Source organism: Lolium rigidum, chromosome 3, assembly GCF_022539505.1.
Source record: "Lolium rigidum isolate FL_2022 chromosome 3, APGP_CSIRO_Lrig_0.1, whole genome shotgun sequence".
Lineage (NCBI taxonomy): Eukaryota > Viridiplantae > Streptophyta > Magnoliopsida > Poales > Poaceae > Lolium > Lolium rigidum.
In genome coordinates, this window is record NC_061510.1 from 188385083 (window position 1) to 188457171 (window position 72089).

General features: G+C 45.7%; 1 protein-coding gene across 1 annotated transcript; it reads right to left on the bottom strand.

Moving 5' to 3' along the window:
• Positions 1-14767: 14767 nt before the first annotated feature.
• Positions 14768-50719, bottom strand: LOC124698776 (probable WRKY transcription factor 75). The gene is made up of 2 exons (XM_047231202.1): positions 50348-50719; positions 14768-15102 (listed from the first exon to the last, which is right to left on the bottom strand). The coding sequence occupies exons 1-2, from the start codon at positions 50698-50700 to the stop codon at positions 14886-14888; spliced, it is 570 nt and encodes a 189-aa protein (XP_047087158.1). The 5' UTR covers positions 50701-50719; the 3' UTR covers positions 14768-14885.
• Positions 50720-72089: the final 21370 nt, after the last annotated feature.

The following is a 72089-nucleotide window of genomic DNA, read 5'->3' on the forward strand; positions in this document are numbered from 1 at the left end:
GTGATTTCCCAACTCACGGAGGAATACAAATGTGAGAGCGAGTCGCTCTTCCCATTATGGATGCAATGCCGTGAGCTGATGGCACAATTTAGGTACATAAACTTCAAGCTGGATCCCGAGGTCGCAAAATACCGAGGCGAACGATCTCGCACGGATGGCGTCGGGCTACAAGGACGTAGCGAGGTGGAGCCGATGTTCGAGTACGATTCCTGGAATCGGATGACTGGAGAGCCGATATCTTCAATTACTTGAAAGATTCGGCTCGGGGGGCACCTAAACGGATAAGGTACAAGGCCATGAAGTATGTCCTTATTGGGGATGACATGTTCTACGGGACTTTGGAAGGGTTACTTCTCGGATGTACGGGACCAGCCGAGTCAAATCGGCTCTTACACGAGGTACACGAAGGCGCTGTGGAACTCACCAATCGGCTCATAAGATGAAATGGTTGATCGGGCGATCGGGGTTTTATTGGCCCACCATGCTTGAGGATTGTTTTAAGTACTATAAAGGGTGTCAAGCGTGTCGGAAGTTTGGGAAAATTCGGACGGTACCCGCATCGGCAATGAACCCCATCATCAAGCCTTGGCCATTTCGAGGTTGGGGCATGGATATGATCGGCAAAATCAATCCTCCATCGAGCAAAGGCCATATGTGGATTTTGGCCATTACAGATTATTTCACTAAATGGGTGGAGGCCGTCCCTATGAAGTCAGTGGCATCGAAAGATGTTATCAATTTCGTGAAAGAACATGTCATTCATAGATTCGGGATTCCCCAGACTATCACGACCGATGGAGGTTCGGTCTTCGTTTCTCACGAGTTTAGAAAGTTATGCGAGGACATGGGAATTAAGTTGATCCGATCGTCTCCATACTATGCTCAAGCAAATGGGCAAGCTGAAGCGTCCAACCGAGCCTTATCAAGCTGATTAAGAGGAAAGTCGACGAGCACCCTAGACGTTGGCACGAGGTATTGTCAGAGGCTTTGTGGGCTTATCGCATGTCATGTCATGGAGCGATAAAAACCTCGCCATACCATCTGGTCTATGGACAAGAAGCCGTATTGCCCTGGGAAATCACGGCTGGGTCGAGACGTATTACGTTTCAGAATGATTTAACAAGCTGAAGAATATGCAGCCCTGATGAGTGATAGCATTGAGGATCTAACGGAACTTAGACTGTGGTCGCTTGAGAAAATTAAAGAGAACAAAGCCAAGGTAGCTCGCGCATATAATAAGAAGGTGAGACCAAAGGAGTTCCACGTTGGTGATCCGGTATGGGAAGCTGTATTGCCATTGGGGACTAAGGATGCAACGTATGGTAAATGGTCTCCAAAAGGGCATGGGCCGTACAGGGTCGACCAAGTTTTAAAGGGTAACGCATACATGCTCGAGGAGCTGAGCGGTGTGAAGTTCCCGGTGGCTGTCAATGGTCAGCATCTCAAGAAATATTTCCCAAGTATGTGGGATGATGGACAGTGAAATATGGGGGCCGATGCATGAAATCGGCCAGTAAAAAAATATAAAAATATACAAAGCAACAGGACGCAAAGCACAGCCGATGCACAGACATCGACTTTAGACTAAAAAGACGATGCGCAGCCATCGACTCTAGAGGTACAAACTGTTACGAGCAGGTATCAGGTTACATGGATAGGCTCTGCGAAGGAATGCCTCGAAGGCACGGAGGGCGTCGGCACGGACACGATCCACCTCGGCGATCTCGGCCTCGTCATCTTCGTCCTCGCCGTCACTAGCCGTTTGTTCGGGGCACGTATTTCGCCGGATCGGTTTTCGGTTGAGCTTTGAGGCCTTCTGCTTCCTCTTGGGAGCGGGCAATAAGAGCTTCCTTATCGTAAATAAGGCTGTTTGGTTGCCCGGACCCTCTCTTCAAGGTCCTCCAATTCCTTTCGCAAGGTCTCAAGTTCGGCGGTGCTGACGGAGGTGTCGGTTTTGGCATCTAAGGCCGCCTTTTTCTCATTGAGCCGGCTGACATTTGTACGCAATGTCGGCTTTCAACGGAAGTTGGGCGTGGCGTAGATCGATTCTCCGACGAGCTAACTTCACCCTTGACCCGTAGACGAGACGAGTCACAGCGGCCAAAGTTTCACTGCAGCGTTACCGGGAGATGGTGCTTGATTTCTTCAAGAACGCTCTTCACTTCCTCGGGGTCTTCGACCAACGTCTCGATCGGGGAGGAAAGCAAGGCTTTGAGACGCTGGAATTGACGTAGGACAGCGCTGGGTCGTGGTTCATCGCATGCCGTAGAAGGAGGCTGGTTCGATGGATTCGGGGTCGAACGTTAGCAAGCCCGAGAGGTCACAACACGACAAACGGAAACAGCGTCGGTATGCGGCAAAAGGGAAGGGTAAGCCAAACGAAAGGAGTATACCTCTCCCGAGACCGGGGGGACAGCCGATGATGAGGTAATCGGCTCTTGTGTTTCTGCTGGGGGCTTGGCCGAATTGGCGACCTTGTCAACGGCACCTTTAGGGATTCTTAGATCCAGGTTTGCGGAGGGCATCTGTACTTCCTCGACTCCCCCACTAGAAGTGTCATCGAGTACGCAAAGGAGGTGGTTAGCCGATGTGAGCGAGCAATGGATTAGCATGAAAGATGAGCCGGGGAGAGTATGGAGGGTAATTACATTTGAAGCCTCTTGGTTTGATGAAGGGGCTTGCGGTTCCTTTCGAGTCCTCTTGGTGCTCACGCCTGCCCCGCTTTGATTGGAGCTTGGGGGCAACGAGGTTCGAGAGCTGGCCTTTTCTGGAAGCCGATGGTGGCAAATACGGCTGGCTCGCGTGGTGATTTTCCCAGAGTTGTCCGAGCTCGAATCCCCTCGATTGGATTGTGTTTCCTCGCCGGAGTTGTCTTCGGTGGAGGCCTATAAAAAAGAGTTAGTAAGCACAAGCATGTTTGCAGAAGCCCATAAGGATAGATGAAATCGGTCAAGGCATGGGTCAACGTACGTGCAAGCTCTCTTGATCTGGAGAAGGGCTCCGGCGCTTCAAAGTTTTCCTGGCGGCTACTTTCCTCACCGTCGTTCTCGCCCTGGTTTGGGATACTTTGCTCTTGGAAGCCGATTTTGGTGAAATCGGCTGGCTCTGCATCACGACCTTTTTCAAGGATGGCGAGCCTTTGCAGAAGAGGACCACAGGAGCCGGTGGGAAGAATTCAAAGGGGGAGCCGTCATCATGTGTAGGTTCTGGACCATCTTGTTGCTGCAAGGAGACAGAGCAAGGTTATAAAAATCATTGTAAGCCACTTCAAGAAAATTTGCGAGTGGTAGTACCTGTTATGCGGGGATATTATATTCAGCATCGAGTTGTTTCGAGCAACGGTCCCCGAGCTCTCCTGAAGGCATGAGTTTTCCACATTGACCACCGGGTCTCAAAACCATCGGTTGACGAGGTGAAAGAGAGGTTGTTAGGGGCCGGGATGGCTAGAGCATCAAAGAAAGAGTAACACCTCGACCGGTGAGGAGATCGGGCAAGTCGGCTCTGCTCTCGTTAAGTGGTGGAGGAAGAAATGGGGAGACACCTGCCCAAGACCAAGCTGCCGGGCTGCTACGACCGGGTCGATAGGACTCATAACCAGGTTTGATTATTACGTTTGATGTGCTCATGCCAAGCTGGAAGGAAGCGGGGACGGATCATGGTGGAATACAATTGCCGGGTGCTTGGTGTCATCGGCAAAGCTGTCTAGCACTGAAGGAGACTGGGTTTTCAAAATTTTCAGATTCCGTGTAAGGAACGAAGAGAGGATTGTCCGAGGCCTTGGAAGAAAATGCTTGAACCACTTTGATGCTTCCTTGGGGATCAGTTTACTACCGGAAGGCTATACAAGGCTTGGCCGTAGCTAGTGCATCGGATCTGCTTCCGTTAGCATCTGGAAAGGTGCAAGTGGCCAAAAGTGGGAAGTTTGGGATATGGTTCTGGAAATATAGCTGAGCCCATAGCTGAATAAACCACCAGGGACCTCCTGTTTTGACTGTTTTTTGGGAAGATAATTTGACGGACATTAGTTGGAGATATCGATAGACCTCTCCAAGGAACAGTTTGCCGATGCCAAGCTGGGTGCCTCCGGCAAGTTCATAGGCCAAGGGAAGATAATTCTTGGTCGGAGCAAGTGAAGGGCCACGAGAATATGAAGTGTTCCAACCAGAAATTTAGGAAGGCCGTGTGTTCTTTCTCTGTTACGGGGCCTTTATTTTTCATGTGGCGTCGAAGGTAAGCACCCGGTTTGTGCACTCTGTTTTGGAAGAGAGCTTGAAAGGGACCCTTGGCAGCATAAAAGCGAGAGGGGCTGGGGGATGTAACGTCTAGGCCGGTGATCATTACCACATCTAGCGAGTTGGTGTCATGGGGCCGTGGCCAAACATGAAGCGAGTTCGAGCATCGGACCGAAGTAGCCGATGGTTTTAGAAGGTTTTCATGCTTCTCAAGGGGAGACAATGATAAGGACAGAGCATCGGCTATTCCTGTGGTTTCCCATTTGGATTGGTAAGTTTTGGATACTCTCTTGTACCGGGAAACCCAATCTTCGGGAGGGTTAGGCCGGGCTCGTAAGCGGTCGGCCCAAGAAGTTAGATCTAAATTCCGGTTCACGAAGGGGATCCTATGGGCCTCGCAAGAAATCAGATGGGCGGGACTCTCGACGGTACGGGGGCCAAGACAAAGAGAGTTTGGAAGAGAAGGATGCGGCAACGAGAATGTACGATACCTAAAATTAATGGTGGAATAAGGCATTAATTCAGATGTTTGCTATTAGTTCTAACACTATGCTCGGATGGCGAGGGCGGTTAAAGATTACCTTCGGGCCGAGAGACCGTTGCGTTGGCGTTGGACGATTCCGCCATCGATTCGGCTGGCGGAGATGAATCGCGCGGTTGGGGATGCGGGATTCGCGTTGCCGCGAGTTGAATCTGTTCGATGGGCAATTGGAGATACGAGTTTGGTCCTTTAGACGAGGGTCACGAGGTTACCGTTTGAATTTGGGGAATGTCCGCTTGGACCTGTCTAAATAGGTAAGCGAGTACGGCCTTGCGGCGTTTTATGGTAAAAGACCGATGCGTTGCTATCGGCTCTTTGTGCGTTGACCTACTTTGACAATCGGAAAAATCAGACATAGAAGCATTCTTCATTGATTAAAAGGGGTTTTTACAATAAGAGCCGATTGCTCACAAAAGGGAGATCTGCTACCTAATGTACTACTACTAGCCCTATTCTAGTAGTCCCTAATCTAGGGGCCGGCGCCGTCGCTGCCGTCGCTGCCCTCGTCGTCGCCGTCCTCGCTACCATCGGCGTTAATGCCGGCGATGTCTTCGTCGCTATTGCTGAAGCCGTCGGCAGGGGCTTCTTCTTCTTCTTCGTCGTCGTCGTCGTCCTCCGACCCGGCGCGGAAGCGCTTCGCCGGCGGGTATTCATCGGAGGAGGTGTCGTCCTCCGTTTCATCCTCTTCGTCGGAGGAGATGTCCTCGCCCCAGGAGAAAGCGTCGTCGTCGCTCTCTTCCTCCAACTCCCCGTCAACAAGGATCTGGAAGTTATCCTCCCCGTCGGTCAAGGATTCGTCATCCTCTGACCTGATGGCGAAATCCCAATCCGCCTCGTCCCACCACAGTGGGGCGAGGGCCTCGTACGCCGCTATCGGGTCGTACTCCGGCGTCGGCTCACGGGAGGAGGAGGATTGGGAGGAGAGACCCGAAGAGCGAGGAGGCGAGAGGAGGAGTCCATGGTTGCGAGAGGAGGGGAGTTTCAATTGCTAATGCGAGAACAAGAGGATGAGGAGGCAAGCTGCTCGGATGAGGTTAAATAAAGGGGATACGGTGGAAGATGATTCAATGCTTGTGGCGGTTTTCGAGGATGCGGTGCCAAAGCTGTCAAATCGTGCGGTACGGAGAAGTTGAGAAGGCAAGGCATCATGATGGAAGGGCACGCGTAGCGGTTCTTCTGCGCAACGCGTAACCCGATGAAGGAAAACGAGTGGTTTTGGAATTATTATTGCCAAAACCGGGGGGCATGTGTTATCGCCGGGTTTTAGCCAAATTAGGAGATGGGACGTGATTGAGATGGGCTTAGAGGATATGCACATAAAGTGTTTCGAATCGGCCTCGTGCGAGAGTTTGGGCTAGATTGCCCGTATATACGTACATTATGGTAGATCACGTTTCGGTTTAGAATTAAGAGATAGAGTTTGGTTCGTACACAGTTAGGTTTATTCCAAAGATAGAAAGTCTACGGACTATAAATATGTACCTAGGGTTATTGAGAAAGGAGGACGATCACGTTCACAACAAACACAATCTAGGCGCATCGCCACCCCTTGTTTCGAGGGTTTCTTCCAGGTAAGCGTCATGCTGCCCAGATCGCATCTTGCTCGTACTGAAGCCTCGTTGATGGCGAGTAATACCGTTATCATAGATGTTTTGGGGCTAACATCGATACTTTTCTGATATGTTTGCTTAGTTATGTTGCCCCTAAATATCTAGCTGCCTTTGCACCTATCTTAGGTGTAAGGGCAGCATCTTGCTTGGTCTTTATTTAGTAGATCCGATCTGTTATGGTTGTTCCTTGTTCTCCAAGGATTAGTTTGATATCCGCATGGTTAGGCCTTGCAAACGGGTTGAACGATCCAGTAGTGCGTAAGGTATGGTTTGCCGATCCAAGAGGGGTTGTTCCGGGAATCGACTCTGTGTTGGTTTTTAGGCCTCTTCTAGGACTAGTTTTCTGTTATCTTTCGTATCTGCCAGGCTCAACTACTCGTAGGACGTTCCAATTATGCGGTGAAATCCCTAGACTGTCGTAGATCGATTTAACTTGGTATTGATAAAGCAGGATCCCCATGTTATCGTAGATCCAATACGAACCATGGGTCAATCAGCTCTTTGAGCCGATTCACGAGGTAACACGAGAGCCGATCGAGGCTCGGATTTAATGTTTACGTGTACGCCATGCGGGAAACTAATTGAAGCAATCCATCACCTTCCCGACCAGGTATAGGTCGGGTGGCACGCCCTCGCAATAGCCAGGACGTGTGCCGGATTTTGCGGGCCGTCGCCCGAGGGACCAGGGCCCACCAGCAGTTCTGGGAGCCTCCCGGCTCTTCGTGTTGCTCGTCGCTGCTCGCCGGTGGGTTTTGGCAGGCAACAATCTCATGGATAGTTGTCAACATAAAGCAATATAACAAGTGCAATAGGTAAACATGTAAGAATCAATGCACACAGTTTACACAAGTGTTTGCTTCTAAGATAGAAAGAATAGGTAAACTGGCTCAACATAAAGTAAAAGAATGGCCCTTCGCAGAGGGAAGCATTGATTGCTATATTTGTGCTAGAACTTTTATTTTGAAAACATAAAGAGAGCATAAAAAGTAAAGTTTTGAGCGGTGTTTGTTGTTGTCAACGAATGGTAGTGGGCACTCTAACCCCTTATCAACCAGACTTTCAAGAGCGGCTTCCATGAGATTTTATTTTTGGGTGGCACTCCTTCCAACCTTGCTTTCACAAACCATGGCTAACCGAATCCTCGGGTGCCTGCCAATAATCTCATACCATGAAGGAGTGCCTTTTTATTTTAGTTTTATTTAGATGACACTCCTCCCCACCTTTGCTTTCTCAAGCCATGGCTAACCGAATCCTCGGGTGCCGACCAACAATCACATACCATGGAGGAGTGTCTATTTGTAAATTTATGAAAGTTAATTAATTCGGGCTGGGAACCCCATTGCCGACTCTTTTTGCAAAATTATTGGATAAGCGGATGAAGCCACTAGTCCATTGGTGAAAGTTGCCCAACAAGATTGAAAGATAAACACCACATACTTCCTCATGAGCTATAAAACATTGACACAAATAAGAGGTAATAACTTTTGAATTGTTTAAAGATAGCACTCAAGCAATTTACTTTGGAATGGCGGAGAAATACCATGTAGTAGGTAGGTAAGGTGGACACAAATGGCATAGTTTTTGGCTCAAGGATTTGGATGCACGAGAAGAATTCCTCTCAATACAAGGCTAGGCTAGCAAGGTTGTTTGAAGCAAACTCAAGTATAAAACGGTGCAGCAAGACTCACATATGAACATATTGTAAGCATTATAAGACTTTACATCGTCTCCTTGTTGTTCAAACACCTTAACCGAGAAAATATCTAGACTTAGAGAGACCAATCATGCAAACCAAATTTTAACAAGCTCTATGTAGTTCTCCATTAATAGGTGCAAAGTACATGATGCAAGAGCTTAAACATGATCTATATGAGCACAACAATTGCCAAGTATCAAATTATTCAAGACATTATACCAATTACCACATGCAGCATTTCCTGTTTCCAACCATACAACAATGAACGAAGCAGTTTTCAACCTTCGCCATAAACATTAAGAGTAGAAGCGAAGAACACTAGTGTTCACATGAAAGAGCGGAGCGTGTCTCTCTCCCACACAAGCATGAATTTATTCAAACAAAACAAAAATAAAAGAAAACAGACGCTCCAAGTAAAGTACATAAGATGTGACAGAATAAAAATATAGTTTCAAGAGAAGAAACCTGATAAGTTGTCGATGAAGAAGGGGATGCCTTGGGCATCCCCAAGCTTAGATGCTTGAGTCTTCTTAAAATATGCAGGGATGAACCACGGGGGCATCCCCAAGCTTAGACTCTTCACTCTTCTTGATCATAGTATATCATCCTCCTCTCTTGACCCTTAAAAACTTCCTCCACACCAAACTCAAAACATACTCATTAGAGGGTTAGTACATAATCAAAAATTCACATGTTCAGAGGTGACAAAATCATTCTTAACACTTCTGGACATTGCACAAAACTACTGGAAGTCAATGAAACAAAGAAATCCATCCAACACAACAAAAGAGGCATTGCGAAATAAAAGGCAGAATCTGTCAAAACAGAACAGTCCGTAAAGACGAATTTTTTAGAGGCACTCGGACTTGTTCAGATGAAAATGCTCAAATTGAATGAAAGTTGCGTACATATCCGAGGATCACGCACGTAAATTGGCAGATTTTTCTGAGTTACCTACAGAGAACCCTGCCCAAATTCGTGACAGACAGAAATCTGTTTCTGCGCAGTAATCCAAATCTAGTATCAACCTTGGTATCAAAGACTTTACTTGGCACAACAATGCAATAAAATAAAGATAAGGAGAGGTTTCTACAGTAGTAACAACTTCCAAGACACAACAAAACAGTAGCAAAATAAAAACATGGGTTATCTCCCAAGAAGTGCTTTCTTTATAGCCATTAAGATGGGCTCAGCAATTTTAATGATGCACTCGCAAGAAATAAGAGTTGAAGCAAAAGAGAGCATCAAAAAGCAAGTATGAAACAAATTTAAGCCTAACATGCTTCCTATGCATAGGAATCTTGTAAATAAACAAATTCATGAAGCATAATGCAACAAGCATAGGAAGATAAAACCAGTGTAACTTCAAAAATTTCAGCATATAGAGAGGTGTTTTAGTAACATGAAAATTTCTACAACCATATTTTCCTCTCTCATAATAACTTTCAGAGGCATCATGAACAAACTCAACAATATAAGCATCAAATGAAACATTCTTATCATGAGCTATATGCATAAGATTATTACTCTCCACATAAGCATAATCAATTTTATTAGTTGTAGTGGGAGCAAATTCAACAAACTAGCTATCATTATTATTCTCATCAAGTGTAGGAGGCATAGTATAATCATAATAAAATTTGCTCTCCATAGTAGGCGGCACCAAAAGACCACTATCATTATAATCATCATAAATAGGAGGCAAAGTATCATCAAAGAAAATTTTCTCCTCAATGCTTGGGGGACTAAAAATATCATGCTCATCAAAACCAGCTTCCCCAAGCTTAGAATTTTCCATATCATTAGCAACAATGGTGTTCAAAGCGTTTATACTAATATCATTGCTGCTAGCATGCAAATAAGGTTCCATAGGTTTTTTAATTTTCGCATTAAACCATTCATGTCTTGACTCAGGAAATAGTTTAAAAAGCTCACAAATATTTTCCATTATGCCTTACTAGTGTTTAACAAGAAACAAAAAGATGCAATTGCAGGATCTAAAGGAAATAGCTTCGAGCACTTACAACGGCAACAGAAAATAACTTAGTTACCTGGGACCAGAGTGTGAGTGCCTTTTACCTTTCCTCCCCGGCAACGGCGCCAGAAAAGTGCTTGATGTCTACGTGTGCTTCTATTCTTGTAGACAGTGTTGGGTTTCAAAGAGCAGAGGTTTGTAGAACAGCAGCAAGTTTCCCTTAAGTGGATCACCCAAGGTTTATCGAACTCAGGGAGGAAGAGGTCAAAGATATCCCTCTCAAGCAACCCTGCAATCATGATACAAGAAGTCTCTTGTGTCCCCAACACACCTAATACACTTGTCAGATGTATAGGTGCACTAGTTCGGCGAAGAGATAGTGAAATACAAGTAATATGGATGTATATGAGTAGCAATAGCAATCTGAATAAAATATGGCAGCGAGTAAACATGCAACAGAACAGTAAATAAGCATTGTTTGCAGTATTGGAAACAAGGCCTAGGGATCATACTTTCACTAGTGGACACTCTCAACATTGATCACATAATAAATAAGTTCTCTTCCTTTGTGCTACATATACTCTTGTTTGATAATAAACACCATTCGTTGTGTAGGGCTATAAGAGCACCTCAATGCCGGAGTTAACAAGCGCCACAACATTCGGTATTCATGTTTAAGTAACCTTTAGAGCATAATAGATCTTTGCAATTTAAACCGAGTACTAACATAGCATACACACTGTCACCTTTACACTATGAAGGGGGAATAGATCACATCAATACTATCATAGTAATAATTAACTCCATAACCTACAAGAGATTACGATCATAACCTACGCCAAGAACTACACGATGCACACACTGTCACCATTACATCATGAAGGAGGAATAGACTACTTTAATAACATCACCAGAGTAACACATAGATGAATAGTGATACAAAGCTCATATGAATCTCAATCATGTAAGGCAGCTCATGAGATCATTGTATTGAAGTACATGGGAGAGAGATTAACCACATAGCTACCGATACAACCCTTAGCCTCGATGGAGAACTACTCCCTCCTCATGGGAGACAGCAGCGGTGATGAAGATGGCGGTGGTGTCGATGGAGATGCCTTCCGGGGGCACTTCCCCGTCCCGGCGGCGTGCCGGAACAGAGACTCCTGTCCCCAAGATCTTGGCTTCGCGATGGCGGCGGCTCTGGAAGGTTTCTCGTACCGTGGCTTTTCCGTCTCGAAGATTTAGGCCAGGGACCTTTAAATAGGCGAAGAGGCGGAGTCGAAAGGGTTACGGGGGCGCCACACAATAGGGGGCGCGCCCCCCCCTTGGGTCGCGCCGCCCTACTGTCTGGTGGCCCTGTGGCTGTCCTCTGGCCCCTCTCCAGTGTTCTGGAAGCTTCGTGGAATTATAAGATGCTGGGCGTTGATTTCGTCCAATTCCGAGAATATTTCCTTACTAGGATTTATGAAACCAAAAACAGCAGAAAACAGGAACCGACACTTCGGCATCTCGTCAATAGGTTAGTTCCGGAAAACGCATGAATATGACATAAAGTGTGAACAAAACATGTAGGTATTGTCATAAAACTAGCATGGAACATAAGAAATTATAGATACGTTTGAGACGTATCAGTCATCGCACCCGCAAACATACGGTAAAACAGAAGTGGTGAACCGTAGCCTCTCCACTCTACTCCGAGCACTCGTGAAGAAAATCTTAAAGTCATGGGAAGAGTTCCTCCCCCATGCGGAGTTTGCTTACAACCGAGAAAAGCACTCGAAAAAATCAAGGAGTCCATTCATGATCGTCTATGGTTTCGAACCTTCCAGTACCTCTTCATGAGAGAACCAACATGGAGTTCGACAAGCGCGCCATCACCATGAAGAAACTACATGAAGACACAAGAGCCACCACACAAGAACATGTACTTCCCTAAGCTACCGGCCTCAATGCCAAGAAGAAGGAAAGAATATTTGAAGAAGGAGACCTCGTTTGGATACACCTCCGGAAGGAAAGGTTCCCACATGAACGCAACTCCAAGATAAAGGCAAGAGGAGATGATCCCCTCAAGGTGCTCAAGCTCATCAACAACAACGCCTATGTCATGGACATACCAACATCCAAGTACTTGGTGAGCAACACATTCAACATCTCGGATCTCTCACCCTATCATGGAGATGATGAGGAACTAGAGTCGAGGACGAATCTTTCCCAAGGAGGGGGGAGATGATGTAGCCCCGCCCAAGGACGACACTACACCAAGACCAAGTGATCCCCCACGTGGACTGATGACGCGAGCACGCACCAAAGCTCGTCAACAAGAGGTGAACTCGCTCCTCACCATGCTTGATCCTAACATCCCTTTGAATGGCTTGCTACCCCACCAAAATGCTTTATGTATAATCAGGTACATCGTTGAGGAAGACCCACAAGGAAGCCAAGCCATCAAGGGAGGAGAAGAACGAGTAAAAAAGAAGCTAGAGCAAATCGGCGCTAGGACCGTCAGCACCGGGCCCTGCGCCGAAACCGAACTGGTTCGCCGGAACCAAACCGGAATAGCCGGAACTGCTTCCAGTAGCTAGTTCCGGTAGACCAGAACCTTCACCGGCGCTGGCGCCGGAACGCCAAGTCCATTCCAGCGCACGGACCGGCACCGCTGGTTTTACCGCCGGAAACCGTCGAATCACAGCTGTCCCAAACTATTTTCCTTGTAACTTTACCCTTCTGCCCTTGGGTACTATATATACTCTTGGTACGGCCAGATCTAGGGTTAGACTAAGATTTGAGTTTATGCTTGAGCTTTTGTCTCATCTACTACTACGACTATCACATCCTATGTATCAAGGCTACTCTTGAGGATATTTCTCTCTTCGTGTGTTGATTCTAGTGCAAGCACTCTTTCATCCATGTTCTAGAGTTGATTCCTTTACCAATCTTTCAATCCTTGGATTCTACCCCATGGGTCTCTCCTAGGATTGTCTCTATTGGCTTAGTCTAACCAACTAAGGGAGTTAAATTGGTTTGTATTGGGTTATTGGGTGTGTGGGTGTGTTTTGCCTTTGAATCTTGTGTTCTTCCTCCTTTTCCCATCCCCCTCGTTCACCATCTTGGTCAATTTCGTGAGATTGGGCCAAACCCTAGACCCTAGGTCTCATCCGGGCGCGAGATTTATTTCTGCTCATTTTCCCTCCATCCCCTTGTCCCGAGTGCCACTCTGGCACTTTTTGGCTGGTTATTTTTTGGCAAGCCCTCTACCATCTTTCAAACTAGATACATAAAGATTACAACGATGTAGTTAAGTAAAGTACATGAAGTCAAAAAAAAAAACAAGAAGTTCGTGACCTCAAACTACATCTATAACTCACATAATTACATCCAGAACTCAAAAATTACACCTCACAAAAAAATATAAATACTAGCTAGGTTTGTAATTTGCATGTACTTGGCACAATGAAAATTACATCTCGGTATTGATAAACTACATCCCAATAAGGCACTACAGCTTTGTAATTTGATAAATTTCATCAGTTCAAGGGAAGCACGTCCCATCATTTGGTACATGTAAAAAGGATATAAAGTACATCTAGCTTCAAAAGTTGCATCCAGAATTTGACAAATTTATTATTTTTTACATTCATCCATTAATCTGGATGAACATTTATTGTAGATTTGATTTCATACACTTGGCTAAACTAAATGCACCAATAAAAAATAAATGTTGGATCCTTCAAAAACATCAAACACAAGAAAAAATGATATTATCCTACATCCACCGGTATCATGTTGCTAATCTATAAGCAAAGTCAATCATGTAAAAGTAGGGAAACAAGGAGATTAGGGGAAAGGCTCATTGATTATGTGTGAGATCTTCCAATCTATAACGAGCATCCAGGGTACACGAGGCAAAGCTACAATCTAGAACGAGTATCACGGCCGGGTACACGAGACAAAAAGAGAAGAAGTAATTAAATAGAGAAGAAAAAAAGTTCCAACGAATTCTTACAGATAATAGGTGAACATCATGATGTAGAACCATCGGATCACGTTGTATGGCAGGGTCGGGATGCTCAGGATTGAGTCACTCGGCTACCCCACAGATGTGTGCCGCCCTACACCACCAAAACATCCGCTACCTCCCACCGGCTCCATGGCCGCCGCCTCGTAGCATGGGTGTGCGATCGCCCCCTACCCGCACCACCACATCTTCCTATGCTCCCTTCGCCTCTAGAGCACCGGATCTTCTCGTGCCTCTCCACCCCACAGCTATGCCAAGGCCATGGTCGCTGACCTTCACCTCGGGAGCACGTGATCCATCGGTCCGCATCACCAACACCTCTCGTTTCTCCTTCACCGACCTCAGGATCAACTCGATTGGGGGTCAGTCACTCTCCTTCCGCCGGTCTTGTTCGAGCACATGGAGGAGATGATGCAGGTATGCGGGTGGGGATAAGGAATGAGTGGACGAGAGGAGATGCAGGTGCACGTGGTCCCGCTGAAAGGTCATCCACCACACGTTCTATTCTCGCATTGCGCCGAAGATATATATACCCTGAGGGATCCCATCATGAATGTGCATGATCTATATTGATCGATCAGTTTGGAGTTCATCTACAATCGAAGAAAACACAACAACAACAACAACAACAAAAAAAAAAACAACAACAACAAACAACAACACAATAATGAAAGAAACTTGCATGCATTAGCCTGTATCTAGCTACCAAATAGCGCTTATTATGTATATGTTTGCTTACATACATGTCTATGGTAAATGGACAAAACAACAACACCCCTCCCCGAGTTTGCGTTTCAAGCATGGATGCAACGTTCATTGAAACATATGGTGAGTAAAGGTCGAGGAGCTGTTGTTGACCGTCGAGTAGACCTGCATCTGGGTGAGTATGTGCTCGAAGTTCTCGTTGGACTTCTCGATGGGGTGCGTGTGGGTTCCCTCATACGTCGTCACCACCACGCCTTCGTCCCGCGACAACCGCTGAACCTGCTTCTTCACATTGCACCCTTGGTGTGTGCACCGGTAGTAACTCCTGTATGTAACACGAAATTAGTATATACTAGTTTGTCAGCCAGAGAAAGTAAAAGGTAAGGAGACTGGATTCTCATTTACGAGCTAACTTAGGCTAGCCATAGTGCTAGTATCTTAGGTAGTATCATGCATCTTAGGACCACAAAAATGATGATGTGGCATCTAATTAATGAGGAGAGATAAGATTAGAGTAACATAGGTGGATACTGTATCATAGCGCACGTTACGAGAAAAGTTAATGCTAAATAGATCTTGTACACACATTTTGTATTGGGATTCTACAAAACAATAAATTTAGAAGATTATGATACTACTCTATAATACCACCCACTATAGTGATAGTATCATAGATAAGTATCATATGCATGATACTACAATATGATACTATGCACTATGACCAACCTTAGACTACTCGTAATACAAGTAACTAAGATACTAACATAGAACTACATGCATTGCTAACTAGGCATTTTGATAACATGGCATGGAATTAAATGAAGAAAGAACTAGTTATGGTAACTAGCTATGTTATCGTAACATCACACTTTTCAATGTACATTGAGTCTATAAGATAATTAATACACCCATGTATGATACTAAATCTAAGTTACTATTCCCTCCATTTCAAAGAATAAGGCTTCCTCGTTTTTCGTGTTTTTTGTTTGACCAAGAATTACTTCAAATATATAAAGATTGTTTGTATGAAATTAATATCATTAGAAAATGCTTTTCAATCCAAAGATACTATTTACATATAATATAATGAAGATTTTCTTGCTCAACTTTTATGGTCAAAATTTGCCTTGGAATACGTGTGTGCCTTATTCTTTAAAACAGTGGTAGTATGCACTATGAAGGTAGTAACATAGACTAGTGTTATATACATGACATTATTCTATGTTAATCCCCAATATGGTTAGTCTTATCTGGCGTTTTGGTCTCTGTGGGAGGTGGGCCATGGTTGTAAATCACAACATTTATATAGCTAACTATTATACATATTAGCTATAAATTAGTTACAGTTTACAACTACATGTAGTGCCAACTAGGTCATTAACTCCGAAATGAGAGGCTTGTGGTACAATATTATGTTACTCACTCCGTCTAGATTTCTAGGTCTTGTGCGTATTCTTAGATCATCAGTTTGACTAGCGTAATACAAGGTATATAATATTGTACATGTACACTTAGAAATTTAAAATGTTATTTTTTCTAATGGTATAATTTTTTTGTTGTACAATTTACATGATTTTGGTCAAATTATCGGTCTAGTGATACACACATGATCTATAAACCGGGACAGATGGAGTACCATAAGATCACATACCCCAAGAAAATAGGCCTACAGCTAAATAAATAACTCGTTTATGTAATCACGCCTATGATAATTTGCACTATGGGGGTAGTAACATCGACTATGTTACTCTACACTGATTAGCCAACGATGCAAATTTGTGACAAGAAACTATTATTATGCGCTGATACGGTGTGGCGTTCGTGCACCACCTTCTCGAGACTTCCAAGTCTACAGTTAGATTCATGACCCAAGCTAGAGCCAAATCTATCCAACTTGCGGCGGATTTTCTCCTCTCCACATGTCACTATAATACCCCTTTGAATCGTACACTACTTCATGCTAAAACTTTGTGTGTAGCCAGGTAAAAGCCACGACAATTACATCCATGCGACCAAGGCAGCGGGACCGTGGTAAGGAACCAAGTGCAAAAAATAAGCTACCGTAGCTTCACCGGAGTCTCATGTCCTTTACATTGGAATCTCCACCCTATTAAGAATGGAGTCTCTGCAAAAAATCATCAGCATGAAATCTATGGTATTTTCCAATGTCTCAAAGAAGATGGCGTGACTCATAGAGACTACCCAGAGTCTCCGCCCCAGGACTGGAATCTCGAGCATAATTGGAACAATGGAATCTTTGGACTTTGGGCACGCAAGAGAGTTGGGACATAGCTCATTTAACCTCAGGTCACCCCCTTTCGTTCCTATAATACCCACATTTCGTGGTTCGCTAGATATATGCCCCCAGTCACATTTGTGAACCCTAGAATGAGATTGAGATTAGACTTTAGATAATGATCCATGGCTTCCATTTGGGACACCCAAGACCTCTCCTTAGACCTTTGATTGATTGAGTTGTATCAAAAGGCACCTTGGAAATCTTTCCATTAGAAACTCTAGCTTTGTGTCTCTTTCTTGTGGATTCTATTGAGTTGGTTAATCGGACCAACAAGGGCAAAAGATGTGGATGTGTTGTGTGCATTTATAACTCGATTTGCACTTCACGTTTATCGTGGTCTTCCTTCCCTGCTTTTCGATCCTTGAAGACCGGAACAGAACGAAGAGGTTGGACCACATCCCTCCAAATTGTTTTTTTTACAAAATTCGAAGATACAAAAAAATAGTAGCCTCGAATTACTTTTGGATTGGTCTCTTGAATCATTAAGTTATTTGTGGTTTTGGTCCATTGATTTCATGTTTCAGATGTCGACCTAACTTTGTTTGCACCACTTTTTCCTGATTTTTCCAATTTTTGACAGACTAATTTGATATGTTGAGGCTCAAATTGCTGCACAAATCGACTAACTCGAAGAAAAGGAAAGCCCCGAGCTAGAATCGCTGGCCTGCAGCACAAAAGTCTTTGGCCTATTTCGAATCTCTAGCCTACTAGTGGCGAATCTCCAACATATTTTGACTAGTTTACCTCATTTTGGTTTGGCTAATTTCTATGTGTTTTATGTTTTTGTTTTGTTGCTCCTCGTCTGAAATCAAGCTTGTGTAACACATCAACAGTAACAATGATACCACAAACTCGAGTGATTCCTTTGACAGAATATACAAGCACGATTGTATGATGACCTACACTAACACCGAAGGTATAACTTTTATTTCCCCTTTGAGACCTATCTTCCTTTCTCATACCTTGTCCTACCGAAAGTGGATTTTTCAGTGTTCACTTGACCCTACAAAGTGTGTGTGTTCCCTAGTCCACCCAATACTAGAGAAATACTAATATTATAAGAAAAAGTGAGAGTGAGAAGAGTGGCAAGTGTGCAAACAAAATGCTTCAGCAATTTTCCAACCAAGGTACGGTCTCTCTTAAGTTGGTGCAACACCAAGAACTGTCTTCGTCGGGCCAAATTTGTTACTCACTTATTTTCTTTTTCATGCTAGCCTTACTTATCTCGATCACGCCTTGTCAGCCACGTCACTGTCACCGTCCCGATGCATCTGGCCAACCACTCCACCACTCATCATTGTTCGCATCCCCACATGTTGGCAACCATTGTGTTGGGTTGTTGACTGCTTTATGTCCATCAACAATAACTTTCACGCCGTTATGGAGGTGTTGCGTCACACAACATCTCTTCATCATCAGCTACATGTTGTGTTGCCACCTCTCCATTGACTGCTCAGTTTTTTGATGTGGATTAGGGTTTGTATCTAAGGAAGAAACCCCATCTAGGATGGATTTCGGCCACCCACCCCTTGGCTAGTCGAAAACCCTGCATTTCCCCCTTATATACCCCTTCGTAGCCATCATTAACACTCGAATTTTGTTTAGACTAAAAGTTTGCCATTGCTGCAACTCATGTATACTTCTTTTAAGGTCAGCACCCAGAACAAGACCAACTATTAATTTCGAATCCCACCTTTTCAATAAAGCTTTCATCTTGATCCATAATATCTTGATTGCAATATTAGTTCTTGTTCTCGATTTCAGGTAGGAATTAAGACCCTTGTTGGTCAGGCTGATCGTGCATCCGCAAGATCGGTAACTCCGGGAGATTGGCCAAGCGATTGCATTGGCGCACTTACTTCACACGCGTAGTCGGATCGTCAAGCCCGAGCTCCAACAAAAATTAATTTATCTCCATCTAATTGAAAGATCGGATACCTTAGCCCTATCATGTTGGCACTTCATCCAAAACTAGGTCCATGTATGTAATCCTTGCCACTACCTCATGTACTACTGGAGGAGTGCGATGACGTATGTTAGTGTTAATGGACCGGGTCCTAGCGTCGTTCAGAACCGTCCATGTCACCAAGAGGACACCACCACCGGAAGAATCCTTCCACCACCACATGCTTGCTAGTATAACATCATGGTTAGCACTCCATGCTAATCGTTGATAAACACCACCCGATCCGGATAGAATCACCTGCGACACATGATCCCTCAAGGCTTCTGCTTCGATATGTGGCCTTTAGGGACAGCCCCAAGATCGAGATAGGGCCAACTACATAAAAATGAACTCAGCCGGGCCATGAGAAAGTTGAGACCGATGCCGAAGAAGGAAAGGACCATCCCAACCCCCTCATGTACCACACTTAGGAAGTAAACTGCCGATCCAATTAACAATCTTGTATTGGACATGCACGAATGGAACCTGGGTGCGGGCGCACCCAGTTTTCCAAAAAAATGAAAAAAAATGCTATTTTAAAGTTTTAAAAAAATATGTAGTAAAATTTTACATGTACATATTATGTTGATACATATTTGTGTGCGTTTTCACAAAAAAATACCATTGTATGTGGTCTACACAAAAATGACAAAATGTCCAAATGACAATAGTGAATAGAAATCTGTACTATTCACAGGATCCGAAATTTGCATTTTGTCATTTTTGTGTAGGCCACATACAATGGTATTTTTTTGTGAAAACACACACGGGTAAGTATCAACATAATGTGAACATGCAAAAATTTACTTCACATTTTTTTGAAACTTTTAAATAGTATTTTTTTGAATTTTTCATAACTGGGTGCGCGCGTACCCAGGTTCCGTTTGGTATTTTCGCGTTTGTTATCTCTAACCATATTAGAGTATATGATACCTAAGTGCTATCGTGTATCTACACTAATTATGTGATGAGACGGAGCATTATATGATTGCTAAATGCTGTCTATCTACACTAATTTTGTGATCAGACGGAGCGGTATCTGATCCCCTCAGGTACCATTCTTGCTTTTACATGCCCATGATCGTGTAGAAAAGACAACACCACTATTTGGCTAGATTTCACTTTTGTTTTGTAACGCCTGCCGATCGTCCAAAATAATAATGGTCCAAGGCAAGAGTCATGCAAGCATTATGTATGCCTTTTTTCTCTTCTTCTTTTGAGACATTGTAATTTTGTGACAAAATGGTTGTGTGCAACTTCTGTCGGTTGATCTCAAGAAGGTTGTCCGTTTACTACACTATGTGTGCCCGTAAACCTCTAAGTCACTTAGATGTGAACATCTAGTACAAACTCCCATTTGCCCGTCCAGGGATTGTATAAAATTTGTAGGATATTGCGACGTCAGCCATTGAGCATTATCTCAATTTCTGCCCTTTGGAGCATAAGAATGAGGCTCCAAAATTTATATGAATTGGTTTATATAACTAATTTAGTATAAGTTTTAATATCTGTTCCAACCTATATATTACTAGCGGATTGCCCGTGCTTCGCTACGGAACCACATTTTTAGTACTATAAAACTAATTTAACATATTACTTTTTGAAAAAATTACCATAATTTCTTACGACTACACATGCTCAATTAAAGATGCATGCGAAAAGATGATATTTACCTATTATATGTAATGTGATGACAAATAATTAATAACGATGCCATTATTTCAAAAGTTCACTGTCACCCATTTCTTTCAAAATGCTTTTCTGCCCTATGTAACGGAAATTCAATTTGGCTCCCGGGTGCGTATGCTCCCTCTACCAAGAAAATATATTTCGAAGTGTCGAAAAATTTTGACAAAAATTTTTGCATGTACATCTTCATAATATATATGCGTACGCCAAATTTCGAGAAAACCCGATATTTTTTGTGGTCTATATAAAAAAGAGAAAATTTTATGTTGTGACAAGTCTTATTTTAAGCACCGAATTTTGTCTTTTTTACACATGTCACAAGACAAGTCAAATTTCATGAAAAAACTTTGTAGACGTGTAGCACGTGAAGATGTACGTGCGAGTTTTTTGTTTCAAATTTTTTGATGTTTCAAAATGTATCTAAAATGCATTTTAAAATAAAGGGATCATACGATCCCATGTGTCAAAACACCACTCCCCCTATGTAACCTTCTTTGTCGCTTTGTATAGATTTAGTGATGATATGTATCTAAGGGCATCATATTATGTGCGGACAAGATGAGTTAGGAACAATGAACCATCTGTTCTTCCAATGCCCATTTGTCCAGATGTGTTGGCGATACATATGTCCAGACTGGATTCTTCCTCAGCAGACAGATATTCAAAGCTTTATTACAAGTTTGAAGCTTTCCCTCAACATCCAATTTTTTATGGAGCTGATATGCTGATAACTTGGGCCATCTGGTCTACTCGAAACGACTTCATCTAAAAAATACTACACCAAGTCTATATAGATGTCGAAGAAAGTTTAAGGAGGAAGTCTTGCTACTTCTATATAAGGCTCCTAGAAAGTCTTATGCTGGCCTCAAGTCTTGGGTTGAGAGATTTCAATAATCCCAGATAAGTTGGTTCTTTTTTTCTTCTTCCTTTGGGCTTAGGGCCTGCTAGTTAGTCAGATATTGCTTATCTGATAAGCTTCTCTTTTTATACATATAACTTTTGAAAATTATATAAATATACACAGTGAGGAAACCCACTGATTTGCCTAAAAAAAGGGCATCATATTAGTTGAGTACTTTAGTGACTGGTCGTACGTAGGAACCCTCCACCTCAGGTCTAGACGGAAGTAAAAAAAACATCCTCTTTAATGGACTTTTTATATTTTGTTTTGGCCAGCACCAAAAATTAGCTAACTGCCAACTGAAAACTAATTCCTAACGGTAGTAAATTAGCACGCACATGAAAACAAGCAGTAAATTTTGTGATGGGCTTGGACGAGACCCCAGCATTAGGCAAGCCTAAAAGTGATCCCATTGCATTTAATCTGTCCGAGACTTCTTGCATGGAATGCCTTACTGTTGCGTTTGGAATCCATCCAGTTGTCTTAAGGGTAAGATGAATTTTGTTGGAACTTACAATCCAATGGAAAATTCTCTGTAAGTTCATTGTACAATGCCATTATCCAACCGGAAATACCAGTTGATAAAAACAAAAAGATTTAGAAGATGAAGATACCGCTCAAAATTGAGATTTTTGGCTGGTATTTCCGTCGAGGAGTAAGCCTAACCAAAGATAATCTTGTGAAACGCAATTGGCATGGGAGTACGTAGTGTGTTTTTGTCAACACAATGAGATAATTAAACACTTGTTATTCCAATGTCGCTTGCCAGATCTATATGGTCATGCATCCAAATAGCATCTGATATGTATCCCCCGACTAGTGTGGCCAACATCTTCGATAATTGGCTTCATGGGATCGATCACAGATTTAGAACGTTTATTAGGGTGGGGGCGCTTTCCAATGACAAAAAATTTAATGACAACAATTATTCTCTCTTGCAGGTTATCTACATATGTACCGCTACTCTTCGTTCTTGGACTGCTTGCAGAAGTAGGAGAACCGCGACCTGTTTACGGAGGTCTATACACGGTTGGAGGACATAGCGAGGTATACTTTTTCCCTGCATGGGTGGCAGCATAATCTACGGATTGGGCCCCCGCCTTCACCTTAGGCGTTTTACAGCTCATGTTTGATATGTAATACGCCTTTTCTAGCACTCTAGACTTTTGAGACTTTTTGAACGGTTGTGTGCATCTTAGCTATGCAGAGATCAGGTGTAATTGCTTTTTATGAGTAATAAACACCCATTATCAAAAAAAAAGGCAAGCCTAAAAAACAATGCAAAATATTCAAGCGGAGGAAATGAACAAATCATCAGCTCACCAAGTAAATCCTTTGCTCCCAAACACTAAAACTCAAAGGATAAGATTTGCCTTCAGTCATGTCCAGTACAGTCATACATACGAAAGATTCTTCCCAAAGTCACCGTTGTTTTGAGTAGTGAGGTGAACCACCTAGACGGATCGTGGGCTGCTGCTACCACCGCCTTAGGGTGAAGCAGGACGAGCGTGTGGCGTCCATGGGACGTTGCAGCCGCTGCTCATGAGAGCATCCGACACGGTGGAGCGTAGCCTGGTTGCGCGTGGCAAGCCATGGTTCACAAGGGCATCGGACGCGATGGGAGCGTGCTCCGGTCGCACGGCGGCCAAAAGGCGAACGTCCTCGGCGAATATATGGGGGAGAGCTCCGCCGGCCGCCTCGGCCACATCCGCAGCGGAAGGATCTAGGGGATCGAATCAGCTGGCGTGGAGGGTTCGCCGACCTTTGACAAACGAAAGAAACACTCGCAAGTGAGCTTCTCCTGCCGGCCAGCATTGGGGGAAGCGGCGCCTCGGCCATGACGAAGGCCACAAATTGGGGACACTTCTTATCCCTTCGATGGTTCGCAATTCAGACCGTACATAGTTGGATTGCGGGTTAATTCACGAGAAAGCGGAGGGTCAAAATTAAAAAAACTTTCAATGACGTACCACCCACCAGACGCATTGCAATTTAATACTCCCTCCGTTCCTTCTATAGTGCCTATTGTATTTTGGCACGGAAATTAGTGCAAGCCATTTTTTGACACAACACCCCTAGCGATCTTAGATACAAAATAGGAAACTGAAATCAGATCTCAGAAATAATCTTGTTTACATAACCGATGCGTCATGTACTCCCTCTCTCCCACTATTTTTTCCATAATCAGATTGGTTTCCACATTTTCTGGACGTGAATAGATTGGTTTTCAGATTTACTGGACAGGAACAGATTCGTTTCCAGATTTTCTGGACGGAACATATCGGTGGAAGGGGTTCTTTGCAAAACAACATAGCTTTACTCTTATATTCTAAAATAAAAGCGAAAAAACAATAGGCATTATAGAAAGGAACGGAGGGAGTACTAGTACACATCTCCACATATTCATGCAGTATCGATATATTTTTTCACGTGTTTTTTGTTGCATTCGATTTAAAGCTCTTAGATAGTCGTTCCTGCAATTTTATCACTTTCCAACCATTGCTTCACACTTACATTCCGGTAAGAATTTATCTTGCAGCTTTATTCATTGGGTCCGTGGAATTTTCATTCAAACGAGAATTACCCTAATTCTCATGCAAATGATGTCACCCACATTTAAAGGCAAAATTCAGTTGCAACATATTACCGTTAAAAAATATTCAGTTGCAACTATTGTACTACCGTAGAATTCCAAATTGTAAATGATTTAGTTGCAACTGAAAATAATTAAGTTCCAACCATATTGTAATTTAAAAGTATTTAGTTGCAATTGTGTTGTAATTGAAACTATCTGAGGCATTGTGTGATCACTATAGGGTAAGTAGATGTTGATGTTATAACTTTTCGAAATCAATGCAAAAGTTTCTCCTTGTTTCAGAAATTAAGAAGATTTCACATATCCACAACTGCTGCCCAAGGTAAGTTAAACTATCACGCCTACTCTTCCAGTTTTAAATACTGTGCTATGCGGTGGCACAACATATTTTCCAGTCCGTGCGGTGGGAGCTAGACATGCCTCTTTTTCTCTGTCATAATGGGTCCGAATGATCACACGATGGCACGGGCTAGCCCTGTCTTACATGTAGTTGTTGCCGTATGCTGCTTGCCAACAGCTGGCATGTGCGACATGCATGTAGCCTCGAAATTGCAACTATGACATTAAATTCTAAAAATCACATGCATCACTAGTCGAAAAGATTGTTCCCTAGTACCAACACGTGCTATAAACTACTACTCTTGATGTTCACTCGTAGCTACTACTCAAGAGTATATTATTTGGCAATAGCTACTAGACCATTTAGTACTACCTCCGTTTCAAGGAATAAGCCGCACTGTATTCCAAGACGAACTTTGACCATAAAAATTGAGCAAATTTTTTTTGTTTATATTATATGTAGTTAGTATCGTTGGATTCGTATTGAAAAGAACTTTTTAATGATACCAATTTCATACAAACAATATTTATCTATTTGAAGTAATTCTTGATCAAACAAAAAACAGGTAAAACAAGGGCGCCTTATTACTTGAAACGGAGGTAGTAAAAACTATCAGGTTAATTAGAAAATAGCTACCAAATTCTAATAAGTAACCATCAAGTTCTCTAATATAGTTACAAAATTATTTAGTAACAGCCACCGGGTTATTTACCAGTAGCCACTACATTATTTAGCAGCAACTACCAGATCAATAGTTGTCAGCATTTTAATAAATGTAGGGTTTTCAAATATAGGCATTAGCTTATTTAGTAATAGCTACTAGGTTATTTAGCAATAGCTATCATGTTATTTAGTAATAACTACGCGGTTATTTTAAAATAGTTACTTGGTTTTTCTATATATATATTGAATAATTTAAAAATAACTACCATATTATTTACATATAGCTATTACATATTTCTGAAGCAACTATGAAATCTATCGAATAAAGCTACCGGGTAGTTCTAATACAGCTGTCAAGTTGCTCAATAACAAATTCCCGAATTTTTATTCAACCGATCAAAAATTGTTGTATTCTTGTAATAGCGAAAGCAAAAATATCTTCGTTGGTATCACCTAAGCAATCACATGCAAGAAAAATTTCTACCGCCAAAAGTTATGTTAATTTTGTAGAGATTAAATACATAATCGTACGTGTGCTCCTAGAAGTTACTAGATCCTATGGTACTGTCCAGCACTATTCAACAAATGAATTGGTTGTAACTTGCAAGGAAATCTACTCGTGCAATCACATCATACTAGGCCATAGGCCATGAACTGTAGTAGTACTGTACTACTGGATGGCTCCATGTCAAGCACTCAAGCGCGTGCTAAAAAAGAACCAATCAATTATGCAATGGACAGATTCTTGTTGCTTTCCTGTGCAAGTGCGTAAAAAACGATCTGACAAGCCCACACGAGCAACTGTCGCACGGCCATATAGGAGTTGTTTGCATTTTCGCGAATCTTATAGCATCACACGCGACGAATGTTTGGTGCGGCGCCAGTGACTAGATTTTTTCTTGAATGAACTCAATTTCTTCATACTGCTATACTGCAACTAGCGTTCTCGGATATTATCTTGGCGATGACGGTGGTAGGTTTAGTGCAGGAACAGTGGAAGACTTGTAAGTTCCTTTCAATCGGAAGTCTCCATGTTGTTGTAATCATTACAAGGGCCTTTCCCTGCGTATCACTATCGGAAATAAAGTCTTTGCCGTGTGAGAAAAATACAGGGCAAAGGCCGTTCGAAACACGCCAATGCATTTGCGATGCGTTGGCACACAAATCATACATTGCACATATTGACACGGCAAAGGGCTTTTGCCGTGTGTTTTTAATATATCAAATATATTTAGCGTGTGTATTTGTTGTTAGCCCGGCATACAAAAGCACTAAACGGTTTCATGTGGACTGGCGAAGGCTGTGTTTTCTAACACCATCGGCAAAGTCTAATTGCAACAAAAAAAACTAATGTCAGAAACGCGGCCACATCGACGGAGCTGTCGTTCAGGCCATTCTCCATCGTTGAGTCGACGCTCGAGGCCACCATGTCGAGCTACCGTCATCCAGGGCCACATCTTCGTCTTGCCACGAGCACCGCAGTACACGTCAATCTCGTCGGCGAGAAGCAGCCACGGGAGAGTCCCTCGTGTTTGGCCTCGGATAGGTGCACGGTGACCTCGACGTACTCCTTGTGGCTGGCCCTGCTGTCAAGGATGTGCACCACGGTGACCTACTCCCCGGGGTGCTCCGCCATCCTCCTAGCAAGATCGAGTGCCTCCCGATCGTCGGAGACGCCGTCGGGACAGGAGAGGGCGGAGGAGGAAGAGGTGGTCGTCAGGAGAGGAGCGACCGATGGAGCGGCCGACCTTCCATGTGTATTTTACAGCTATTGTGGTAGCCACTTGTCTAGATATTTGCCGTTTACTTTATCTTTGCCATGTGTATTTTACATGTTTCCTCCGAGTACCGTATTTTCCAAGTGTTTTTTGAAGACATTGCCGAGTATCATTTTTGTTGCCGCCTGTTTTTCTGAATTTTGCCGATTGTTGTCTGTTTGCCGAGTTAATTTTACTAAATACACACGGCAAAGAGCTAGATACATGGTAATGACAAATTTTCCGGAATCACCGGAGACTCTTTTCACTTAGTGGGAGAGGCCTAGTGCATTAAGAATCATGTTTCAAGTACACAAAGAGAAACAACCCTTGAAGACGTGCACTACCAGAAAACGAATTTTCACCGTGTCTTGTTATTTGTTGGACAGTGCTGAGCGTCCCCGGGGATCAAATCCCCCGATCCCCGGGTCGCTAACAGTCCGATGACACTAATCTGATCGTATATTGGGTCAACGCTCTCATGCGGACTGGGAAATCAAAACAAAAAAGCAACTCACGAATGCATGTGCCTTCAGGGACTCCCGCCGCGTGCCAATGTAGCGCTTCGGCCACGCCGGCAGTACCGCCGCGCACGCCGGCAACCTTACCGACAGCGCCGCCGCCCACACCGGCAACCTCACCGACAGCGCCGCCACCCATGCCGGCAACCTCACCGACAGTGCCGCCGCCCGCGCCAGCAGACTCGCCGGCGATGACAACTTCTTGGTAGCAAACTCGTCGCTCTTGGTAGCACCTACGTCCCTAACTCCGGCGAGAAGTCCGCCTTGTAGCATCCCAACTCCGGCGAGTAGCAAACGCCGGCAAGGATGGTAGCATTGATGATATCCTTTTGTAGCATCTCCGCTCGCCTATGGTAGCGCCGGCGCCCTTCTTTTGTAGCATCTCCGCTCATCTATGGTAGCGCCGCCGCCCTCCATTTGTAGCATCTCCGCTCGCCTGTGGTAGCGCCGCCTTCTTCCATGGTAGCAGTAGCGTCCATCTTTGGTAGCACATCTGCTCGCCTATGGTAGCACCGACGAAGTATGCTGCCAGCAACTCTGTCCGCCAACGGTAGCAACTCCATCCGCCGACGATAGCAACTACGCCCACCGGTAGCAACTCCGCCCGCCGCTAGGAGCATGTGGCGCCCTTGCTTGCAGCACCTCGATGGGCGGCCCGTAGCTTGCAGCAGGTGGTGGAGGTCGAAAGAGGCGGCGGCCACGCACAGAGCCGGAGGTCGGCGTGGGGCGGACGAGGGCGTTCCGCTGCATGCAGATGAGGTCGGGAGAGAGACGGTAGCCGCACGGCGCAGGTGGAGGCGGAGCTCGACGCAACGCGCAAATATCGCCTTGTTGCGACGGCCGCATGGATGCTGCCTGCTGCAGCGGGAGGAGGGCGGCGGCCGGCGGACGGGTGTGTGTAGTGAGATTCGGAGTAGCGGGGAAGAAGATGATACTACTCGGTGAAGAGATAAGGCTGGAGGTTTTGTTTTAATGGGTGGAGGGCCCCACCCATGTGCTATGAGCACGGAGCCAGCAAAAGGCGGACGATGAGAACGGTTCATCCCCGGGGGATCTGTAGTTTTTTCCTTATTTGTTTGCCGAGTGTATTACTTTCAAGGGAGAGCTGACGCCTCTCTTTTCTCTCTCCCTCCGCTTTCCCCTTGAGTGTCTCCACCTGCTCTCCGGACCCTCTCCTCTCTCTCTCACCGGCGGCTCTACCGGCCGGAGTAGATGGGAGAGAGGGTGTCCGGCCCTCCTGTACATAGTAGCTATAGGACTGTTGTGTTTGCCTGTGTGGCTATTTGGCGCTATGCCATTTGGAGTTGCTCCCACGCTGGCGCGCGGCGGTTTTTCGCGGCCAGGGCTCGTTGCTGGCGACTCCCCGAGGTGTGGACAGTGGCCGGCGGCGGTAACTAGCGAGGCTCCCTTCAATAACGCGGAGATGCTCAGGTCCTTTCTTTTCCTGCTTGATCTGGTTGCCTCGGTAGCAACAGGTTGTGTGGAAAGTGTGGATCTGAAGCCCCGCGGGAAGTTCTTCGAGCTGCGTTCCGCGGAGGTCATCAATGGCGACGAACTCAGGTCGCCGTTATCTGTTGGTGCTGGGGCCACTCCGCACTAGGGTACGGGAACTGAAGTATACTAGGTTGTTCTTCCTCCTGGCCAGGGTGCTTTCTTGGAGGATCTTCAGGGGTTTGGTCGCGGCGACCAGCGTTGCTTCTGTTTCAGTTGGTTTCGTCCCTGGGGCGGAGGCAGACGGCCGTGAGATCAAGCTCAACAATGGTGACGGTGGCGAGGGAACCGATCGCTTTTCTTCATCTCGTGTGTGGGTTCTCTATGTAAAACGTAGGGGCTGGTTTGTAATTTTTTGACTTTGAAGTGCCTCTCTGCAATTGACATTCTTTTACAAAATTGACAGCGACCACAATTTAACTATGTTAGTTGAAGGCATCCACGTTATACTCTATTTTTAATGAAAAGTCATCATGCTGAAATATTTCACTTTTAACTGGTCTGTTTCTAAAATATATGGATGATGCGTGTGATTTAGTGCAAAAAAATAATATGTCTCTTGTATAGTTTTTATGAACAAAATATATTAATATCGTCGAGATAACAATTACGCCTAGCTTCTGCACCAAGCGCCCCCCTCCCCCCCCGTGTGTTTGTGTGTTTGTGATATTCGACCAGACCGTTGCAAGGACTCGATGCGCTCTTCACCCCCTGCTGAACCAGAAGGGGAGCCTGATTCCCCGGTGTTGGAATCATCGACGTGACATATGGCGCGCCAGGTAGGCGACACAAGCGCAATGGGTCACCCAAGTCCGCCGTCACTATGCCTGGGCCATTGTGCCCGGAAGTCTAGGATTTTTCTGCCTCCTCGACTCTGACGAAGACGCGACGGACCTCCTAGCCTCGCCCGCAACATATCGATGCACCAGTGCTCACGAAGTCCGTTGCCTAGGCCCTTGGAGGGTCACTCTCGCCGCAACATGTCACAGTCTCCCCAAGGCGGATGCCCCGGGGCACAACGGGGCAAAGGAAGAGACGGTGGTTCGTTCGCTAAGGTGATCTCCTCGTGGTCCGGCAGAGGCCACGGGAAAGCTTGCGTAATTTCACTCGACAATTCGCCCGGGTCCTTTATCTTTTGCCCGATGTATCGGCAAAAAGAGTGGAATTGGCTTTATTTCGAGGGGTACATAGCTACCTCTTGAGATAAAGGCTAATCACTTAGACCCTCCACTCCACAACAGAACTTCTGGCCCTGGCGGATGAGTGCGCACACATGGAAGAAGCAATACCTACCACTCGGTTGTAGGATGGGAAGTGAAGAACAGGAGATGAGCTCAAGTGCACGACCTGCTAGGGATGGGGAGGAAGATGACCTTCGGGACATCGTCGGCGGCACATGACATGTACCAAGCTAGGAACAGGCCTTCGACCTCATGGAAGCCCGGGGGGAGGGGCATTCCCAGATGCCCGACAACGTCGCCGTTCCATCCCAACCAGAAAGGATCTCGTGGAGGAAGATGGCCCGACAAGCCATTGCACAGGCCCCAGGGCCATGTGCTTACCACCCGAGTCGGGGACACACAAGGAACCTGGATGCTCGAAAGCACCTTCGCCTGGCCCTGCAACAATTTGGAACAGGGAAACCACCGAGTTGCAACCTGACGACATGGAGAAGGGGTTTACCCGTAGTAGCATACAACGACATGTGAAGGGAAAGGGAGAAGATGACCCAACGGATATCGCCGATAGCCCCGGTCCTCGACCAAGCTGGGGTTGTATCCAGGCCTCACCCGAGGATCGAGTACCACCCAGATGCCTGACAGCGCTTCTCCCCCAACCTTAACGAAGTGAATCCCACGGTGGAAGATGGACGACCAGTCATCTCCAAGGGCCCTGGTTTAAAATTCGAGCCAGGAGCGGATCTCTCACCACGCGAGCGGGGGTACGATCTTCGATCCCAAGAAGTGCCTCCTCCCGGCCGTTGCCGCCTGAGGACAAGATAATGGGAAGACGGGTGCGGCCCCCTCGCCCACCCATCTACAACCTGAGCCACGAATGCATCAGGAGACCATGGATGATGTCCCCGTAGCAACACTCAAGAAGTTGGCGCCTCACCAAGGATAAGGTAGAAGATGGCCATAGGGACATCGCTGATGGCCTCGGTCTCCGACCAAGATCGGGGTCTCTTCGGATCATCACCAGAAGAACGGAGATGCTTGATTACGCCTTTCCCCCAACCTCGAAGAGGCGAGAACCGTGGCGAAGATGGCACTTTGGTGATCGCTTAGGGCCCCGGTTTAAAACCTGAGCTAGGGGTGGCCTCCTTGCTCCCAAAATAGGGATGACAACCCTGGATGTCCGAAAGCGCCACCGTCCCTCGCCCCCTCAACGACGAACGTCTGAAATCAACCGCGGGCTAGCGGGAAGCCACGACAGGAGGTTGTGGCCCCCACCCCCTAGAGATCTAGGCACAATGACTCCTACTACAAGCCACCAACTAGACCTGAAGACCAGACAAAGGGACGGACCAATGTTGAGCAATGGTACGCTCGGTCTTACGACCGGCTCTTCCTCCCCCTCTCTGATTTATGGACGACGCAACCACAGTAGGCAGGCCCTTCGGAAGACGGCCTTGTGGCCCATAGAAGCAGCTTCAAAGACGCCCTGCCCGGTGAACCTGGAAAACGACCATGCTAGCCCCCGTCAACGGAACGGATTGAAAAATGTCTACAACATAGTTCATGATGAGGTTGTCCTCGCGGGAAGCTCGGTCCGCCCTACCAGGTCCATGCTAGGTGGCTCTGGGAAAGGCTTTTTCGCGATAAAAAGTAACCACTGCCGCACCCCCCCACCGTGCATGCAGCGTCAAGAGGGCTTAGGGGGCCAGGAGGTTTGCTAGGGGTGGGCTCTCGGGTTTTTTAAGAATGCCACCTCCCGGGAACTAGTCGTAGCCTGCGAGGGGCTGGCAGAAAAGTTGGCATCTAGCTCAACGTTCCCCTTCACCCTTTGAGATGGGACTTAACCTCTTAAATACCTAGGGTCTCGACAAAAGACAAACATCCTTGAAGAAGAGCCTAGCGTGGTGGCCCTAGCCACCCCGCGACAACGTTTCCAGGCTTGCCCACGGTTGGTCTCGCACCTCAGGCAAAATCCTAGTGCGAGCAATCTATTCGGGGTTATCATCCCCTGATTAACAAAAAGCCTTGCGCTCCAGCTAGGTCCCATAGTGCAAGCAATGTATGCAGAAGCACTCCCCATGGATGAATATGAATGAGTTGGTTCCTCTTGCACACAATTTTGTTACTATTCATCTGGTTTGCTTTGTTAATGGAGAAACACGGTCCACGGTCTTTTTCGTTCTCGTTCATCCAGGACTAGTCACGTGGATGGATATATATCTCGTTTTCCCCTGGACGCTCTTGTCGCAAGGGTCCACCGACCCTCTTTGGAGGAAGTTATCCGGGGAAGCTCGACCTCCCAGGAAGGCGGCAACCAAGATTCAAGCGCATGCGGCGAAGAATGCAAAACCAGGAGGGCACCTATAGGCGATTGAGCGACATGGATGATTAGGCAGGACCCGAGAAGCAACCAGGAGGAGGTCTCTCGGTAGCAAAAGATAAGTGTCTTTACATGTCCTTATATGAAAAGAGTTGAGCTCCTATGGTCCAATCCCCCACTCTCCTCCCTCGCAGCAGCCACTTTCTAGGAAGACGAGGCAAACAAAATCTGAAGCTTTTATTAATCTAAAGGTAAGAAGGCCCACTACTACAGGATGGGACGTTCTGTTTTACTGTTTCTTTTTATTTCGGCTCCTTTTCCAGGTGGATGGCCTATGTTACTGTAGTTCGGACACACAACGAGGGATGCAGTCGTCTCCCGGGAAAACGAGGTCCTCACATAGATGCCCCGACGGAACCTTAGCCGAGCTACATCTGTGGAGTTCTATTCAACAACTGATGACGGAGAAGTGAAGGAGGGGCTCCAGTCGAGAACACTCGACCACAACTTCCCCGAAAGAGGCCACCCGACTGATCAACCCCGCGTAGCCAAGACATGACCAAACTGGCAGGACCTAACTTGCGCCTGCACCTCTGGTACCACATCTGTCAGTACCATGGATATCTATACTTAGCACCAACAAGAACGGTAAGCTTGGTGCCACACCCTCATGAAGCCTCACTTGCTAATATAAGGGTGCACACAACCGGATCGATTTCGATCTAGAGAGCCAGGGATGGCATGCGCCAAACAATGATGATCTCCGACATGAAGACCGAAACTCATCGGCGGCAGGGTCGAAGAGTCTGATATCCAGCAAATCAACGACTTGGTGGATATGAGAAAGGACAAACCACAAAAATTTTGTGGGGTCGAAGCTCCATAATTATTTGAGTCAGACCTGTAAGCTCTGCTCATTGTCTCCCGCCTCCCTAACAGGGAGCGCCGTCATACTGACGCCGGAAACGGAGTAGATGCCCCTAGGCCAGACCACGATGCCACCCCTAGCAGCCTCCAGGGCCGCTAGCCCCTCCCAACCATGGCCGTCGACCTAACTCCAGGCTTCGCTGAGCCAAACGGCCGGAGATCCCCATGCCCCGGGAGCCAAGACGTTGGCAGCAGCGGAGGGCGCATTGGAGAGACCCCTGGCGGCGCTAAGATTTCTCTCCCAAGATCGCCTTGAAGGGGAGGACAAGGGGGCCTCCGCTCGACGTGGTTTTTTTTTCCTTCCCTGCCTTCATCTATTTTCTTTTGCGAATGATGGCTCTTGTTATGCTTACTATAATAATGTTTTCATAACTCGGTTCCTTTGAGAATAGAAAAAGGCACACACCATATGGAATTGCGAACTCCTGTTCCTCAAAAGACTTGTCTTTTGTTATGTAAGGAGTAGGACACATATAGAGCTTGTGACTATGATGATACTAGGAAATATGCCGATGCGTTGCAATGTGAGGGAAAATAAAATCTACACACGTATCGAGCAGAGTTGCACCTACTTGATAGCCGATAACCGAAAACAGTGCTTAGCTAATGACGTGTGTGAGTATAGCCTCCCTAACCCCGAGCTCGTAGCCCCTCTAACTACTCTTCACGTATCACGACACAAGCAGACGCCTCCATCTCTTCAGCCAACCTTTGCTCTGATGGTCCAACCTTGTTTTGTGAACCTCAAACATGGTTTTCTTTGATCTCAAACGAGACAGTGGCTATGCTAGTTAGCAGTCATCATACTACCTGTCGATAAAGATGGCAACAAAGCCCGCCGAGTCCTTGTCGAGGATGGCGGAGTACACCTTAAGGTGGTTGCCCTAGAAGTCTAGGAGGAGCATGTTAGTTGGTGACTATGAAGATCCATGCGCGGGACATTGTCTCCATAGCACAGCGTCGTCGGGGACAGTGACAACGAGCTGTCGACGGCACCTATCGAGGGTTCTAGAAAAAAACTAGGTGTAGTTTCCGCCTCGTTGATCCAATGTAGAGCATGTTATGGTAGGTGCAGTACTTATATTTGAAAAGCAATATGTTCTAATCTAACCTAATCTAATCTCCACTAATATAAAAAGACCGAGAAGATCCATAAAATCTGAACAAACTAATTCACACCTTGGTGTAAAACAGCCCGGACAATCAACTCTATCATATATATATATAATCATAATATATATATATTAAATGGCTAGAGGTGTTGTCCGATGGGCGGTGGGTGGTATGTCGCTTAGCCAGCCATCCCATCCCGCAAGAAAAAAAGAAGAAAAAAGGATGGAAATAGCAGTCACCCATGCATGCACGGCTCTCATCATCTCAACACCTCCTTTAAAGACAAATGCCTAGCAACCACAGCTCTCTGCATGTCGGTCTCCCCTATGTCCGAGCCTTGGGGACCCGACCTGACCACTGGTGGCCGAAATCAAGGGGGACTCGCAAGGAAACGTCCTGTACCTGGAGGCAGTGGCAGTAGAAATCAAGGCCTAGATTGGCGACAGCTCGTACCTGGGCGGTTGCGGCAGCCGAAATCAAGGGTGGCAGACGTGTCGCCTGTCGGGCCATCAAAGCATTACTCCTCGAGGGGATCCTAAATCCTTGGCGTTGGTCTTTGCATCTACCCTGCTCGACGTGGCCAGCTTCACTGGCCCTCCCGTGTGATGAAGGATGCAGGACATATCCGACTACATCCGGAGGGGCGCTGCTACCCAGTACGGTACACTGGGATTGATGCAGCCCGACCTTCGGTCTCCACCGCATCATGTGCGTCAACGATGACATGTCACACAAAGGTGAATCTTCTCCTATATGCGTGCCTACAATTATCTCTCATGAATGGTATGCTACTTCATCTTCCGTCATATGACCATGATAGGAATACAACGCCAAGTACGGAGGAGGTGGACGACTCCATGGAGGCACGAGCAAGAAGGAGACGCGCCAGGAAGGTCGGCACTGCTGCTCAGGATGACTGGCACTGCCACCCAGGGACCGGCACTACCGCCCGGCCACTACGCCTGAGGACGACGGCACCACCGCCCTACCTGCGCCAGCACGGCCGCCCCACTACAAAGCGCACCAAATCTGAAACGTTTATCCCTTTGTATGCCTAAACTACCCCTCCTTAGTGGCTCCCTATATATAGGCTCCCACCTCCCCCTTCATTAGGAAAGAGTTGAACTTGAGAGAACCTAGGCTTATGCCTCCACCATCCCTTTGGGATTAGGGAAAACCCTCCTTAGATTGCCAAATCTATTATATGAAGGCACTCCTATATGATTAGTCGTTCACACTTGTGATTCTACCACCGGTCTCTCACATGTGTGACTGTACTGATCATATACCGATCTTTCTCTCGGGGATTCAACCTCGTGTCTTTTTCTCGAGAGATTCTATCGGGACAGTGGTTCAGGCTATCGTGAGCAAACTGAATTGTATCGGGTTGGTGTGTGTTTTGCGTGCGTTCATCGTGTTCTTCGCCGAGTTCTTCGTGTTCATCCCTCTCCCCTCGTGTTCTTTGTGAATCTGTGAGATCGGGCACACAATCGAAGCTTAGCCTGCATCATATAGTATCAGAGCAAAGTTTGGCACGAATTTGACCTCCAATCTTTCCACTTAGCCCCAAAAAAATTGGCCCAAAAAGTAGCTTGAAATTTGATCTCCGGATTTGTTGCGTTTTTTGTGGTTTTGATCCACATATATGATGTTATTGGTGCTGATCTACAATACCTCCAAATTTTGTGCCGAAATTCTTCTTATTTCTACGCAAGGATTTTCGGTCCGGTTTTCGTGCGGTTCTTCGTGAGTTCGTCGCGTGTTCATCTTCTTCCCGACCCGCGCGTTGACCACCACCGCCGGGCCCCACCTGCTGATGGTTCCCGCTCTGGCCTCCATCTTCCGCTTCACCTGATGTCGGCCACCATTCGCACGCGCGCCACCGCTCGACGCTTGCGCCCGCTGCAACCCGCCGCCGGCCGCACTCCCACGCGCAACAGATCCTGCACCCCCTGGGCCACACCGCCGCCGACAGCCGCCTTGTCCGTCTGCCGCCGGCCGCTCGTCGTACTCTTCCTGGCCTCACTCAGGCCGCTAGCGACCTCCTCCACCCACCGCTCATCGCCGGACGCTCGAGCCCCACAGCCACCACGCCGCTCGCCACCCACACCACTCCAATCGCGCATTAGGCCCGCACCAACCGCCGCCCCTTGCTGCTCAGCTACACGCGCGCCCATGCCAGCTTGCCCGTTCGCTACTCCCGCCGGCCTGTCCATTGCTCAGCTGCCGCACGCACCTCACCCTGCCCTCGCTTGCCTCTCTCAACTCAGCCGCACGTGCACAGCTCCGGCCAAACCCCTCCTGCTGCCTGCTCCATCAAGGCAAATCGTTTCCGCCTAGCTTGACCAAGCGCTGACACCACCGGTTTCACTATCGGCATTTCTGTTTTGCTTACAGTATACCCTTGCTATAGACTGGTACCACTACCGGTACTACCGGCCAAACATTTTTGACAGCAATCCTGATCCAGCTTAGATAATTTTTGACACCCAATTTCGACCCAAATTTTGACAACTTTGACCGGCCATTTTGACCCAAATTTTTGGATATTGACTTTTGTGTTTGGATTCTGCTTGGGAGTGCATCGGTTGTCTCTTTCGCTTCCGCGTCTACATCAACACCACAACGACACCTTTGGCACCCGGATTCCAGTGCAACTTCGACACCATCATCGACGCCATTATCGTAAGTTCGTGTGCTTGACACCGCCTAACAGGCAATAGGTATAACTTTCCCCCTTCTAACCCCATTTCTTCATCTGCGTATCTATCCTACCGAGAGTAGCTTTTCGAGTTGCGAAGCATTGCACAAGTGCCACGACCGTGAGGGGGTGTGTGTTGATTTTAGCAAAGCTCCAAGGCAAGCTCGGTGAGAAAGTTACACAAAAGAAGAAAAGAGTGACATATAGAGAAAAATAAAGCTTCTAAGCATAGAAAAAAAGTGGAAATAAAAAAATAGAAAAAGAGTGTGTGTGCCACCGATACCGAGGAGTCCAAAGCTTCTTAGCGCAAAGAGAGATAAGATGAGAGTGACATCTTGTGCAAATCTTGTTGCTTCTCTCATATGCAACCAAGCCACGGTCTCTCTTGTGTTGGCGTGACAGCGAGCTTATATTCTTTGTGAGGACTCCTTTTTGTTACTTGCTCACTTCCTTGGTCGCGCTAACCCCATTGTATCTTGTTGTGTGTGTTTCTGTGTTTCCTTGACATAGATCACGAATTTTGATATTTGACTTCGGATTTTACCCATATTTGACAATAGACTTTTCCTTAGGTCTTTTTTTGTTTGCTTTCCACACCCATACCTACCACATATAGAGTTCTTAGCCTTTTGTGTGTGCTTTGAGTGTGTGTGTGTGTATCCAGGTACAATTTTGACTTTGCTCTCGAAAGGTGAGATACTTGTGTAGTTTTCCTTCCACCATATACATACACCTTGCCTTGTGACTAACATGTATAGCGAGGAGGAGCCTACAAACATGGAGTAATATGAGGATAATAGCTCCGCAATCACCGAGGATATGGAGGCCCGTGTGGAAATGGACACCTACTATGGCTCCGCAAGCGTCGCAGACATGACAGACATCGAGGAGCTCTACATCGACAATGGCTCGCCAAGCATGGACAACATGGTGGAGCACCACCTCGAGCTTGACTACAAGATCGACCACATGGTGGAGCACCAGCCAGACTACAACTAAGACGACAAGATAGAGCACCACACCGAGCACGATAGCGACACCACCATAACCAAGACCGGTGCCTCCAAGTTCCCCACATTGGTCAATGGAGCTATGTTTGAAGCTAGAGGACCTTCAAGACGGTGCCACCACGAGAGTGCATATGCACATGATCATCTACATCGAGCTCATCATATGGATCATCAAGAGCGTCCCCAACATGATCGTCATCGACACTCTTCTCCGAGCTCAACAAGGCGCCACGAGCAACGTGCCAAGGCACATGGGCCATCATGTAGGCATGCCGAGGATCATCATCGACACACACCACCTCATGATCGTCGCCGACCATCACCACCTCATGGACTTCATCGACATACATCACCACATGATCATCGCTGACACAGGTTACCTGATGACCTCCATGTACCAACATCCCCCAAGGATCATCGACAACACCCCTCAAGACATGGTGATGATGCACGACGACGAGATCCTCGACATGAAGGCGACAAACACCATCATAGGGTGTCTACCACACCAAGGGTGGCAAGTGCACATCAAGCGGACCTTCCACGTAAGGTGACTTCCACTTCTTGTGCCACCACCACAATGGCCCCTACATCGTCATGCCTATGGACTCAGATGCTACAAGTGCAAGCAACAAGGCCACCATCGACGAGAATGTCCCAATATCCTATGTGAGGTGTGCAAGGACAAGGGTCACATGACGTGGCAATGCACAACGCCATGCGCCAAGAAGCTCTACTTCGACGAGATGAATGCCAAAGTCGCCATGACGATCATTTTGGAGGCGGTGGAGTTGAGATGGTTGAGCATGGGATTTTCCCTTCAACCAAGGAGGCGATGGAGTTGAGACGGTTGAGCATGAGATTTTCCCTCCAACCAAGGAGGCGAATGGAGTTGAGAATGTTGAGCATGGGATTTTCCCTTCACCAATGGAGGCGCATGGAGATGAGAAAATCCAGCCTACTACTATATGCTTGATTGATGAGATGGCACCAATCCCATGTGAGCCACTTATCCCACTTGAGTAAGAGTGCTAGTGAGGTGAGTGACTCCCACCCCATATGTGAGATAGATTGCTTCCATTTGGAGGACATGAGTGTTACACCAAGTGAGTTGAGAGAGTTAGTTGATGGTCCATGGAGGCCATTTCACTTTCTAACAACTTAACCTCTCCCTCTATTGTGTCTTCTCATGTTGCACTAGGTTCCATGGATGATAAAACGCTGATCACGGACAAGAAGATGTACATGATGCATGAAGATGATGATACCACACCATGCTTATATGAAGATGAGGATGTCTACCACATGGATCCTACCACTTCCACAACACCTACTTCAAATGATTCGGACTACAAATGTAACACTAAAGGCGTTGATTATTCCATGATCCCACTAGTGGACATGAAGAATGATGAGTTGTTTCCTCTTGCTTGCAATATGATGAACAATTGCTCTTTCCCATGTATTGCCGGCAATGATGATTATATTGCTTGTGTTGTGATAACCTTGCCCAACAATTTCTCTTTCCCTAGATTTGTCGACAACAATGATAAAATCTTGAACATGTTCTGCGCTACATGCTTGAAATATTCTCCCATTAGTGCAAACAAAATGTTGAACACTTGCTCTTTCCAATGCTTGGTTTGCAATAATCTTAATATGCTTGTTAATGATATTTCCCCCATAACTCACTCAAATTTTGGAGATTTTGCATATATCCATGTTGAGCATGTCAATATGTTTACCCCGCATATTCACCACCTCTATTATGATGCTTTTCTTAATGATAATGGTGATGTGCAAATGACATGGAACATCATGATGGATGATGTGTTCATATAACATGCACACACATTCTTTGTTTTGCCTATTGTGTGTGTAGGTACAAGAATGACAACGTCAACCTCTACAGAGCACGAGTTGACGAAACGAGCTCTAGAGAGCTACTTCCAAAAGTGCATCAACACGGTTACTACACATGATCTTGCCATGAGAGCACACCGGCATTTTGCTAAGGTGACCTCCTTCTACTAACGATCTTCCTCTACAATCGTTAAACTTTGGCTACTCTTTTAGTGTTGCTTCGCTTCTCTTATGCTATTGATAGGGCTCATGACTAGTGAAGGGACATTCAAGAGTTGTTTTCATCTATCTCCTCTACACATTCATGATGAGTTATCATCGAGGACGACTCTTTTTCAAGTGGGGGGAGATGATGTAGCCCGACCTTCGGTCTCCATCGCATCATGTGCATCAACGCCGACACGTCACGCAAAGGTGTTCTCCTTTATGCGTGCCTACAATTGTCTCTCATGAATGGTATGCTACTTCATCCTCCGGCATATGACCATGATAGGAATTACATCTGGGCATGGGCAGCCCGGCCCGGACGGCCCGGCCCGACCCGGCCCGAAATCCCGGGCCGGGCCGGGTCGGGCTTGCACTTCGGGCTGGGCTCGGGCCTGAAATCTGAGCCCGAACGTCGGGCCGGGCCGGGCTCGGGCCTTCATTTTCGTGCATTTTAGCCTAGTCGGGCCGGGCTTCTCGGGCCGGGCCGGGCTTTTTGCTCGTTCGGGCCGGGTTCGGGCTTGAATTATAGGTCCGACGGTCGGGCCGGGCCGGGCTCGGGCCTGACTTTTTACCCGCGGGCTTTTTTAAGCCCGGCCCGAAACCCGACCCGGCCCGAACTTTGCCCAGGTGTAATAGGAATACATCGCCAAGTATGGAGGAAGTGGAGGACGCCATGCAGGGTCGAGGACTCAAGGCCGAGTTCTTGGAAGCATGGAAGAGATCATCAAGGAAGAAGGAGACGCGCCAGGAAGGCCGGAACTGCTGCTCAGGATGACCGGCACTGCCGCCCTGCCACTACGCCTGAGGACGACGGCACTGCCGCCCTACCTGCACCGGCACGGCCGCCCCACCCGCCCCACTACAAAGTGTATCAAATCTGAACCTTTTATCCCTTTGTATGCCTAAACTACCCCTCCTTAGTGGCTCCCTATATATAGGCTCCCACCTCCCACTTCATTAGGAAAGAGTTGAACTTGAGAGAACATAGACTTATGCCTCCACCATCCCTTTGGGATTAGGGAAACCCCCTCCTAAGATTACCAAATCTATTTCATCAAGGCACTTTTTATATGGTTAGTCTTTCATATTTGTGATTCTACTGCCGATCTCTCACACGTGTGACTATATCGATCGTATACCGATCTTTCTCTCGAAAATTCAACCTCGCGTGTTTCTCTCGAGAGATTCTATCGGGATAGTGTTTCGGGCTGTCGGGAGAAAACCAAATTATATCGGGTTGGTGTGTGTTTTGCGTGCGTTCACCATGTTCTTCGCCGAGTTCTTCGTGTTCATCCCTCTCCCCTCGTGTTCTTGGTCAATTCGTGAGGTCGGGCTACACTATCGAGGCTTATCCCGCATCAGGGGTTGTGGTTGCTGCTAGGTAATCCCAACATCCCCGCTTCTCCTCTTTCGACCTCGATTTCATGGCCGACTTTTAACGCTGGAGTAGCACCAACAAAACAACGTTCACTGGCACATCTAATGCTACCACCTCAGGGTTAACGTCCTGCTCGGTCGGTACCCACTCCTTCAATTTTGGCATGAACAGTGGTTCTTACATATTGCGATTCGGTGCACTTGCAGTTTCGGAACCACATTATTTCAAGATGCACTTGTTGTTATCAAATACATTGTTCACAAGAAGATGCATTTCCGGTTTGATTTTCTACCTTCATGTTCATACTTCAGTAGTGTGCAGTGTGCTACATATATGCCTGTATCCTCTTACTAAACTAATAATTCTATATACTGAACGAATTCAATTCAACTCCCATCCACCCAGGATATTCTTGGTGAAAAAGGCTTCCAGTTTCCATTACTTATTTTTAACAGTAGGCTAAATGTGTCGTTGGGCATTACCATCTACTGTATTAAACCTTATATGTAAGAATCCTCAAGTTCAGGAGGGAGCTGCTCACCTCGGCGCTCGCCAAGTAGGCCACCATCACGGTAGAGGTGGCCATGGAAGACCAGAAGCTGGCCAAGAGGTGCATCAAGGTCGTCTGGAAGAAAGATTGTCCATGGCCTCCAACAGGGTCAGTGCTCCTCCTCGTCATCTACACTACTTGTAGTTGCTAACCGCACTTTGGATGCCTGTCATTTCTTGATAATACGAGTATACCCGCAGTTTGCATTCCTACAGGAAAATCGTTTGTTTTTCGATGGAGTTTGATTAAGAAGCTAGCGGTTTACCCCTTTGTCAAGTTATGCTACCCAAACCAAGTAGTACTCCTACTGGTTGCATCGGTTCAGTGCTTGTTGTGGTTCCTCCAATTTAGCGTCCACTGTTTCTTCCACAAGGTGCGGTGGTTTTATCTACTTTCTTGTTTACCTGGACATCTCTACTGCTGCTATTGATCATGTGTTTAAGTTGCGTGTTTAAGTGCGTGTTTAAGTGTGTGTTTCTCTTTCTAAGGAGAAAGAATATCAGGATTTGAAGAGCAACGCTGAGAAGATCAAAGTAGCGCTGCAACGAATAAAGAAGAAGTGAGTATATGATTTAAGTACATTTGTCCACCTTTAGATTTCTGTTTACCACAAGCTCAATTGTTTTCCATACTTGCCTTCAAAAAAAATTTACGTGCTAAGATTTTATTTGTTGATTTTGATAGTCGGATCGATTTACATTAGTCCCGCAAAATATAATAAGATTCATGTGCACATTTGAAAAATGATGCCAGGTAAATGTTTGGTATCTTTTTAGAAAATTTCTATGTTTGTGCCCTCAAATGAATTTCTAACTAACAATACTTTGTTGTGAATTCTGAGTGGGTTTATTGATCCACTAACAACGAAAAATGTAAGAATACTAATATATCACGTTGCCAGAATTTTTGTGTGCTTATGTAACCCTATCCTTTTCAACTACTGATCATTTTCTGTTTTTGTTGAGTACAAGGAATGTTTCTCACTATGTGTGAGGATAGATAGGTTGTTGCGCTACGACAACAGTTTGGTGCATGAAGTGAATGTCCCAGTTTTATCATGGAGTGAAATGGAAGCATGGCTGACATTGATAAAGTGAGATTGCTTACCACTGCATATGGTGGTTTTATAGTTCTAATTAAAGATTGTGTTATGCTTCTTATATATGTCACGATGAAAGATATGGCTTACCTCTCCTGTTTATTCAGCACATTCTTAGTTTATTTTCTGTCTGTTAAAATAGTTCTCATTTGCCATCTAGACACGACTAGCTATTGTAGTGAGATGTAATTTGTTTCTGACCAGCTTATTGGATTTTCGCCAATTTGAGTTTGTCAGCTCCTTTAGAGCAAATGGCTTGTAAGAATTACTTATGTAAGCTTGTTTAGTTTCTACTGATATGATGTTGCTTGTAATACTTTGGTCATCTACATTACTTGCTGGCATTTGTATAAATTTCTGGGCTTGTCATTGCCATTATTTATTTAAGCTAGGAGGCTAATGTAAGTTTGTAACTGATTGTGTCTTTGTGCAGGATCGCTTCTAAGATAAATTTTCAGAGGCAAACTTATAAGTAAGAAGCTATGAGCTATATTTGCTTATGTAAATGTTCATATATTTTCTCACACCATTGCTTGGCGTTAGAGGTTCTGATCAGGAGGTTATGCAATGATATAAATTTAGAATAAGCAACAGTCGCATTATAATGCTTCAGATTTTCTCTTTCGGTATGGAGGTGGTCATGTGCTTTGGGTTCAGACTTGTGTTCTATCGGAGGCTAAAACGAACTGAACTCGATTTTTCTATCTTGTGCTATCATCTCTATGAGAGGAATCTACAGAGACGACCTCAGGTTCCTAGACAGAAAATACAAGCCAACACCTATTGCTGTTCTTCAGAGGAATTAGAGAAAAAACCAACTGTGCCCTGACGGACGGTGGAAGCAGCCGTTCGCAATTGCAGTGTCGCGCGTGGGGAGCCATGAGCACCACAGTGTGGATATGCAGCCACCGCGCTTTCGCCGGCCCATGCTCCTATCTACAGCTGCACACGATATGGAGCAGCGCATATGGAAACCAGGGGCGTCAAGTTCAAGCACGGCAAAGAGCTTCCAGGCCGGCAGCAGGCGCACTGATCTCGGTCGGGGCCGTTGCCATTTTTCTTTACGGTGGCCTGCTTTTTAAGGACCGCGGGTTGATTTTCTAAGTATTGAGGAGCGAAATGCAAAACGATTTTCTTGGACGTACTCCAAATCCAATTCTCCAAATTGCAAATTACAGTTTACTGCTCTATCTGTTTCACCAAAAATATTTTAACTTTATTAAAATTTAGATGTATCTAAATACTTTTGGTGCGATGGAGGCAGTAATAAAGATATCTGCAGTTTGCTACTTTTTCTGTTTTGATTTGGTACAAAGACTGGTGAAATACTAACAAGAAATTTTGCTTACGATTATCTTACAGGCTGCATCTAGATATCTGTGTTAGATACCTCAGACTCAGAGCTCGCAAAGAACCATTGAGACTCACTAGTAGTATATGAGGCTTTAGTCCTAATTTGTTAGGGCCTTTTGTCTTGGTTTTGTTGAGAACCGAGTTAATGGCACCAGCGGTCACACAACTTGTCATGTATGTGCACTTAAGTCACACATGTTGCAAAACGAATTAACCGGTCACATAACTTGCAAAACGTGTGCACATGTGGTCACCAAACGGTGTGATACCCGGTTTTTCGTGAAAACCAGTAACTTATTAAGCACATGAGGTTAATAGAGCAGCCAAATTTTATAGAAACCCACCTAACTTCGTATGTTCTCCATGTTTGCTCTGTGTAGTCGATTCAGTCTAGTCTTCTGTACTTGTTAGTTGTTGTTTGATGGTCGTCATCCCCTCTCCGATTGTCTTCCTCTTGTGCTTGAAAAAAAAAGGCATGCGCGGAGTATCCAAGTTGATTAGCTATTCGAAACTTGCAGATGCGCTAATTAGTGTCCAATTACTTCTCTAATGGCTAATTTATGTTTGCTCAAATTAGTACAACTACGAGTTACTAGTAGTAGCTTTTGTTTTGCTGCATCGAGTGGCCAAATGAATTTATTAGTTCCACGATTTCAGAATTGTAGGCAGGGGCCAAGGATTTGATTGCAAAAAATCAGCCTCTGCTCAGTGCGTGGCCAGTTTTTGCCAAAAACCAGGCATCAAACCATTTAGTGATCTCAGGTGCACACGTCTCGCAAGTTATGTGACCGGTTAGTTCGTTTTGCAACATGTGTGACTTAAGTGCACATATAGAACAAGTTGTGTGACCGCGGGTGCCATTAACTCCTGAGAACTGGGACTAAAGGGTTTCCACGTGGGTTGCGGACGCACGCTGGGGTGAGGGACCTTTAGTTCTGGTTTGTAACACCAATCGAAACTAAAGGGTATTTTATCTATTTTTGTATCCAATTTTTTTTCTAATTCTTTCCACTTCCTCTTTTTTTTCTGTTCAGAATTTCTAGTATTTCAATTGTTTGACAAGTTTAGTCTCTAACTACACTTGATCTCTTGTCAAATTACATACTCATGGTTAAACTTTCCGCTCGGTCACCCATCTTCACACTACTCCAACACCCTCTCGTTCACCATGTCACACTTCTTTATTATTTGAATTCCAAATAATTACTTTTAATGAAAAAGTAATAAAATATTAATAATCTTCAGTAAATAAATAAAAATAATTTTTTTTAATTTTTTTTGCAAAACCTAAAACCTGAAATTTTTCATACTTCCCTTATGCAGCTTGAGAATCTAAAAATTGGCTAACCGGGTAAACCTCGGTGAATTCGGATGTAACTTTTTGAGACGATCATTTTGATAGGTTATACATTTTTGCAAAGCTGTTTTACCGATAGATGACGCATTTTGCAAAAAAAAGAAAGTCACAATTTAACAGTAGTTGTATCTAAGTAGTTGTATCTAGTTGTGAGATACGCAAAGCCCTGATTTCTACGAGTGATTTTATTACTCAGTAACATAATTACAATCGGCTAATAATAGTTGTGAGATACAGTCCGGAACTTGGGCGTAGGCAGAAAGTAGTACTAACACCAATCCTAATGAAATTTGCTAGGTGATGTGCAGCTCTATTCTGCTTTGGTATCTCGACCAATCTTCAGGAGTTCAAAATCTTGATGTTTTTAGATGTTTCACCTCATTGATTAGATGACCAAAGTAAGTTATGTTCTTCTCTGGATCCCTTATGAATGACCGAACATTGGCGCAATCAGTCGTAATGTGTGTATGCTAATTGGCATTTGCTCCGGTACAACCCCCTCCCCAAACTGAGTTTGGGTTCAAACACAAGGACAGTTGAGATCGTTCGATACCCCTTCATAATTAATGCCACGATTGTTTTTAGAAAACTAAACGGGTATACGTAGCCCTGCACAAAACCCGTATGACCCAACTTATTTATACAAATATGTAGCATACATATAGGTACGGTTGGATGTACGTACGCCGTTGGCAACTCATCGGCGACAACTTTACCAGGTGGTGGCGGTCGAGGCCAGCGGGCAGGAGGCAAGTCAAGGCGGCGGCATGCCTGCCACGAGGCACTGGCCATCAAGAGCCTCGACAGGGATTCTCTAGTGGCGGCGGCGTGAAGACAGGTCCGCGGCGTGGCGTTCGGACGGATAGTCCGGCCATGTTCCAGCCGGCCAGTCCGGAACGTTAGGGAAGAAGGAGCGTAGTGCCTGACTTGTCCGGCGGACGTGATCGGTACCGATGGACGTGCTCGGCAACGACGGCTCAGCTAGTAGAGGACGCTCAGATCGTGCAGCCTTTGATGGAGATCGTGCCTGCTCTCTATATACGGTATATCCATGTATGGGTACACCGGGTTTGGACATGGGCTTTGAAGGGCTCACGGTTAACTATTAATTAATTTTGCTAATTACCCAAAAGCTCAAACTGAGCTTGGGGGAGGGGGTTGTAGGGGAGCAAGCCTCATGCTAATTTGATATGCTTGTACCGAAGACTTTCTGTGATGAGCCTTATTTAGTGTGCATCTTTGTATTTGAAATGATAGAAGTTACACATGTGTTGACTGAGCATATAGAAAAAGACGATGCAATATAAAATACTACCGAACTTCTAAAATACACGAGCCTCAATAAGATCTTATCAAACTTCTAAAATAATGCACACATATTTTTTTGTTAAAAATATTCAACGGTACCTTTTACAAGAAAAATATAAAGATCAAACTGAAGCCGCCTCACTAAACTTTTCTACGTGAAAATGAAACCTGTAGAGTCAAAATGTTCACAATAAACGTTGAGACCTAAACTACTTTTGGTTGATGGTGGCAGATTTTTGCGGGTTTGTGTGGCTTCCAACTAGAGCGCGCGCGAGAGGTCTTCCCGGCAGGCGTCGGTCGACGGCGTGTAGCTGTTGGCAACTGGCAAGCATGTTGCCGGAGTGGGACGTCGAGACGTCCACTTGGCCATCGAGGTCGATGCCCACCAGCGTCTGGTGCATGACCTGCATGGCTATGCCTCTGTCCTGGGCCAAGTGGTTGGTCCCTCTCCAGTCTCCACAAACAATTTTAAGCTGGACACCATGTCCATGGTGGAGCAAGTCGCCTGCAGGTTCTGCGCTCCTGGCTTTCCTACTCCATCACCTCCAGTTCATGCTTTGGAAGGGGTCGTAGCGAACATCCTGCCCAGCCCATGGCAGCTGTCGGTCATTCGCAAGCTCCACCAGGTGATTGAGCGTGCCTGCACCGGAGAACCGCACTTGGAAGACTGCGGTAGCTAGGAGTTTGATTTAATTGGATTTCAGACCTGCATCGGAGTACCGGACTCGTGCCGGACTCACGTTAGCTGCAGGAGAAGACGAGCCTGCCTCGTTTCTGCTGCTGCGGCGTGCCAGCGGCGGAGGTGGTGGGCGGTGGGAGGAGTTGAAAAGGTCGTCCAAGTCCCTGAAAGACGGAGACGGCCTAACTATGGTGGAACGACTCGTTGCCGTCGGTCTCCATGACCAGCATGCTTGATCTAGGTTAGTGGTGGACCTAAGATTTTCATCAAGTCTGGACATACTATAAGCCCGATCAAACTTTCGTTCAAATATTCATCAAAATAGGCTGCGCCCGCTAGCCGGAAGTCTGGACGCGTGCCGGGGCTTAGGGACAGTTGGGTCCGCCTATGATCTAGGTTCAGGTGTTTAGTTTGCTAGAGGACGAAAGTGTTGCCGAGCTCGTTCTCGCGCGGGGCTTTATTGACGGCACGTAAGGAAAAGGAAGGGAACACGTCTCGACGCACGATCGAGGTGGAGGCAACAAGAATACGAGCAAAGTTTGGAAACGACGGGCGGACGGATCTCATGACGTTGCGCCTACCGTGGCTCCTTCCTGACTCAAGTGGCAGTTTTCCCCGTGGGAACGGGTACCCTCGGGTAATTACCCACTAAGATCCGGGGATGGGGGCAAATTCGCCACGTGGGGATGGCGGGCCGGGTACCCGGTAGCTTAACTGGGGCGGGAATGGGTATGGAAATTCCCCCACGGATAATCCACGGGGACCCAGGACCCTACATGCCAGTGTAATAAAATCACAAACCCTAACCTCTCCTCATCCGCCCCAACCCCACTGATCCCTTCACTCTCTACGACCCAGTCGCCACGAACGCACAACCACGAGTCTCGTCTCCTGACTCCGCTCCCCGACCTCGCTCCCTTGCCCCCAAATCGTGGCTCCTTCCCATCCGCTGTCAGCAGCTCGCCGCTCGCTCCTGCTTAGACGACAACAGAAGGCGATGAGCTCTCGTGTGATTCGCGTCGGCAAGGAGAAGCTCTTCACTGAGCCGCTCGTCTCCCTCGGCAGCCCGAGCGCTCGCCGGCAGCGGAAGACAGGACAATCTCCCCGCATCAACATTGACATGGTGGGTCACACCACATCACCTCGTCGTTGGTGCCGTCCCGCATCTGCAAGCTCGCTCATCGGCGTGGAGGTCCCCTTGGAGACCCTACAGGTATCCTGTACCTAGTGTTGGCGGGGACGGGGCCGTTCCCCCCTCCCTCCCGATAGGCTGGCGGGGATTAGGGCGGGGATGGTGGAGTCATCCTCGGTTCCATCCATGCCGCCACCTTGATTGCTGGATTGACGATGTTCGACGCTCCAGCGGCTTGACCAAGGCGTCCGCGGGCGGCGGTCAACCTCATCCATCGCACCCGCGACGTCTGCTGCAGGGCATGTGGGCGTGTGGGCTGGCCCTCCCCTCATCTTCTCTGTTTCGATGGGAGGATGCCGTCATGGGTAGGTGGTCTCTTCGTAGAAAAAACGTTTTGGGCAGAAGAAATCTAGTACATTGAAAGGCCTCGATTGGTGGAGGTGTATTGAAGTGGTTTACTGAGTACTATTCTGGCCTAACCTAATTAAAAAGGCACTAGAAAACATATTTGGTCCGTTTGGCATCCAAAATTTACCCCGATCCCCTTAGGGTGCGACGATTCGACGTAAATACCGGCACCAAGACCCGCTAAATCAAGCATTTTCATCAAACCCCTTCGAGACAATACTCATTAAACACTTCAAAACGCTCTCGGCCTAATTAAGCGGTGGCAAATTATGTAATTTCGACCGAGAATCAGGTGAAAACCTTATTTTCTTTATTATTATTATTTATATAATATTATATATTATTCTATTTTGTTATATGCTGATGATGATGATTTTGATATGAGGATGATATGACGATGATATAACAATTAAACCAAGTAGTACTACTGTATTCCATACTAAACAACGGTGGGCGGCGCAAATTATTCCTAGTCAAACACGATAGTCATCGAGCCCTATTTATTTCCGATGCCCGTCAAAATCATGTGGACCTAATCTATCTTTTTCATCTAGATGATCAGGATGAGACATGTCGTTATCCCATGTAAGCAGCCTGTACCAGTGCTTGGAAGATTCACCGGGACTCTATCTACCTACTACTTTCTTTGAGCCCGACTGAGAAGCATAAAATTACACGCCAAAGGCCAAACCAACGAAAAGAAAACGATAAAAGAACTAAAGAAGTAGGAGTATCAATAGGACGCAAACGAGGAATTAAATTCAGAAAAATCACCACGAACAAACCTGGGAAAGTTGTTGTCTTTGACGGCCTTCTGCCCGTACTTCCTCCACCGGTAGCCATCATCGAGGATGTCGGCCTGGCTGCGCGTCTGGAATGCATACCGAGGCCACCGCTCCCTCTTCTTCCCTTTTGTTTTCATAGCAACAACATCCGCCTGGCCGCCCCCTGCATCACGACCCGGGGAGGACTCACCGCCAACATGTGGACTACTTCTTGCATCATCACCGGCACCATCCATTGAGTTCGAGAGCTCCTCGTGCTTGGACAGAGAGAACAAGCCATGGTCCATGAAGTGGTAGGAGCTAGAGGTACAAGAAGAGGGCTGTGTTGCGAAGAGAATGGGATAATGCTCCATACGTACGTGTTAGGTTCAGAGAGCGGGGGGGGGGGGGGGGGGGAGCTGAAAGAGTTTTGCAAGTCACAAACAAGCTTATATAGAAAAGCAGGGCCTGCAGCCTTTTTTTCTTTGACCCGTCGATTCCTATGTGTTGTTTATACCACACAGAGAGAGGGAGAGTTCTCGGAACCGACTGTTGCGAAACCGGAGTTGGAAAAACAACAGCGAAGACCTCAACTAGCATGGTTTGACTGCGAATGCGCACGAGTGCCATCCTCGATTTGACCATTCTCGTGGTGTAAACCAACCTTGTTTGATAAAGAACACCGCTGCGGAAGTGTCGTCCACGACATGCGTGTGTTGAAATGTAATCTACCAACCCCGTGGAAAGGAATAAAGCTATAAATATAGGCAGATTATATGGTGGCTTCCGTGCACGTGATCGACTAATCAAACGGTCTAGAATCTCTTTTTTGAGAGTATTGAAATATTTTACACTACTAAAGAAAATGATATCGCTAAGCGTTTTGTCTCTGACAAGCCCTAAGAAATCCTTCAGCGATGTCAGAGTTACTGGTTGGTTGTTCTTCTTTTTTGGGGCCCGCCTGATGTAGCCCCGTCCAAGGAGTGAACCGATGATGCGAGCACGCACCAAAGCACTTTAACAAGAGGTGAACTCGCTCCTTAGAGCATCTCCACTCGTTTGTCCTCCCAACGCCGAAATTCGGGGTTAATTTCATCCGGATTGGACGAAAAAAGGGCGTGGGGAGGGCCAGTTTCCCAGCCGCGATCCTAGTTGTAGACGGCGATTTAATTTTGAAAAACGAAAACTTGACGAAATACGGCAAAAAACGATTGAATTTAGACTAACTTTAATGATATTTACTATATAGAGGGAGAAGTTCATACATAGAGGCCGAATTTGAATATATTTTGAATTCGGCCAGGGGAATACAACTGTAAATATTAAACCACGGCGCGCTCTACATGCCTAAATGGCGGTAGAACACCGTGTAGTCCATGTCGCCGTTGCCGCCATCATCGTCGGAGCCGTTGTCGTCGAACTGCGGCGGCGCCGACGCCGCCTGGCTGCTGCCTTGGCCGGGGTCTCCCCACCGGCCACTGTTGCGAGGCGGGGACGGCGAGGGTTTGTACCACTCGTCGTCGGACTCCTCGAGGTCGATGACGGGGACAGCGACACCGGATGGAGGAGTCGCAGGCCGGCGGTAGCGAGCGGCCTGCTCGAGGAGCCGAGCCTGCCGCTCCGCCTCCTCCTTCTCCCACTGCTCCCTCGACTAGGCGCAGGCCTGGTCGAGGGGCATGGCGTTCTCGGCGGGGACGAGGTCCTGGAGGGACCTCGCCATGATGGCCCGGAGGATTGCGGCTTCCTCGGCGTCGTGGACCTCCTCCTTCACCGGCTTCCGCTTCCGCTCGCCGGAGGTGCCTGGTTCGCGCTTGGGGCGAACCAGGCGCCGGTGGCCGCGTGGCATCGACGACTCGCGGATGACGATTCCGCCGCTGCTGCCCCCACGGTTGCGGGACGGGGAAAGAGGCTCCCGTTTCACCGGTGCCAAGGTTGGCGCCGACCTGGAGCTCGGCGTCGCCCTCGTCGCCGATCCGGACGACGACGAGCTAGCAGCCATGCGTCGTGGCTGCCAGCTGCCCCGGCGGCGGCTGGACGATGCCCTCGACGGCGGTGGCATCGTCAGAATGGGATAGTTGCCGCCCTTGATGTGTTCGAGGACGGCCTCGAGGGTCCGACCCGGCGCGCTCCACCAACGCCGGCGCCCAGCGGCGTTGTTGCGCGGAGGCGGAGGCGGCGGGCCGTCGTAGGAGGCGAGCTCCCGCTCCCACCGCCGTAGGAAGAAGGAGTTCCACGCCGTGTAGTTGTCGGGGTGGAACTGTGGCTGGGCGCGGTCCTGGTCCGACAAGGTCAGCCGGACCTCCTCGATGGCGACGTCGAGGGCGTTTCCCTGGGGCGGCGGCAGGATTGGTACGCCGCCCGCACTTAGCCGCCACCCGCCGCCGGGAGGCCTCGTATCCGGCGGGCAGGGGTACCCCGCCTGGTGGAGGAGGTGGCCCTCCCACGCGTGGAGCGACCGGCGGGGGAAGCCGTTGTTGGCCGCGCCGTCCTGCTCGTTGAACGCCATGGATCTCGGTGAGTGAGCAGTGGCGGATAGGGTTCGTCTCTGGCTGGGGTTTCGTCGGTGCTACGCGTCGCGGTGAGTTATGTAGGCGGGGCTGGACTCGGCGATTAAATGCCGTGTGGAAGCTGTGCGTCCGTGGCGAGCTGACCGGCTGCATCCTTTACTGCGCGCGGAAGACGATGCGTCTGCCGCTGACTGGCCGGGTCCATATCTGCGGCGAAGCCGAAGCGAAAGCGCGGGAGAGAATTCTCGGCGTTTCGCGCACTTTCGCTTCGTCCGGAGTCTCCGAGCGCGCCTCGGGGGACCGGGGATGGCGTGGGCTCGCCGGATGGATTTAGGCCCAAATCTAGACGAAATCGAGGAACCGGGGGCGCGACTGGGCCGAATTTCGCCATCCGGATGAGAAAAACGGTGCTCGGGGGCCTCGTCGGGGAGTCGAGTGGGGATGCTCTTACCATACTTGATCCTAACCTCCCTTTGAATGGATTGCTACCTCATCAAAATGCTTTATCTGTAATCAGGTACATCTCCGAAGAAGCCAAGACATCAAGGGAGGAGAAGAACGAGGAAAAGAGAAGCTGGAGCAAACCGGCGCTAGAACCGGTGGCACTGGGCCCTGCGCCGGAACCAAATCGGTCCACCGGAACCAGACCGTAATAGCCGGAATTGCTCCCAGTAGTGCCGACCGGTAAACCGGAATCTCCACTCGTCCTATCACCGGAACGCCCATGTCATTCCGGCACACAGCCCTGTTGTGCCGGTTTTACCACTGGAAAACATCGAAAACAGCTGTCTAAACTATTTTGCATTGTAACTTTACCATTCTGCCCCTAGGTACTATATATACTGATGATGTAGCCTCGCCCAAGGACGACACTACACCAAGACCAAGTTATCCCTCAAGTGGACCGATGACGCGAGCACGCACCAAAGCACTTCAACAAAAGGTGAACTCGCTCCTTACCATGCTTGATCCTAACCTCCCTTTGAATGGCTTGCTACCTCATCAAAATGCTTTATGTGTGATCAGGTACATCTCCGAGGAAGACCCACAAGGAAGTCAAGCCGTCGAGGGAGGAGAAGAACGAGGAAAAGAGAAGCTGGAGCAAACCGGCAGCAGGACCGGCGGCACCGGGCCCTGCGCCGGAACCGAACCGGTGCGCCGGAACCAAAGCGGAATTGCCGGAACTGCTTCCAGTAGCAAGTTCCGGTAGACCGGAACCTTCACCGGCGCTGGCGCCGGAACACAAAAACCATTCCGGCGCAGGAACCGGCACCGTTGGTTTTACCACTGGAAATCTTCGAATCACTAATGTCCAAACTACTTCGCCTTGTAACTTTACCCTTCTGCCCCTGGGTACTATATATACTCTTGGTACGGCCAGATCTAGGGTTAGACTAATATTTGAGTTTATGCTTTAGCTTTGTCTCATCTACTACCAGGACCATCACATCCTATGTATCAAGGCTACTTCTTCAGGATCTTTCTCTCTTTATGTGTTGATTCTAGTGCAAGCACACTTTGATCCATGTTCTAGAGTTGATTCCTTTACCAATGTTTCAATCCTTGGATTCTACCCCATGGGTCTCTCCTAGGATTGTCTCTATTGGCTTAGTCTAACCAACTAAGGGAATTAAATTAGTTTGTATTGGGTGTGTGAGTGTGTTTTGCCTTTGGATCTTGTATCTTGTGTTCTTCCTCCTTTTCCCATCCCCTCATCCACCATCTTGGTCAATTTTGTGAGATTGGGCCAAGCCCTAGAGCCTAGGTCTCATCATATGGTATTAGAAGCTCTTGGTTGCCACGAATTTGACCCCCACCATCCCTAATTTCGTTTCTAGAAAATTCCCAAAAAGTTCCCAAAAAAATTGCCCAAATTTGCCTTGCATGGATCAGAGATTTTGTTGAGTTTTTGGTGGTTTTGATCCAATAGAAACTTGTGTTTTGTGTTGAGTTGCCCATCCCTAACCCTCCCCATCTTCAATTTGGTCATTTCCCTTTGAAGACCGACGTTGACTTTCGTCAAGTTCATCACGAACTCAGATTTGGTGGTGAAACCGGCAGACCGGAGCAAACCAGGGAGAGAACCGGCAAACCGGAACCCCCACCGGAACGGACCAGCGAGAGAACCGGCACACCAGAAATCCCACCGGAACGAACCAGCGCCAGGACTGGCGCCACCGGAACCACCACTGGAACTGCTGTTGACTGCCCCAATTTTTCTGACCAAATTTTCTTTTGTGGTTGTTTGTTGGGTTTGAGTACCTTGTTAATGAAACTAACCCGCAGCGACGGCGCAAAGGCGAAGACGACCCTGTCACCTCGAATTTGCAATCGTACCCTTGACACCACCACCATCTTCGCAAGTTGTGTGATCATCACCGCCTACGCACCATCTAGGTACAACTTGCATTGCCTTGTATCCCCTTTTCCTTTTGCGACCTATCCTATCGAGCATTGCTTGTCAAGTGTCGCGAGACATTGCACGTGGCCCCGATTGTGAGGGTGTGTGTGTAGTGTGAAGTAAAGCTTATAAGAAAACACTCGTGCGGAAACATAGCAAAAGTGAGGCTAACCCCATCATAGTGTGATAAAAAGCCAGAAAACACAAAAAGAGCAAAAGAGTGCAAGTGCCACCATATACAAAAGAGTCAAAAGCTTTTAACAAAAAGAGAGAGAAGAGAAGAGATGTCGCGTGTGAATCTTGTTGTCTCTCAATTTTCAACCAAAGCTTTGCCTCTCCTTGTGTTAGTGGGACACCGAGCCGGTCTTTGTAGGCCTTCTTATTTTTTGTGTTCATTCTTTGGTCGCACTAACCCCGTTCATCGCGTGTGTGCGCTCCATATCTTTCCTTGTTTTGGTGATCGACAGTTTGACATTGACTTTTGGATTTCACCCACTTTTAACAATAAACTTGATTTGGGATTTCATCGCTTGGTTTTCCGCCATCCTTTCCTACCACCATATTTGCTAGCTTTTGCGTATGTTGTTGCGTGTGTAACCCAATACCAATCAGTTTCTCTTTTGGTTTCGTTAGATGATCCAATTCGGTCATTCCAAGGTGAGATCTCATGGTAGTTTCTTGCAGTAACATCCACAACCGAGCTCTTGTCTTGACAGCATGGATAGGAACGGAGATGAAGCGAGGGAGGATGGAGTTCTCCGCAACACCAAGAGTTTGGCTACCCAACACAACCTTTGGGCTCAACGCCAATAGTTCAAAGAGCACTCCTTGTTCGAGACTCGCATCGACGGGCAATAGGAGGAAGTAGCACAAAATTTCACCTTCGTGAACCAATACATGGTCCTCCTTCGCGAAGCCACGAACAACTTGGATCACCAAATGGCGGTTAACTATGCGAAAATGGAGTGGTGCATGGAGAGCCTTGAATGCGCCATCAACAACTTGGGTGACCGTCGCCGACACCGCTCTACATCATCATCAAGATCTTCACAAGACTACTACTCCCATGATCTCCACGACTCCTCACGCTCCAAATCAAGGCGAGGAGAACTTCATTGACATGCTCGACCACATGAGCGTCCTCAACAAGAAGAAGCACCACCCCATGAACGCCATCAACATGATCGCCATGCCCACCATGGGAGTGACGACCAGCCCCAAGATAACTTCATTCTCAACATGGACCCGGCACCTCATCGCGAACCACATATTGATGCTCATGATCAAGGTCACCAAGAACAACCTAGGCGTGATCTCCGGAATCATCGACGACACAACCAACATGGAAGAAGAGACCCGGCAAATGCTCAAGATGAGGAAGCCAACAATGGACGTCATCAAGAACCTCCACAACCTCGTCAAGATCGTCGACAACACCATCATCGCGCACTGATATGTCCAAAACGTATCTACTTTCCCGAACACTTTTGCTATTGTTTTGCCTCTAATTTGTGTATTTTGGATACAACTAACACGGACTAACGCTGTTTTCAGCAGAATTGCTCTGGTGTCTCGTTTTTGTGCGGAAATTCAACTTTCAGGAAAATCCTCGGAATTTATGTCGAAGGGCTTATTTTTCCGGAAGAATCACGGAGCCAGAAGGGCAGGCCTGGGAGAGGCCCAGGCCCCCCAGACAATAGGCTGGCGCGACCTGTAGGGGGGGCACGCCGCCCTAGCGTGTGGCCCCCTCGACCAGCCTCTGACGCCCCCCTCTGGACTACTTAAGGGTTTCGATCTAAAAACGCGAGACTAGAAGTCGAAGTCGCCAGAAACCATCCAGTACGCCGCCACCGTCGCGAAACTCCATCTCGGGACCAGAAACTCCGTTCTGGCACCTCGCCGGGACGGGGAATTGGAGGAGATCATTGCCGTCATCACCACCGACGCCTCTCCATCGACCAGCCATGTTTCCCCCATCCATGTGTGAGTAATTCCCCCGCTGTAGGCTGAAGGGGATGGTAGGGATTGGATGAGATTGGTCATGTAATAGCATAAGATTGTTAGGGCATAGTGCCTAGTATCCGTAATTGGTACTTTTATGATATTGTTGCAACTTGTTATGCTTAATGCTTGTCACTAGGGCCCGAGTGCCATGATCTCAGATCTGGACATGTTATTGTTTCATGATGATATTCATTGTTTTATGATCTTACCTGCAAGTTGTATACACGTATTGCCGTCCGGAACCCGAGGCCCCAAAGTGACGAAATTGGGACAACCGAAGGGGAAGGCGGTGATATGAGGATCACATGTGTTCGTGGAGTGTTAATGCTTTGCTCCGGTGCTCTATTAAAAGGAGTACCTTAATTTCCGATAGATTCCCTAGAGGCCCGGCTGCCACCGGCTGGTAGGACAAAATATGTTGTGCAAGTTTCTCATTGCGAGCACGTACGACTATATATGGAACACATGCCTATTGATTGATTAGTACTTGGATACCGTTTTATTATTATCTTCAAATGCCCTATCTTGATTGTTACATGAGTTTCTCTCATCCATGCAACGCCCGTCATCCATCCCTGTGCCTACAGTATTTTAATCCTGCCGTTTACTATAATCGCTACTGCTGTCTTTGTTACTCTGCTGCTGTTATTTCACTACTGCTACTGATATAAAACTGTTACTATTGATAAACTCTTGCGAGCAAGTCTGTTTCCAGGTGCAGCTGAATTGACAACTCCGCTGTTAAGGCTTTCAAGTATTCTTTGTCTCTGATACGTCTCAAACGTATCTATAATTTCTTATGTTCCATGCTAGTTTTATGACAATACCTACATGTTTTGTTCACACTTTATGATGTTTTGATGCATTTTCCGGAACTTATCTATTGACGAGATGCCGAAGTGCCAGTTCCTGTTTTCTGCTATTTTTGGTTTCAGAAATCCTAGTAAGGAAATATTCTCGGAATTGGACGAAATCAACGCCCATCACCTTATAATTGCACGAAGCTTCCAGAACACCGGAGAGGGGCCAGAGGAGAGCCACAGGCCCACCACACAGGGTGGCGGCGCGGCCCAAGGGGGGGCGCGCCCCCCTATTGTGTGGCGGCTCCGTAACCCCTCCGACTCCGCCTCTTCGCCTATTTAAAGCTCCCTGACCTAAATCCTCGAGACGGATTGACGAAACACGAGAAAACCTTCCAGAGCCGCCACCATCGCGAAACTCCAATTCGGGGGACAGAAGTCTCTGTTCCGGCACCCTGCCGGGACGGGGAATTGCCCCCGGAAGCCATCTCCACCGCCATCTTCACCGCCATCGCTGTCTCCATGATGAGGAGGGAGTAGTTCTCCATCGAGGCTAAGGGCTGTACCGGTAGCTATGTGGTTAATCTCTCTCCTATGTACTTCAATACAATGATCTCATGAGCTGCCTTACATGATTGAGATTCATATGAGCTTTGTATCAGTATTCATCTATGTGCTATTCTTGTGATGTTATTAAAGTAGTCTATTCCTCCTTCATGATGTAATGGTGACAGTGTGTGCATCGTGTAGTTCTTGGCGTAGGTTATGATCATAATCTCTTGTAGGTTATGGAGTTAATTATTACTATGATACTATTGATGTGATCTATTCCCCCTTCATAGTGTAAAGGTGACAATGTGTATGCTATGTTAGTACTCGGTTTAAATTGCAAAGATCTATGATGCTCTAAGGTTACTTAAACATGAATACCGAATGTTGTGGAGCTTGTTAACTCCGGCATTGAGGTGCTCTTGTAGCCCTACACAACGAATGGTGTTCATTATCAAACAAGAGTATATGTAGCACAAAGGAAGAGAACTTATTTATTTATGTGATCAATGTTGAGAGTGTCCACTAGTGAAAGTATGATCCCTAGGCCTTGTTTCCAAACATCGAATCTCCGTTTATTTACTGTTCTACTGCATGTTTACTTCCTGCAATATTACTACCATCAATCGCACGCCGACAAGCTATTTTCCGGCGCCATTACTACTGCTCATATTCATTCATACCACTTGTATTTCACTATCTCTTCGCCGAACTAGTGCACCTATACATCCGACAAGTGTATTAGGTGTGTTGGGGACACAAGAGACTTCTTGTATCGTGATTGCAGGGTTGCTTGAGAGGGATATCTTTGACCTCTTCCTCCCCGAGTTCGATAAACCTTGGGTGATCCACTTAAGGGAAACTTGTTGCTGTTCTACAAACCTCTGCTCTTGGAGGCCCAACACTGTCTACAAGAATAGAAGCACACGTAGACATCAAGCACTTTTCTGGCGCCGTTGCCGGGGAGGAAAGGTAAAAGGCACTCACACTCCGGTCCCAGGTAACTAAGTTATTTTCTGTTGCCGTTGTAAGTGCTTGATGCGTGCAGTTAACACACGTCCGTTGGGAACCCCAAGAGGAAGGTGTGATGCAGACAGTAGCAAGTTTTCCCTCAGAAAGAAACCAAGGTTTATCGAACCAGGAGGAGCCAAGAAGCACGTTGAAGGTTGATGGTGGCGGAATGTAATGCGGCGCAACACCAGGGATTCCGGCGCCAACGTGGAACCCGCACAACACAACCAAAGTACTTTGCCCCAACGTAACGAGTGAGGTTGTCAATCTCACCGGCTTGCTCGTGAACAAAGGATTAACCGTATTGTGTGGAAGATGATTGTTTGCGAAGAACAGTAAAGAACAAGTATTGCAGTAGATTGTATTTCAGATGTAAAGAATAGACCGGGGTCCACAGTTCACTAGCGGTGTCTCTCCCATAAGATAAATAGCATGTTGGGTGAACAAATTACAGTTGGGCAATTGACAAATAAAGAAGGCATAATAATGCACATACAAATATCATGATGAGTACTATGAGATTTAATCAGGGCATTACGAAAAAGTACATAGACCGCCATCCAGCATGCATCTATGCCTAAAAAGTCCACTTTCAGGTTATCATCCGAACCCCTTCCGGTATTAAGTTGCAAGCAACAGACAATTGCATTAAGTATGGTGCGTAATGTAATCAATAACTACATCCTCGGACATAGCATCAATGTTTTGTCCCTAGTGGCAACAGCACATCCACAACCTTAGAACTTTCCGTCACCGTCCCAGATTTAATGGAGGCATGAACCCACTATCGAGCATAAATACTCCCTCTTGGAGTCACAAGTATCAACTTGGCCAGAGCCTCTACTAGCAACGGAGAGCATGCAAGAACATAAACAACATATATGATAGATTGATAATCAACTTGACATAGTATTCAATATCCATTGGATCCCAACAAACACAACATGTAGGATTACAAAGAAACGATCTTGATCATGATAGGCAGCACACAAGATCGAGCATGATAGCACAATTAGGAGAAGACAACCATCTAGCTACTGCTATGGAACCATGGTCCAGGGGTGAACTACTCACACATCAATCCGGAGGCGATCATGGCGATGAAGAGTCCTCCGGGAGATGATTCCCCTCTCCGGCAGGGTGCCGGAGGCGATCTCCTGAATCCCCCGAGATGGGATTGGCGGCGGCTGCGTCTGCTGGAAGGTTTTCCGTATCGTGGCTCTCGGTACTGGGGGTTTCGCGACGGAGGCTTTAAGTAGGCGGAAGGGTAGGTCAGGAGGCGTCACGAGGGCCCCACACAACAGGCCGGCGCGGCCAAGGGCCAGGCCGCGCCGCCCTAGTGTGTGGCCGCCTCGTGGCCCCACTTCTTATCCTCTTCGGTCTTCTGGAAGCTTCGTGTGAAAATAGGACCCTGGGCGTTGATTTCGTCCAATTCCGAGAATATTTCCTTACTAGGATTTCTGAAACCAAAAACAGCAGAAAACAGCAACTGGCTCTTCGGCATCTTGTCAATAGGTTAGTGCCGGAAAATGCATAATAACGACATATAATGTGTATAAAACATGTGAGTATCATCCTAAAAGTAGCATGGAACATAAGAAATTATAGATACGTTTGGGACGTATCAAGCATCCCCAAGCTTCCTACTCGCCCTCGAGTAGGTAAACGATAACAAAGATAATTTCTGAAGTGACATGCTATCATAATCTTGATCAATACTATTGTAAAGCACATGAGATGAATGCAGCGATTCGAAGCAATGATGAAGATAATGAGTAAACAAATGAATCATATAGAGAACCAACCTCAGGTTGGATGGTTAGGAGGGTGGTTGTACCCCCAGCCCACCAGAGTTCAAACCCCAGGTTTGACATCTGTTTGTCTCATAAAGGTCGAATATTCTTTCAGTGGGAGGCGACGTTCCCGTCGACAGCGAGGCGCCTGTGGTGACTTCGTCAATTTCAAGATTCAATCTGCCGGCTCGGTATTCCGGAGGTGCTCATAGGGGTAGGGTGTGCATGTGTGCCTTCATAGGGGTGAGTGTATGCGCGTGTATGTGAGCGCCTGCGTTTGTACTGTGTTTCTCAAAAAAAAAAATTAATCATATAGCAAAGACTTTTCATGAATAATACTTTCAAGACAAGCATCAATAAGTCTTGCATAAGAGTTAACTCATAAGCAATAAATTCTTAGTAGAAAGCTTTGAAACAACACAAAGGAAGATATAAGTTTCAGCGGTTGCTTTCAACTTTAACATGTATATCTCATGGATAATTGTCAACACAAAGTAATATAACAAGTGCAATAGGTAAACATGTAAGAATTAATGCACACAGTTTACACAAGTGTTTGCTTCTAAGATAGAAAGAATAGGTAGACTGACTCAACAATAAAGTAAAAGATAGGCCCTTCGCAGAGGAAAGCATTGATTACTATTTTTGTGCTAGAGCTTTTATTTTGAAAACAAGAAACAATTTTGTCAACGGTAGTAATAAAGCATATGAGTTATGTATAAGACATCTTATAAGTTGCAAGCCTCATGCATGGTATACTAATAGTGCTCGCACCTTGTCCTAATTAGCTTGGGTTAACACTAATTATCATTGCATAACATATGTTTCAACCAAATGTCACAAAGGGGTACCTCTATGCCGCCTGTACAAGGGTCTAAGGAGAAAGTTCGCATTGGATTTCTCGCTTTTGATCATTCTTCAACTTAGACACCCATACCGGGACAACATAGACAACAGATAATGGACTCCTCTTTTAATGCTTAAGCATTCAACAACAGTTAATATTCTCATAAGAGATTGAGGTTTTATGTCCAAACTGAAACTTCCACCATGATTCATGGCTTTAGTTAGCGGCCCAATGTTCTTCTCTAACAGTATGCATACTCAAACCATTTGATTGTGAAAACCGCCCTTACTTCAGACAAGACGAACATGCATAGCAACTCACATGATATTCAACAAAGGTAAAAGTTGATGGCGTCCCCAGAAAACATGGTTACCGCATAACAAGCAACTTACTAAGAAATAAGACACATAAGTACATATTCTTCACCACAATAGTTTTTAAGGCTATTTGTCCCATGAGTTATATATTGCAAAGGTAAAGAATAGAAATTTTAAAGGTAGCACTCAAGTAATGTACTTTGGAATGGCGGAGAAATACCATGTGGTAGGTAGGTATGGTGGACACAAATGGCATAGATTTTGGCTCAAGTATTTGGATGCACGAGAAGAATCCCTCTCAATACAAGGCTAGGCTAGCAAGGTTGTTTGAAGCAAACTCAAGTATAAAATGGTGCAGCAAGACTCACATATAAACATATTGTAAGCATTATAAGACTTTACATCGTCTCCTTGTTGTTCAAACACCTCAACCAGAAAATATCTAGACTTAGAGAGAACAATCATGCAAACCAAATTTTAACAAGCTCTATGTAGTTATTCATTAATGGGTACAAGGTACATGATGCAAGAGCTTAAACAAGATCTATATAAGCACAACAATTGCCAAGTATCACATTATTCAAGACATTATACCAATTACCACATGCGGCATTTTCCGTTTCCAACCATATATCAATGAATGAGGTAGTTCAACTTTCGCAATGAACATTAAAGATAAAGCTAAGAACACATGTGTTCAACGAAACAGCGGAGCGTAATATCTCCAATATAAAGGATTGTGGGATCCGACTTTATTCAAACAAAACAAAAACTAAAGCAAACAGACGCTCCAAGCAAAGCACATAAGATGTGACTGAATAAAAATATAGTTTCATTAGAGGAACTCGATAATGTTGTCGATGAAGAAGGGGATGCCTTGGGCATCCCCAAGCTTAGATGCTTGAGTCTTCTTGAAATATGCAGGGATGAACCACGGGGGCAACCCCAAGCTTAGACTTTTCACTCCTCTTGATCATAGTATATCATCCTCCTCTCTTGACCCTTGAAAACTTCCTCCACACCAAACTCGAAACAAACTCATTAGAGGGTTAGTGCATAATCAAAAATTCACATATTCAGAGGTGACACAATCATTCTTAACACTTCTGAACATTGCACAAAGCTACTGAAAGTTAATGGAACAAAGAAATCCATCAAACATAGCAAAACAGGCAATGCGAAATAAAAGGCAGAATCTGTCAAAACAGAACAGTCCGTAAAGACGAATTTTACAGGGGCACTTAACTTGCTCAGATGAAAATGCTCAAATTTAATGAAAGTTGCGTACATATCTGAGGATCACGCACGTAAATTGGCAGATTTTTCTGAGTTACCTACAGAGAATTCTGCCCCGATTCGTGACAGCAAGAAATCTGTTTCTGCGCAGTAATCCAAATCTAGTATTGACTTTACTATCAAAGACTTTACTTGGCACAACAATGCAATAAAATAAAGATAAGGAGAGGTTGCTACAGTAGTAACAACTTCCAAGACTCAAATATAAAACAAAAGTGCTGTAGTAAAAACATGGGTTGTCTCCCATAAGCGCTTTCTTTAACGCCTTTCAGCTAGGCGCAGAAAGTGTGAATCAAGTATTATCAAGAGATGAAGCATCAACATTATTACCAGGGGTGTTGGGAGTTGCCTCAACAATGGATGTTATCTTATCTATGTAAGTTTCAGAGGCTCCTTTTTCATTACTCTTAGGCTTGCTATTCTCATCAAACAAATTTTCAGGAACAAGCCAACCATAGTTATTTTCTAGTGCCTCGAACATTCCTGCGAGCTTGCAAGGTATTGATGTCTTAATATCCCCTACATCATTAACATTATTAGTGTACTTTATTCTATCAATGTCCATCTTTTCAAGGGTACTAGCAAAGTTGGTGTAAGAACCAAGCATCTTATATTTAATAAAGACTTTTCTAGCCTCTCTTGCTACACCACCAAATTCTTTAAGAAGGGTTTCTAAGACAAAATCTTTCTTTTCTCCTTCCTCCATATCAGAGAGTGTAAGAAACATATGCTGAATTATGGGATTGAGATTAACAAATTTAGTTTCCAACATGTGTACTAAAGAGGCAGCAGCAATTTCATAAGTAGGAGCAAGTTCTACCAAGTGTCTATCTTCAAAATCTTCAGCTGTACTAACATGAGCGAAAAAATCTTCTATATTATCTCTTCCAATTATAGACCCTCGGCCTACCGGTATGTCTTTTAGAGTGTACTTAGGAGGAAACATGATGAAATAAACAAAAAGTAAATAAAGTAAATGCAAGTAACTAATTTTTTTGTGTTTTTGATATAGAGAGCAAGACAGTAAATAAAGTAAAGCTAGCAACTAATTTTTTTGTGTTTTGTTTTAGTGCAGCAAACAAAGTAGTAAATAAAATAAAGCAAGACAAAAACAAAGTAAAGAGATTGGAAGTGGAGACTCCCCTTGCAGCGTGTCTTGATCTCCCCGGCAACGGCGCCAGAAAAAGAGCTTGATGCGTGCAGTTAACACACGTCCGTTGGGAACCCCAAGAGGAAGGTGTGATGCAGACAGTAGCAAGTTTTCCCTCAGAAAGAAACCAAGGTTTATCGAACCAGGAGGAGCCAAGAAGCACATTGAAGGTTGATGGTGGCGGAATGTAATGCGGCGCAACACCAGGGATTCCGGCGCCAACGTGGAACCTGCACAACACAACCAAAGTACTTTGCCCCAACGTAACGGTGAGGTTGTCAATCTCACCGGCTTGCTGTGAACAAAGGATTAACCGTATTGTGTGGAAGATGATTGTTTGCGAAGAACGAGTAAAGAACAAGTATTGCGATAGATTGTATTTCAGATGTAAAGAATAGATCGGGGTCCACAGTTCACTAGCGGTGCCTCTCCCATAAGATAAATAGCATGTTGGGTGAACAAATTACAGCTTGGGCAATTGACAAATAAAGAAGGCATAACAATGCACATACAAATATCATGATGAGTACTATGAGATTTAATCGGGGCATTACGACAAAGTACATAGACCGCCATCCAGACATGCATCTATGCCTAAAAAGTCCACTTTCGAGTTTATCATCCGAACCCCTTCCGGTATTAAGTTGCAAGCAACGAGACAATTGCATTAAGTATGGTGCGTAATGTAATCAATAACTACATCCTCGGACATAGCATCAATGTTTTATCCCTAGTGGCAACAAGCACATCCACAACCTTAGAACTTTCCGTCACTCGTCCCAGATTTAATGGAGGCATGAACCCACTATCGAGCATAAATACTCCCTCTTGGAGTCACAAGTATCAACTTGGCCAGAGCCTCTACTAGCAACGGAGAGCATGCAAGAACATAAACAACATATATGATAGATTGATAATCAACTTGACATAGTATTGAATATCCATTGGATCCCAACAAACACAACATGTAGGATTACAAAGAAACGATCTTGATCATGATAGGCAGCTCACAAGATCGAGCATGATAGCACAATTAGGAGAAGACAACCATCTAGCTACTGCTATGGACCCATGGTCCAGGGGTGAACTACTCACACATCAATCCGGAGGCGATCATGGCGATGAAGAGTCCTCCGGGAGATGATTCCCCTCTCCGGCAGGGTGCCGGAGGTGATCTCCTGAATCCCCCGAGATGGGATTGGCGGCGGCTGCGTCTCTGGAAGGTTTTCCGTATCGTGGCTCTCGGTACTGGGGGTTTCGCGACGGAGGCTTTAAGTAGGCGGAAGGGTAGGTCAGGAGGCGTCACGAGGGCCCCACACAACAGGCCGGCGCGGCCAAGGGCCAGGCCGCGCCGCCCTGGTGTGTGGCCGTCTCGTGGCCCCACTTCTTATCCTCTTCGGTCTTCTGGAAGCTTCGTGTGAAAATAGGACCCTGGGCGTTGATTTCGTCCAATTCCGAGAATATTTCCTTACTAGGATTTCGAAACCAAAAACAGTCGAAAACAACGAATCGGCTCTTCGGCATCTTGTCAATAGGTTAGTGCCGGAAAATGCATAATAACGACATATAATGTGTATAAAACATGTGAGTATCATCATAAAAGTAGCATGGAACATAAGAAATTATAGATACGTTTGGGACGTATCAGTGCTCGAAGCTATTTCCTTTAGATCCTGCAATTGCATCTTTTGGTTTCTTGTTTACACTAGTTAGGCATAATGGAAAGCAACTATGAGCTTTTTAATCTTTTCCCTGAGATAGAATTGTTTGCTGCGAAAATTAAAAAACCTATGGAATCTTATTTGCATGCTAGTAGCAATGATATTAGTATGAATGCTTTGAACACCATTGTTGCTAATGATATGGAAAATTCTAAGCTTGGGGAGGTCGGTTTTGATGAAAATGATCTCTTTAGTCCTCCGGGTATTGAGGAGAAAGTTTATGTTGATTATGATATGCCTCCTATTTATGATGATTATAATGATAGTGGTCTTTTGGTGCCGCCTACTATGGAGGATAAGTTTAATTATGATTACAATATGCCACCTATATTTGATGATGAAAATAATAATGATAACTACTTTGTTGAATTTGCTCCCACTATTACTAATAAAATTGATTATGCTTATGTGGAGAGTAATGATACTTTTATGCATGTGAATAAGAATGCTTTATGTGATACTTATATTGTTGATTTTGTTCATGATGGCTCTGAAAGTTATTATGAGAGAGGGAAATATGGTTATATGCATCTTAATAATATTAAGTTTCCCCTCTTTATGTTGAGAATCTTGAAGTTACTCGTGTTTTATCTTCCTATGCTTGTCACTTTGTTCTTCATGAATACATTTGTGTACAAGATTCCTTTTCATAGGAAGTGGGTTAGACTTAAATGTGCTTTGAATTTGCTTCTTGATGCTCTCTTTTGCTTCAACTCTTATTTCTTGCGAGTGCATCATTAAAATTACTGAGCCCATCTTAATGGCTATAAAGAAAGCACTTCTTGGGAGATAACCCATGTGTTTATTTTACTACAACACTTTTGTTTTATATTTGAGTCTTGGAAGTTGTTACTATTGTAGAAACCTCTCCTTATCTTTATTTTATTGCATTGTTGTGCCAAGTAAAGTCTTTGATAGCAAGGTTGATACTAGATTTGGATTAGTCGCGAGAAACAAATTTACGTCTGTCACGAATTTGGGCAGGGTTCTCTGTAGGTAACTCAGAAAAATCTGCCAATTTACGTGCGTGATCCTAAGATATGTATGCAATTTTCATTCAATTTGAGCTTTTTCATCTGAGCAAGTTAAGTGCCTCTTAAAAATTCTTCTTTACGGACTGTTCTGTTTTGACAGATTATGCCTTCTATTTCGCATTGCCTCTTTTGCTATGTTGAATGGATTTCTTTGTTCCATTAACTTTCAGAAGCTTTGGGCAATGTCCAGAAGTGTTAAGAATGATTGTGTCATCTCTGAACATGTGAATTTTTGATTATGCACTAACCCTCTAATGAGTTTGTTTTGAATTTGGTGTGCAGGAAGTTTTCAAGGGTCAAGAGAGGAGGATGATATACTATGATCAAGAAGAGTGAAGAGTCTAAGCTTGGGGATGCCCCCGGTGGTTCACCCCTGCATATTTCAAGAAGACTCTAGCATCTAAACTTGGGGATGCCCAAGGCATCCCCTTCTTCATCAACAACTTATTAGGTTTCTTCTCTTGAAACTATATTTTTATTCGGTCACATCTTATGTACTTTACTTGGAGCGTCTATTTGTTTTTGTTTTGTTTGAATAAATTCATGCTTGTGTGGGAGAGAGACACGCTCCGCTGTTGCATATGAACACATGTGTTCTTAGCTTTACTTTTAATGTTCATGGCGAAGGTTGAACCTGCTTCGTTCATTGTTATATGGTTGGAAACAGGAAATGCTTCATGTGGTAAGTGGTATAATGTGTTGAATAATTTGATACTTGGCAATTGTTGTGCTCATATAGATCATGTTTAAGCTCTTGCATCATGTACTTTGCACCTATTAATGAAGAACTACATAGAGCTTGTTAAAATTTGGTTTGCATGATTGGTCTCTCTAAGTCTAGATATTTTCTGGTTAAGGTGTTTGAACAACAAGGAAGACGATGTAAAGTCTTATAATGCTTGCAATATGTTCTTATGTAAGTCTTGCTGCACCGTTTTATACTTGAGTTTGCTTCAAACAACCTTGCTAGCCTAGCCTTGTATTGAGAGGAATTCTTCTCGTGCATCCAAATCCTTGAGCCAAAAACTATGCCATTTGTGTCCACCATATCTACCTACTATGTGGTATTTCCTGCCATTCCAAGCAAATACTTCATGTGCTACCTTTAAACAATTCAAAAGCTATTATCTCTTATTTGTGTCAATGTTTTATAGCTCATGAGGAAGTATGTGGTGTTTATCTTTCGATCTTTTCATTTACTTTTGACAGACTTTCACCAATGGACTAGTGGCTCATCCGCTTATCCAATAATTTTGCAAAATTAGCTGGCAATGTTGTTGTCAATCAGTGAGCAACTTAATTTTGCAAAAAGAAAAAGAAAAGAAAAAATAGACACTCCTCCATGGTATGAGATTGTTGGAAGGCACCCGAGGATTCGGTTAGCCATGGCTTGAGAAAGAAAGGTGGGGAGGAGTGTCATCCATAACTAAACTAAAATACATGTGTAAACAAAAGAGAAGAGAGATGATCTACCTTGGTGGTAGAGATAACGTCCTTCATGGGAGCCGCTCTTGAAAGTCTGGTTGATAAGGTAGTTAGAGTACCCGCTACCATTCGTTGACAACAACAAACACCTCTCAAAACTTTACTTTTATGCTCTCTATATGATTTCAAAACTTGAAAAGCTCTAGCACATGATTTAATCCCCGCTTCCCTCCGCGAAGGGCCATTCTTTTACTTTATTGTTGAGTCAGTCTACCTACTTCTTTCTATCTTAGAAGCAAACACTTGTGTAAACTGTGTGCATTGATTCTTACATGTTTACCTATTGCACTTGTTATATTGCTTTATGTTGACAAATATCCATGAGATATGCATGTTGAAGTTGAAAGCAACTGCTGAAACTTATATCTTCCTTTGTGTTGCTTCAAAGCTTTCTACTAAGAATTTATTGCTTATGAGTTAACTGTTATGCAAGTCTTATTGATGCTTGTCTTGAAAGTACTATTCATGAAAAGTCTTTGCTATATGATTCAGTTGTTTACTCATTGTCTTCATCATTGCTTCGAATCGCTGCATTCATCTCATATGCTTTACAATAATGTTGATCAAGATTATGTTGGTAGCATGTCACTTGAGAAATTATCATTGTTATCGTTTACCTACTCGAGGGCGAGTAGGAACTAAGCTTGGGGATGCTTGATACGTCTCAAACGTATCTATAATTTCTTATGTTCCATGCTAGTTTTATGAAAATACCTACATGTTTTGTTCACACTTTATGATGTTTTGATGCGTTTTCCGGAACTAACCTATTGACGAGATGCCGAAGTGCCAGTTCCTGTTTTCTGCTGTTTTTGGTTTCAGAAATCCTAGTAAGTAAATATTCTCGGAGTTGGACGAAATCAAAGCCCAGCACCTTATAATTGCACGAAGCTTCCAGAACACCGGAGAGGGGCCAGAGGAGAGCCACATGCCCACCACACAGGGTGGCGGCGCGGCCCAAGGGGGGGGGCGCACCCCCTATTGTGTGGCGGCTCCGTAACCCCTCCGACTCCGCCTCTTCGCCTATTTAAAGCTTCCTGACCTAAATCCTCGAGACGGATTGACGAAACACGAGAAAACCTTCCAGAGCCGCCGCCATCGCGAAACTCCAATTCGGGGGACAGAAGTCTCTGTTCCGGCACCCTGCCGGGACGGGGAATTGCCCCCGGAAGCCATCTCCACCGCCATCTTCACCGCCATCGCTGTCTCCATGATGAGGAGGGAGTAGTTCTCCATCGAGGCTAAGGGCTGTACCGGTAGCTATGTGGTTAATCTCTCTCCTATGTACTTCAATACAATGATCTCATGAGCTGCCTTACATGATTGAGATTCATATGAGCTTTGTATCAGTATTCATCTATGTGCTACTCTTGTGATGTTATTAAAGTAGTCTATTCCTCCTTCATGATGTAATGGTGACAGTGTGTGCATCGTGTAGTTCTTGGCGTAGGTTATGATCATAATCTCTTGTAGGTTATGGAGTTAATTATTACTATGATAGTATTGATGTGATCTATTCCCCTTCATAGTGTAAAGGTGACAGTGTGTATGCTATGTTAGTACTTGGTTTAAATTGCAAAGATCTATTATGCTCTAAGGTTACTTAAACATGAATACCGAATGTTGTGGAGCTTGTTAACTCCGGCATTGAGGTGCTCTTGTAGCCCTACACAACGAATGGTGTTCATTATCAAACAAGAGTATATGTAGCACAAAGGAAGAGAACTTATTTATTTATGTGATCAATGTTGAGAGTGTCCACTAGTGAAAGTATGATCCCTAGGCCTTGTTTCCAAACATCGAATCTCCGTTTATTTACTGTTCTACTGCATGTTTACTTCCTGCAATATTACTACCATCAACTGCACGCCAGCAAGCTATTTTCTGGCGCCATTACTACTGCTCATATTCATTCATACCACTTGTATTTCACTATCTCTTCGCCGAACTAGTGCACCTATACATCTGACAAGTGTATTAGGTGTGTTGGGGACACAAGAGACTTCTTGTATCGTGATTGCAGGGTTGCTTGAGAGGGATATCTTTGACCTCTTCCTCCCTGAGTTCGATAAACCTTGGGTGATCCACTTAAGGGAAACTTGCTGCTGTTCTACAAACCTCTGCTCTTGGAGGCCCAACACTGTCTACAGGAATAGAAGCGTGCGTAGATATCAGTGGGCAATGGAACCATAGTTTGAGTGATGGAGGAGGTTCCATTGCAAATGGGTTTATACTTATTTATGATTGACAACAAATGTCGTCTAGTTATTCTTTGTCGTATATTATGCGTTAACCATGAGATCTCTATGACTATGGGAAGTCAGTTGTACATTTTTTTCCTTTCTCATATCAATGAACACTAGGCCTTCTTATGAGTCTAGAGAGGCCTAGCGGTTGGGAAATCCTTTAAATCCCCATCCGACAGGATGACTGGTTTAGTGTCTACGATGGATTGTAATGGGCTGGCTAGCCAGACTTGATAATAGAATCAATCGCCAGCTAGTGGTTTACAAAATGGTGGGTATGAGAGGTCGCATAGAAGGACGGTGATTTATTTGGATCTTTTGCTAGGCCTAACACCAAGAAAGTGTGGACGGGAATAAGCCCTGGTTGGCAACAAGGATAAAAATCTCTTGCGGGAAAAATAGCGCACATCTGCAGAATGTAATAAGTTGTGGTTTGTCACTCCCTGTTCCGAGTTTGGAACTGTGAACTCTACAGGAAAGGATCTCCGTGAAGTTCTAGACGCCCTATGAAGCTTGGTGGACATAGCTTTTCATAATAAAATCAACTTTTTGAAGAAATATTTACAAAATCTTGCATTTCTCTCTGACTTCCTAGTCTATGG

What these genes read in the sequence shown, in the direction of transcription:
- LOC124698776 (XM_047231202.1), bottom strand. Translation starts at nt 50,700, where the DNA reads ATGGAGCATTATCCCATTCTCTTCGCAACACAGCCCTCTTCTTGTACC. An exon ending in AAAGACAACAACTTTCCCAG is followed by an intron (nt 15,103 to 50,347) that starts GTTTGTTCGTGG and finishes TGTTACATACAG; the next exon opens with GAGTTACTACCGGTGCACAC.